The 72089-nt window shown below is 40.4% G+C and overlaps 1 protein-coding gene and 3 long non-coding RNA genes across 7 annotated transcripts; 3 read left to right on the forward strand and 1 right to left on the reverse strand.

Annotated features, from left to right (window-relative positions):
• The first annotated feature begins 22357 nt into the window (after nucleotides 1-22357).
• Nucleotides 22358-25052, forward strand: LOC103667011. Its single transcript, XR_569652.2, has 3 exons — nucleotides 22358-22628; nucleotides 23927-24054; nucleotides 24593-25052. It is a non-coding gene; the product is annotated as an uncharacterized LOC103667011 (long non-coding RNA).
• A 565-nt stretch (nucleotides 25053-25617) lies between these two features.
• Nucleotides 25618-31424, forward strand: LOC103667012. 4 transcript variants are annotated; one of them, XR_005835201.1, is made up of 4 exons: nucleotides 25618-26337; nucleotides 27898-27999; nucleotides 30817-30937; nucleotides 31074-31424. It is a non-coding gene; the product is annotated as an uncharacterized LOC103667012 (long non-coding RNA). The 4 variants fall into 4 exon arrangements; XR_569654.2 differs by having other exon boundaries at nucleotides 30900-30937; XR_005835200.1 differs by having other exon boundaries at nucleotides 25618-27999.
• A 7-nt stretch (nucleotides 31425-31431) lies between these two features.
• Nucleotides 31432-35002, reverse strand: LINGO2 (leucine rich repeat and Ig domain containing 2). Its single transcript, XM_008695093.2, has one exon. It carries the CDS (start codon nucleotides 33739-33741, stop codon nucleotides 31921-31923), a length of 1821 nt encoding a protein of 606 aa, XP_008693315.1. The 5' UTR covers nucleotides 33742-35002; the 3' UTR covers nucleotides 31432-31920.
• Nucleotides 35003-39641: 4639 nt separating this feature from the next.
• Nucleotides 39642-49822, forward strand: LOC121103072. The gene is made up of 3 exons (XR_005835202.1): nucleotides 39642-39959; nucleotides 40636-42958; nucleotides 49258-49822. It is a non-coding gene; the product is annotated as an uncharacterized LOC121103072 (long non-coding RNA).
• Nucleotides 49823-72089: the final 22267 nt, after the last annotated feature.

A 72089-nucleotide genomic window follows, 5' to 3' on the forward strand; every position in this document is an offset into this window, starting at 1 on the left:
TTTTAATTAAGAACTTCTGTTTCCCATCCCATGTGTGGTTGATGGAAGGCAAGAAATAGTATTCATTATAAGAATTTTCCCTATACATTTGTGAATAAAGCTTCTGCTATTTATTTCAAATGCCATTTGAATTCTTTTGAAGATGGGCAATTGGTTTACTAGTCACTGTTTTTAAAGCATAGCCGAGGCCATTCTACTTGGAATAGATTTGGTTTAGATAGGAGTGGTTTTATTCTTTCTGAACTAATATGGAAATTCTACCTTCTGAGGTGGATGTGACACTTGAGAGCTGGCAGTTGGCTGGTAACAGTTAACTGGGGACTCATCCAGATTAGCCAGGCTTGCAGTCATTGGCTGGGCGGACCCAGACCTAGCCGCATTGCTGATGGGTTATGTTGTCGAACTGAGAGCTACACTTAGATCAAGGTGTACTTTCACTTCCCAGATAACTCAGTCCCACAGGCAGTTTTTTGACACTTCTGTTTCTGTATTCCCACCATCTTCAGAGTTACCATTTGGAATAAAAGTACAATAGCTTTAGGATTGACCTACATCCCTTTTGAACTATTCAGAATGAGGGAGAAAAGGATGATTTCATCAATTTTAGAGTCTGAGGAGTCATGGAAACAAGTGCCCTCAGGTCTCAGTGCTTTCTTTGAGCTTACTCAGTAGGAGGGGTGGAATTAGGAGGAATATTTCATGTCATTGAACCTGGTTACTTAGGGATTAGGAATTGTTGAAGTGTGTGTGTGTGTGTGTGTGTGTGTGTGTGTGTGTGTGTGTTTTATGATATGCAGTGAAGGAATTTGGGACGTGGATACCACCAAGCCTCTTAAAATATAGCTTCATAGTTAGCATTTACTGAATGGTACTTAGCCAACCAAAACACTTATGAACAATTGCTCCTTTTCTCTGTCCTCCCCCCCCCCATTCATGTTCCCTAAAACCTTAAAACACTCTGAAAATCTATTGATTTCGTAATAACAGAGGTGGGACAGTGATGTCCATAAAGGATGGGAACCTTCTTTGCCACTGATTGCCTTGATGGATAAGCCATCTCAGAAGCTGCACTCATTTCTGAGAAGACAAGAAGCAAATGATGTCCAAAGAATTGTCTTTTATAGTTTGGCCATCTTGGGAAGGGCAGACCCTACAATGCACAGCACCAAACCTCGAACAGGACAAACAAAAGGAAAATGTTTCTTAAGTCCCTGAGAGAGGACTAGTACAGATCAATTTTGCAAGACCTGACAAGGAGGCTTGCTCACTGTGACACATCATTTTCCCAGAAAAATGTTGATTCGAGAGATACTTTGGAGAGTGCAGGAGGCAGAGTCTGTGGCTTACAATGAAATCAGTTGATCATTCAGGCTCTAAAGGTTTAATGAGATCTTTAGAATGCCTTTCTTTGCTTTGGGCACAGTGTTGCTGAAAATTATCTTCAGCTGTTTGCTGATATATGCAGGTCTTTGTTAATTCTGGGTAGCTGGCATCATGGCAAATTGGGGAACAGAATTGCTCTAGTAATTTAACATTTTGGCCAACTGTTAGACACCTGCTTTCTCCCAACATTAGGATCACCTGTGTGTGTGTGTGTGTTTATGTTTATGCATATGTATGTCTTCTTTTCTTCTCCGTCTTCACTTTCTCTTGAAAGTTTTCTCCTTGGATGTCCAGGGAGAACTAGGACTTTGAAAGGACAAATTTGCTTGGTTTTTGACAAGGACACCTGGCAAAAATGTGAACTGTATATTTGGTAGATGTTTTAGAGTCCAACTGTAGACGAGGGAAAAGAAATATATCAGGCAGAGCTGTTCAGCAGTGGAACAGGGTATTGTAGAGGGTTGTGAGTTCTCCCGTTCCTTGGACGTTCAAACAGAAAAAGTGAAGCATAGCTGTTGACAACATAGATTTTGGAGATAGACTGCCCTGCTTGAAAACTTGGGCTTCACCCCATGACAGCTGTGTGACTTGGGCAAATTGTTCTCTTCAGGGAACTCAACCTTCTCACTGGTAAAACAGGGACAGGAATACCTACCTTACGAGGTAATCATGAATATTAAATAAAACAAAGTAAATAAGGCTCCTTCTAAAGTGACACGTATTAGGAGCCTGAATTGTAATTGTTAGGGCCACCTATTACAGATACTGTAGAAAGAGTCTGGTTTAAGCATCTTAAAGTCTTTCGTCCTGTAATGTATCTTTCTGATTTTGACTTTCATTATCCTATCTCAGGAGTTTCTTCTAAGAACCCATGGTAGTACCACGTTACTGCTTGGCTAATAAAGTTTTTTTGGGAAGAGTTAGCCACGTAAACTTTCAGAGTTAGAAAGTGTTAAGAATTAACGAGATAGTTAGAATGTGTTTTATTGTCTAGCACTTTGGAATTGATAGAGGGCTTTTACATGCAATGTTTTTTCTAACATTTCAAACATGGACAATTTGAAAGAATTGTATAGTGAGCACCCATATTCTGCCATCAATGTTTTACTATACTTACCCCATCACCTATCCATCTATTTATCCATCTATCAATTTTCGATGCATTTTAAACTAAGAGATATTAGTACATATATGCCTAAATATGTCAGTATTTATGTCATTAATTATAGTTCAATATTTGTTTACAGTACTTTTATTGAGACGAAATTTATACACAATGAAATGTATACATCTTAAGCTCACTATTCTACGACTTCTGACAAATGCATACACTTGTGTAGCCTCCACCAGTCAAGATGTGGAACATTTCCTTTATGCCAGAAAGTTCCCTCCTCCCTCTTCCTAGTCATGGGATTTCCCCCTTGGGCAATCTTTGTCCTGATATTTTGTTCATCATATTTTAGTTTGGCCTGTTCTAGAACCTCATATCAATGGAAGCCTAAAGTGTGTACTCTTTGTGAAAGGATTCTGTCATTCAGCAATACTATTTCTGAGATTTATTCTTTATTACTCAGTAGTATTTCATTGTATATGAATATATTCCTATTTAAAAATATTTGCTGTCGATAAACATCTGAGCTGTTTCTACTTTCTGGCTGGGATGAATAAATCCATGAAAATTCTTCTACAAGACTTTTTGTGAACATAAGCTTTCCTGTCTCTTGATTAATACCTATAATTTATAAGATTCACAGTTGCTGCACTTCCTCTTCAACAATTGGAGTTATTTGTCTTTTTATTTTTAGCTATTCTGGTAGATGTGTAGTAGTATCTCATTATGGTGTAATATGAATTTCCATTGAATGATAATATTAAATACTTTTTAATGTGCATATTGGCCATGTTATATCTTTTTTCCCCCCAAAGTGTCTGTTAAAGACTTTTGTCCAGTTTTTGAGTTGGGTTGTCTTTTATTACTGAGTTAGGGAATTTTCTCATGTATCTTCAATCCCAATTCTCTGTCAGGTGTTTTGTGAGTATTTCCCGTTCTGTAACTTGTCTATTTACTTGAGGGTGTCTTTCGATAAGCACAAACGTATAATTTTGATGAAGTCTAATATATCACTCTTTTATGGTAATTACTTTCTGTGTACTGTCGAAGAAACATTTCCTACCTCCAAGTGGTAGTTCTATTTCCTTTTAGAAGCTTTCTAATTTTAGCATTCACATTTAGGTCTATAATCCAGCTCAACTAAATTTTTGTGTATGGTGTGAGGTAGAGGTCAACATTTATTTATTCCATACGAATATCTAGTTCTTCTAATATCATATGTTGTAAAGATTTTGATTTCCTCATGGATTTCTTTAGTGCCTTTGAAAAGAATCAGATGATCCTATATGTGCAAGTTATTTTGTTCTGACCATTTTGTCACCTGTTAGGTCAATACCATACTGTCCTGTACCTCTATAGAAAGCTTGCATCAAGCAGCACTTGTGTTCCAACTTTATTCTTCTTTCCAAGGTTGCTTTTGCTATCCTAGCTCATTGAAGTTTCTATGTCAATTTTAAAATTAGCTTGCCAATTTCTGTAAAAAAAAAAAAAAAAAAAAAGCCTCGTGGAATTATGATTATGATTGCATTGGTTTTGTAGATTATTTTGTGGAGAATTGACATCTAAGCAATTTTGAATATCCTAATCCGTAAGTATGATATATCTCTCCATTTATTAAGGTTTTTTTTTTTTTTTTTAATTTACTCTCAGCAAAGTTTTGTAGTCTTCCTAGCAGTTAAGTCTTAAAGGTCTGTTAAATTTATTCCTTAGTATGTATGTTGTAGTTTTTGATGCCTCTATAAATGAAATTGTTCTTTTAATTTCCATTTGATGCCACTAGTATATAAAAATATAATTGACTTTAAATATTGACCTTATATTCTGCAACCTTGCTAAATTTACTTATTATTTATAGTAGTTGGAAATTCCTTAGAATTTTCATGACAGCAATCATGTGTAATCTGTGAATAAAGAGAGCTGACCTCTTCTTTTATGGTCTTTTTCTTGCCTTATTGCACCAATAGGACATCCAGTAAAATGTTGAATAAATGTGTCAAGAATAGATATCCTTACTTTGTTCTAAGATTCAAGAAGAAAACCTTAAATATTTCATCCTTAGCTCTAGGTTTTTCACAGTTGCTTTTTATGCGATTTAGGAAGTTCTTTTATATTTCTAATATTCCTAAGTGTTGAGATGCTGTGTTATGAATGGACCTTAAATTTTGTCAAATGTTATCCCCTTACCTTTTGAGATGATTATTTGGACTCACCCTTTTTTCTATTTATATGGTGAATTACATGATTGGGTTTTGAATGTTAAACCTACCAAGTGTTTCTGGGGCAAATCCTCCTGGGTAATGATCCAGTTCTGTTTGCATATATTTCCAGAGTTGATTTGAAAGTAAATTATTGAATATTTTTGTGTTCATAGATAATTTTTCTCATTCTAAAAACTCCTTTAAAATAATTGAATGGTTAAAAATAATAACAACATGTCATGAAGTTTATGATAATGCAGAATTAAAATAGATGACAATGGTTCAAAGGATAGAGTGTATTTTTTATAGTTTTATAGCAGTCATACATTTTACCTGACATAATTTGAAGTAAAATTAAGATATATTAAAGATGCATATTATGAAACATAGCATAACCATTGAAACATAAAACAGAGGTAAAGCCAGTTAGCCAATGGAGAAAGACAGAACTGTATGAAATACTCAGTTAACCCAAAAGAAGGCAGTTAAGATAGGAAAAAAGGAACCAAAAACCAGAAGGGTAAAATAAAACACAAATAACAAGATAATAGATTTAAGCCCAATAATATTGATAATTATATTAAATGTACATAGTTGGAACATTCCATTTAAAAGACAGAGCTACTCAGACTTGATAGAAAAGACCCAGCCGTATGCCACAGGAAACCCACTTGACCCCCATGATACTCTCTTACAGTCTTTACTTTAAACAGTCATAAGTATTTAAAGAAAGGAGGAGAAAAGTTAATTTCTTTTGATTAAATTTCTTTGATTAAGTTAAGGAAGTTTCCAAATTGAATGAAACATATGACTTTTTTTTCCTTTTATGCTTACTGTTCCCTGTGTCTAGTTACACATATGCCTATCACCCAGGTATTAGAACAGAAGCCACATTTTCTGACGATAAGTCCAGTGATACTGTCACTATGCCATGGGGGAAATTGTGCATATCGGAGTGCTCTGTTCACTATCAAGCACCACACAAATGAACATAAGATGTAGTTCTTTTTAGGAATCCCTGGAATGTAGCCATTTCAGGAGGTACCTTCCAGTCGGTGGTTACCAGGAGGTTAGGAGTGGTGCCCTCAGCACCTGGACATTCCTGCTTTGGGAGATTTCTAATCCAGGTGTCTGGCTTCCGTGAGTGCCTGCAGCCTTTTTTCGCCTGCCAGGGCAGGTGCTGAAAGATGACCATGTCACTGTCTCTCCATCCTAGTCCTGTTCCCCAGAGTCTCTACCATTTCGTCAAACACATGGTGAAATGTTGTGTGTGCATAAATGTGTAAGGCACAAGTTTGGGTTAGTGCGCCCTCCTGTATCAGAGGAGTGAACATTAGCTAGACCTGCAAGCGGGAGATTGGGAGAAGGTAAATGGAGAACAGCCTTCAGTGTACACAGTTCTTATAAGACACTTTGGCTACAGTGTGGATTGGGGGTATCACTGTCTGGTTTTCTAAATTACAGTTTACCAGAGAAATGAGTTTCGGTCCCCCCCCCCAACTTAGATGTATCCTTTTTTCAAATGAAATTTTATATAAAACATTAATAGATAAAATCTGACCTGCTCTGTAAAAGCAAGTAAGTGGCTTAGAGATCTACTCCTTATGCTGTGTGGAAGCCTTCCTCATAGTCTGAAAGGTTAGCAAAGATTATTTATTGTCAAGATTGGGAAAGAAATCTAGTTAAACCTACGACTGTGCTGTGTTCATTTAGCCGGATGAGCCACTGTAAAACAAGGATTATATTCCTAGAAACATAACAGAAAAGATTGATCAATTTACCTACATAAAAGTTGAAAATTGTGTGATGGTGAAAAAAAGAATAACAATCTAAGACACGGATTTTCAATCTATAAGACAAATGACTAACTCCCTTAGGTCACTAAGTATTCATACAAATCAGTAATTAAGTGATGGGGAATCTTAAAAAAATAAGGCAAAGCACATTCAAGAAATTTTGTAGAAAAAACAACTGCAAATAGTAAAAAAAAAAAAAACTAAATCATGAAATGAAGCTCAACTTCATTCATAGTTAAGAAAATGCACATTAAAGCAATGAGATACTATTCCCCTTCCTTCCCATCAGATGGGGAAAAATTACTGTTTAATGGTATCCAGATGTTAAAAAACAACAATATTTAGTGGTGAGAGGGTAGATATTGGGAACCCTCATACTTGGTTGTTGGGAGAAAAGGGGTGTGACCTTTCAGGAGGGAAATTGAGCAATATCTATGAAGCTACAAATGACCTGGAAGTCCCTTTGTTAGGAATTTATTCTGTGGATATGCTTGCAAAAACAGTGCGGAGATCTATCTTTTGGAAGATAGATCCTTTCTTCTATACTACAGACGTTCTCTCCTATGTTGGAGGGAGAATTCCCTTGTTTTTGCTCTCTCATTCACGCCTGATGGGGGTGGAGTGACCTGTTTTGAGAGTTTGGAAGCAGAGACAGACATAGGTAGTTCTGCCTAATCCCTGTTCCCTTCTTTTGGAAGCTGCCTGCCTGTAGGAAGCTCACATTCCGCTCTGCCTCTCCATCTTGTAGTTCTGGGGTGGGTGTGTGTGTGTGTGTGTGTGTGTGTGTGTGTGTGTGTGTGTGTGTAGGGGAGTAACTCTAGCTAGGTGGATAAATCTTCTAATTCTGGGTTAAATTATTGGAAAGTTCTGCTGCAGACTGTTTTAAGCCATATTCTCCAATACCAGTTTTATAGTGATGAAAGCAGCATCTTGGCCTCTGTATGCCTTAGTCTTTATTGTCTCTCTCTTATTCAATTGAGAACTAGCTTGGGACAGAAGGGATAAGCCTTGAGAGATGTAAAAGGAATGGAACTCCAGGGATGAAAGGAACCCTTAAGGTTTTTACCTTGGCAGGTTGATGTGGCCTTATCCTGGGTAATGGGCTACTTTTCTAGAGTTCTGCCCTGTTTTTAAGGGCTGCAAGTGGAATCCATAGATTGTTTTTTGTTGTTGTTGTTTGTTTGTTTGTTTGTTTGTTTTGGAATCCACAGGTTTTAAGACTTTTTTCACATGGCGTTTTGACTTTAGCAAGATGAACCAGCTTGTGGCATCTTTGTCCACTAGCTAGTGGTTGTTTTTATGGGGGCTACGCCAGCCTTCCAGAAGTGCTCCTGGGTGTAGGGAAGACGGGCCTCAGCAGATGTGCCAGCTGCAACAAGCACACACGCCCCTACACCACAGTCCCCCAGCAAGCTAGTTTTGCATGAGAGGGATCATTTTTGCAATAAATCTTGACTCTCCTACAGCCAATATCAATTGAGCACCTGTGTGGATACTGGGGATCCTGAAGGAACTGTAGGGTACGAATACTTTGGTCTTGGTTGCTCTGCAGATAATAAATGAACACGCACCCACCAGAAACCCTGGTTCATTCAGTTATTTACGTGTCTGAGGTGGAAGCAGAAATAAGGTCTAATCTCTATCAGAGGATCTTCTCTCTGATCAGGGTACTCTTTCTTCTCCCGTTATCTATGCCTGTGCCTCGTCAGAGCACATCAAGATAAGACAAGGCTACCATCATTCTTGTGTCCGTGCTGTTGCTCTGTGTGCGTAACCATCCTGCCAGAGTGGCCTTCTCCACCTCACCCTGTCCAGACTTCTCATCGTCTTCCAGGCCCAGCTCATGTCCTCTCTCTTCCTTGAAGCCATTCTTTTTTTTTTTTTTTTAAGATTTTATTTATTCATTTGATGGAGAGAGAGAGTGAGCACAAGCAGTGTGAGCAGCAGGCAGAGGGAGAGGGAGAAGCAAATTCCCCGCTGAGCAGAGAGCCTGACTCAGGGCTTGATCCTAAGACCCTGGGATCATGACCTGAGCCGAAGGCAGACGCTTAACCGACTGAGCCACCCAGGCGCTCCTCCTCTAAGCCATTCTTGACTGCCAACACTCGTCATCTTGCTTCTATGAGCGTAGAACTTTATAACAATGAGTCTTGTATTGTTCACTAATGTTTCTCATGCATTTGCTTTAATTTATTACAGACCAAAAACACTGTTGGGACAGGATTTTACTTGTACTTCTTACCCTCCTCTCCTGCTAACAAATCAGTGTTCTACTGCTCAGAAGTACTCTAGGATTACTGGGTGGTGTATAATTTTATAATTACCAGGTTATGAATCAGTGATATTAATTAATATTTGAAAAGTAAAATTTTAATTTCACTAACCCTCACCAAGAACTATTTTTTATTTTCCTTAACAGTATTACCTTTCTTTGGTTGCCAGTCTCATTGCAGAGTTTCATTGTGTAGCATTCTGAATTCTACTTTTCCCACACTCCCATATCATCATGAATAGCTCCATATATCTGTATCATCTTCAAAATTATTATTTTTGTTGGTTGCCTAATTTTCTGGTTTGTTAATAGGCCATTATTACAGTGCCATTTTCTTACTGTCAGGCATAAAGATTATTTTCGGCTTCTTGCCACAATGTACAATTAACATTTTCAAATGTGCAGCTCTTTGGTTTTGTTATATTTTGGAGATAAATTCCCAGGTTGTTGTCCGATTGATAATAGGTGCTCAATAAATGCATGCCATTGATTTTGTCCCCATTGATTTTGTTACCCCAGATTTGGGTAACTTTATGGCCTGAGTCAATATAAAAGTTCCTTGTTTTTCTTTGGTTAACAAGGTCTACTGAAAAAAAAAATGCCTTTGTCTGCACAAAGGCATTTTCTGATAGTGCTTACAAAGGCATTTTTTCCCCCTAAGCTCCAATGTCTAGCTTCTTTGGGAAATGTGGAGGCACTGGGATCCGTCTGCCAGGATGTATGTTTTTCCCTTTGGAACCTCAGAACATCAGATGTAACAGCAATAAAACCACCCACATTTGGACTGCAAGGATGAAACCTTCATGCAGAAAATCTTGTAATCCAAAATGGCATTGTCCCTGCACCCATGGCGAGCATAGCAGCATGTCCAGGGAAACAGGTCTTGGTCCCTCATGTGCCTTCATCTGCTGTTCAGATTCTGCTGTCCATTCAAAAAGGCAGAAAATTATGTTGGAATTTATCATGGCTTACTAGCCTACCCTCCTTTACAAAAATAATCACAAACTATAAAACATGCAAGGACTGAAACAGAGTGTATGACACTCATATAAAGATGGTTGTGATTTAAGAGACAGGAAATGTAATTATGTGCTGCTGAAGTTCTTGTCCTTGCTTATGCAAGGGCACAGTCAACATAAAGTTGCCATACTCTAGGGAGTACAGGGTGTTGCTGTAACTTGTTGAAGAGGTCTCATGCATCAAACTTGAAAACCCCCTTTCCTGACATGCGCTTTGTGAACTGCCACAGATGCATTTCTGTTTATTTCAGGTGTATGTCACTGACTCAATGAGTAAATGAGTATGAGCCAGAGGTGTCCATCTCCAAAACTCATGCAGAGTAAGAGGGTATCTGTGTCCTTTACATCCAGGAATTCGAGGTAATGTCTCCTTCCCCTTTTGTTCTGTTATGAATCCACCTCCATATTCAGCGACTTCTGGACTAAATGGGAAAGATAACCACCGCCCACGTTTGTGATGTAATTAGTGAGGGAAAGGATGAGGGCAGAGACATACCAAGCACACATAAGTAGATGCACCACCCAGTTTCCAGAGTGAGCATGACGCCACAACTGCTGTTGGCTGTTTTTATTTTGCTTTAGTAACCCTTCTGCATTCTCCTCTTCTCTCTCTGGTCTTTCAGATAGTCAAGGTTCCTTGCCTGCTATGGTAATCTAAATATTATTTCTGAAGGACAAAGCTTGTGGGGGTCCTACTTAGGTGTAGTTTGAGTGAGTCTGCCCTTAACATTAGCAGAGTAAATTACGAGGTGATTTAGGGTATCCTCTGGGCTCAAAATCCTTGTGGCCCTTACTGTGTAGCAACAATATTTGCTATAATTGTTAGGGTTAGTCACCCCAGCCAACCTCATGACCTCCTTTTTTGCATAAGATATATAGTTTCCAAACATCCATACTGAGACTCAGCTTTCATTTAGTGGCAGTATTTTCTGTGCCCCGGTAGAGATGTCCCTCCCATGGTGTTAAAGCTGTGGCCCAGTGGAGTGCTGAGTGTGGGATCAAGCTGCAGACATTTTGAATGTGGACCATTAAATGTGTCATCAAGAGGTACCATCCACACTTTCACTGCTTGGTTCTCAGAGGTGTTATTTTGCTTGTCGGTAAAAGACACAATAGCTTGGCCATGAGTTCAGATATATACATATGTTACAAGACATCACTCTAACTTTAGAAGATATTTCTCCCAGCTAGGACTCGATCCACATTCAGTGACTATTTTCATATCCTTCAGTATCAGCTACTTTTAGATAATGAGGTACGTGATAAGATCTCTGGCTTTGCACAGGGTTTAGGATGGAGAGCCTGGTTGTCATAAAAGATTCCTTTAAAGAGTTTACAGCTGAGTTGAGAGTTAAGCCATGGGAAGACATTTGCCAGATGAAGGGAGGAAGGGTCAAGAGTGTTTTATGCAGAGGGAATAGAATAGGCAAAGAACTTGTGGTGAGAGAAAGGGTAGTGTATCTGAGAAATCTCTAAGTGGATAATAGTAGAGTGAAGCACAGAGATTGAACAAAAGAGAAGTAAGAAATGAGAGTGGAGGTAGAGGCAGAGGCCAAAGCATTCAGAGCCTTAAGAATTATGTTACGTATTTTTGCCATTTACCCTGAGAATGATAGGGAGCTATAAAAAAATGTTCTGTGTGTGTGCATGTGCACACAGAAGGGGAAATGGTTTGACATCAACAAATTTGCTCTGGAGAATGTTCATTGTTCCTATGGCAAGGAGAACACATTGTAAGGGCACCAACAAGGATATAGGGAGACTAGTTGGGGGGGCCCAACGATCGTATGAGAAAAACCAGTGTGAGATGGGTGGCAACAAAGACTGGGATGAGTGTTCTCTGGAATACTCTGAGATTCAGGAATTCTCTGGAATTCATGGGATTTTCAGAATATAATTGATAACATGGAAATAGATGCAGTTACCCAAGGACCGAGAATAGAGTGAGGACCAAAGGGCTAAGTTTGGGACCTGTGAGGCTTGAAGAGTTGATAGTGAAATGAAGGAGGATAAACCTGGAACAGACGCTGATAAAGAGATCATAGACAGGTTGGAGAGACTTCTATTGTGGAAGCCAAGGGACAGAAGTGTTTTAAGTGCTGGGTGTGGTCAACAGTGTGAAATGCCAGTGAGAGAAGGAAGATGCACGCTGAAGAATGCCCCTTGGATTTAGCGTCAGAGGGGCACTGGCGATCCTCAGCAAGAGCTGTTTTGGGGCATGGATGCAAGTGGAAGAAAGAGTGGGACGTGAGGAAGTAGAAACAAAGGAACAAATTATTTGAGGAAGTCTGTGAGGAGGAAGAGGAAGAAGGAGATTAGTTGCTGGTGGGAGGTGGTGTGGGTTAGTGGATAGAGGTGCTGTTTTAATGGGAGACTTCTGTGAGAACGCGTACGTTGAAATAATGGAAGGATAGGAGTTAAATAAGGAGGGGCTGAACAGCTCTATTGTGACAGGTGCCTTAGGTGTGGGAGTACTGGGTAGCGGAAAACTAAGGCATTTCCATTTGCTGGCTTCTAATTTCTTAAAAGTGGAGGTTATCTGCTGAGAGTGAAGACAAATGGGGAGAAGATGGGAGATTTGAGAGGAGTTTTGAAATTGCTGTTAGGGAGGGTGGAAGAGTGAGATGATCCTAAAAGGAAAAAAGGAAACAGCAGGAGCGTTGGGCATCTGAACAGGTAGGGTGAGGGGCAGATTATGGGGGATCCAGAGCTAAGTTCAAATGTATGTATGTAGGTTTGCGATTCTCACAATGTGTCTAGCAGGTCTTATGTTAAATACTGAAGATGTGAATACGTATTTTGCTAAAAAAAAAAAAAATGGGGAAAAAAACCTTAAGGAATTCTGCCTGTTGTCTCTCTTATGGGGAAATTCAGTGTACTTGATTGTGCTGTGTGGTCTGTGAAAATCTTGAAGTGAGTGAGTGAACTTGTTAAACTTTGCTTAAACCAACTCCCCCCCAGGAGAGGTCTTCAGGATCTGGCTTATGCCTGGTGACCTTGCCACTTACCCATCTCCCAGCCCGCTGCCTCCCCATTCTCCTGGACTACTCACATTTCTTTAAAATCCCAACCATTCTTTTCTCAAGTTCTTTGCCCAGAATGGTCCCTTAGCCTGGAACATCCTTTTTGCCATCCACTTTTCATACAGCTGTCTTGGGATAGAAATCTCTTAGGCGAGGGCGCCTGGGTGGCGAGGGCGCCTGGGTGGCTCAGACGATTAAGCATCTGCCTTTGGCTCAGGTCATGATCCTGGGGTCCTGGGGTTGTGTCCCTTGGGCTCCCTGCTCCGCAGGAGTCTGCTTCTCCCTCTGCCCCTCCCCCCCAACTCATTCGCGCAATCTCACCCTCCCCCCTCAATCTTGCTCTTGCATTTGCTCTTGTTCTTGCTCTCTCAAATAAATAAAATCTTAAAAAAAAAAAATCTTAGGCTGGAAATCGTTCCTCGAATTGCCCAAGCCTTGTGTCCCCTGTGTGTATTTAATCTGTGCTCCTGCTCGCAGGTCCTAGCATCCTAACTCCCTGTGTGCTTGTAGGCTCCCTCACTGGACTGTTAGCAACTCGAGGCAAGGAGATTTGCTTTCTTGAGCATGTCTCCCCAGCACTGAGCACAGGATTCATACATTGTACACACTCTGTGAGTGGCTGGGGGGCCAGGGGTCCTTCCGCTCACGTCGGGCAGGGGAGGGGAAGCGCATGATTGCTAGCGGTGCTCATCAGGGCGGTCGGGCCCAGCATGAGGTCGCCGAATCAGCAGGCTGCGTGCTGGTGCTGGAGCCTTGCGTTTCTACAGTTGGTTTCTGCCGTTGTTACCCTACATACAGTTACATACATGCCTGTCCCCGCACGTGCGTCCCAGAATGTATGCAGATGTCTGCACACACAGATGTGCCCACAATTTGTATTCTCTCCTTCCTCTGCTTTGACTTCTATCTCCTCCGTCTGCCCCAGATTCCTTATGGAGTTATGGCTGTTTTCAGACTCTTCGTATTCATCTTGATCTCTTTCCCTCCCCCTCTAACATTTCCCAGATTCATTCCTCTGGGTCTTTCACCCTTTCATTTTGTCTTTTATTTCTGCTGCTTCTTGCCAGGCTGCTTAAAGCGCCTCCCACCAGACTTTGAATAGGAGTTCTGAGGATCGCTTTGGCGGTGCAGATGTTCTGCAATGGCAGTGCTCGGTGCTTTTTTTTTTTTTTTTTTTTTTTTTTTTCTACAGGGACTAGATGCATACAGTGTTTCACTGCTCATTCTTTGGAATAGTACTGCACAGGCAAAATGTTAATCAATTATAGCAGCAGAACTAATTAAAAGGCATGCATTATACATCTTGTGGACACATTCTTCATTAGCATAGATTCTCAGCATTACACATTCATGTCAGAGGGAATTAAAAGGAGAAACTTGAAAATAAAAAGATGTACATACAGAGAACAAGACACCGTGGTTTTCCCAAGACTTGTGCTCAGTATATGTCCTTGTGGATTCAGAAGTCCCTTTAATTTTGCATGTGATTTTAAAAGAAAAGTACTGAGTTCTGTTTTGACATACTTCAAAAATCCAGTGATCCTTAAGATAATCAAGTTAATCCCACTTTTACCGCCTCAAAAGCTTAAATAATATTCAGTGAACAGGATTCTAGAAATGGAAACAAGCTTTTTTTTTTTTTTTAAAGATTTATTTTATTTATTTGACAGAGAGACAGCCAGCAAGAGAGGGAACACAAGCAGGGGTAGTGGGAGAGGAAGAAGCAGGCTCATAGCGGAAAAGCCTGATGTGGGGCTCGATCCCAGAACAACGGGATCACTCCCTGAGCCAAAGGCAGACGCTTAACGACCGAACCACCCAGGCGCCCCTGTGAACAAGCTTTTAATTTAGCTCTTTGTTAATATTTCCTAGTAGATGTTCGATTATAAATAGCTCGAGAACTAGACTCATATTTGCAATGCTGTTGCTTTCAGTTCAGGTCTGACTCCAGAGGCCAGCTTGGTCCGTAGCGGGACAGGCTGAGGGTCACCAGGCAGCTTAGAATTTCCCTGTAGTCCCACCTGGTTATTTGACGTCTTCTTTAGGAGGCTACATTGATGTAGGCTTTTTGTGACAGTTGGGGCTTCACACTGCTGGGGTGTGTCATCGTCTGTGCTGGCAGAGTTCTCGCACATTAGTGATGCTCGGAAGTTGCTCCGTGCACTTCTTCACGTGGAACCCAATCCGAGAGGAGTGGAAGTGGTAATGCAAAGATGACCAGGCATCCCAAGGCTTTTCATTTGAGTTGCTGTGCCAGGTAATGTAATGATTGGATTCTGCTTTTAACTACGAATATTCATATCACTTCTTAGTTTCTTGCTTCGTTCCAAAACAGGATTCAGGAGCTTGAAATACCCGGTTGCCTACACTGTCACAAGAGCTGTTCAACTGTCTGCCTGCTCACACTGTTGGCCTGTAACTTATTCTCCACTCAGTGGTCCAAATGCGATTTGGGAAATGTGAGTTGGATCCTGTTGCACCCCTTTGTAAAACCTTCAAATGCCTCCCATGGTTTAGACCAAAAGTCGAAGTCCTCTAAATGGTCTAGCAGGCCCCACTGGATTTGGCCCCTTCTGCAATCTCAATTTCTTCCTCTGTCTTTTCTACTTTGCTCTAATCATACTGGCATTTCTTTGTTCCCGGAGCATGTCCAACTCACTTCCTGCTCAGGACCTTTGCACATGCTCTTCCTTTTCTCTGCAGTCACTTGCCTCAGATGTAAGCACGGTGTGATCAGTTCCCCCAGTGTGTCCTCAGAAGGGACTTCTCTGACTGCCCTAGTTAGGACACCAGGTAGCACTTGTGGCGACCTGTTATTATATTGTATGCTTGACCGTTTTCTCTCTAAATTCAAGCTCCTTATGCTTAGAGGTTTTATCTGTCTGGTTCAGGGTGTTTATAGCACCAGTCTGAAGAGTGCCTGGTACATTAAAAGTATTCACTGTGTGATTACTGAGGAAACGAATGAGTGAATCTTCTTGCCTGCAGTCAAATGAATACTGGCATTTGGCTTTAGCCAGTTACCACGCTCAAAAGAAACTGTTGGGTCTGTGCCTCTTAATGCAAAAGCTTGACAGGAAATTACACCAGACAATAAAAAAATATCGTAAACAAAGCATCTGGTAGTATTGTACGATGATGTGGGGTCAGGTGGAATCTAAGTGTATTTGACAGAAAAGGACAGAGTGACAGCCTTTGTTAGAGATGCTTTCATCAAAACCTAGAGTATTTCATGAGGTTTCAGGGAAAAGAGTCCTCTTCTACCTTACCGTTCAAACCCTACCCCAGCTCCTCTCTGGTATCACTGCCTAGCAAAAGCCTCAGAAAGTTGCATTAATTTCTGACTCAATGATTCTAGTCCAGATAATTTAGATTAAAGAAATAATTATGAACATGAGTAAAGATTTATCTCCAAAGACCTCTAATACACAGTCATTTATAATAGGAAAAAAATTGGAAGAGACCTACCCTACAACAGGTATTTATACCTGTTGATGAATTATAGTACAATTAGTGGAATTCTGTGCAGCTACTTATGATGGAAAGAGATTCACAATAAAATGCTCAGTCCCTTAAGCATCTGCCTTCATCTCAGGTTATGATCTCAGGGTCCTGGGATCGAGCCCCACACGGGGCTCCCTGCTTGGTGGGGAGTCTGCTTCTCCCTCTGCCTCCCCTCTGCTCATAATCTCTCTCTCTCTCTCTCATTCTCAAATAAATAAATAAAATCTTTAAAAAAAAGTAAAGGTAAAATTTAAAAATGCTGAGTGAAAAAAGTTTATGAAAACAAGAGACCTCCATTAAAAATCTATATGTACTATATAGAAAAATTGGTTTATGCTTATGTTGATTTAACCACATAAATGTTAACAGTGTATTATCTCAGTTTGAGTTATTGAAAATTTTAAGTTTTCTATTTTCTGTTTTTTAATGGTCCTATAATGGGCATTTATTATTTGTGCAATTAAAAATACACACCTATAACCCCCACAAGAATTGAATGATTTGTTAAAAAGCTTCACGCAGGTAAGCTCCTACTCCTTCTTGTCTATGAATATGCTTCTGAGTGATAGGTCCTGTCTTCTAAGGTTATGTACCCATTTACTGAGCACCTACTATATGCCAAACTCCCTATCAGGCTATCCCTCCAGCATGGGGATGTTAACTTCCAACAGTCCTTCACCACCTTTGTAAGAATTTCCCTGGGACAGAGGAGAGACCTTTCACATATCACTTTATCTCTTTTTTTCTTGAAGATATTTCTGAAGTGGGGAGGGTCTATATTAGCCTGATCCCCAGGCTTTTCATTTTGAGACAGTCCACTCTCAGGAGAGCAACTCCTTGAAAGTGAACTTGAACCTGTGGCCTGCAGCAGTTTTTGCTGAGGCCCTCCTCTCTCTCTGGGTCAGTGGACTGAATGCCTGGCCCAGCTGCCCGTGACAGAGCGGACACACGTTGTTTTCCACCTTACAAGGTGGACAAAGGTGGCAATAAAAGCCAGGGCACTGAAAGACTTCCAGACAGACCAGAAGCTGACAGGATGTCTCCTTTTCCAGGTGTCTGTTTAATGCAGAGCCTTGGCATCTACCCGCCACAGAGGAGGTTCTCAGTAACCACGCGAGTGAATGATTTACAAAGCTCCCTTGTTCCTCATCTCACTGGACGCATTCACGAGTGCAGAGTCCTTTCTCTGAATGTGTGACAATAGAAGGAATTTGCGAACAATACTATGCACGCAGTAACTCCAACAAATGAAGGTAGGTTATAGCAAAGAGACCGAGGCGAGGTGGCACGCCATGAGCCCGCACTGCACTGCAAAGATTGCAGAAGCATGCACGGGCAGTTGGCCTTGTCCCTGGTTGACATGCGGGCATTTAATTGGAAACCTAAATAATATATTAAGGTTTCTGTGTTGGAATCACTCTGTGTCATTCTGCTGATCTGTCCCTGAATGAGATGAATTTCCAGCGGCATGCTTACAATGCTTTATTCAACACTAGCAGGCAACCACTGTTAATGATCTTGCCTGGTACTTGGAAGATGGTTCTCATCCTCCTGGGGTCGGTGGTTGTGATGTGTGGGTCAGAGTTGCCGCAAAGTGTCCATCTGCATCATTAACCTCTCTCTCTCTCCTTCCCCCAATTAGCAGAAGTTTCCAGCCTTACACAACACCCGGTGTTCCCAAATGAGGCAAGCATGCTTCAGTGTTTCATTTATGCCAAGATTTATCTTCCTTCCATTAAAAAATTGAAGTTCTGTACAACAGACAAAGATGATTTCCTATAAAAAGCAGATGGGGTTTCCTGTACCTGTGGACGGCACAACCTACTTTTTATTTTATTTCTGTTCTTCCCTCTTTTCCTTTCTTTCCCTTTCCTTCCCTCCCCCTTGCCTTTCCTTTGCCTTTCCGTTGCGTAACCAATATCCCAAACTAGGTAATAAAAAGAGACTTTATTAACATGAGGGCAGAAGCTGTTTGAAGGTGAGAAGCAACAGTATTTTTCCCTGTTGTGGCTGTGATCACTAACATGGGATGGTAACTTCAGAGGAACCAAAATGCCCCTTTGCCTGTTAAGACAGTCAGTCAAGCTTTTAGAAGCAGGCAGCAAAGAGTACGCTGTACTATCATTTCAATTAATTCCAAATTCCAGTAGCATTTTCAGAGCATCTCTGGTTAGATCCACATTAGTAGGAGGAGAGTTCACCTGGATGGATGTTGTTGCGTAGAACATCGGGGGAATGAATAAGGGATCCAACCCAGGGTGGCTACAGGGGGTGCGGGGCGCAACAGTAAAAGGAAACAAATCTCAGCGGAGAAGGGGAGCTCGGGAAGCTGAATGTCATGTGTACAGCAGCAATGATCCTCAGAGGCCTCCTTGTGAGATGACCAAAGTTTTGTTCTACTTAGGAGAGTTTCAGAGTTGGGGGCAGCGTGGCAGAGTTTCCACTGAAGATGGATTTTGGAATTGGCATCAGGTGAAAATCCTATGAAACAAGAGAGGGCCCACCTCTAGGACATCGGGGAAGATGAATGAGCTCAAGTTCCAGGTAATTGGTGGGCACCAGGTAATTGGTATCCAGTATTTCCTGTCGTTTTTGGCTCTGCAGATTTCTCAGAGGACCATATTGACTGGGCTGAGAGTAACTTTCTTTAAGAAAATGAACTTTTAAAGGTTCAGCTCCCATAATGATCAATACAGAGCATTTTCTCAGAACCCGTTCCTGAGGTCCTGACTGAGACGGTAGCTTGTTTCTGCTTTGGGAGCTGTTTTGGTGCCACGTCACAAGAGGCCCTGAAATACATAATGGGGAGAAGAAGTAGGAAGAAAAGATGGAAGGAGCTGGAGGAGCAGAAGGGAGTTACGGTGGTAGCAGTAAAACATTTTAAATTGCTATTTTAAAACCTAGCTCATCACTTGGGAAAGCCCAAAAGGAATGAAACTATGATAATAGCTGTGCTTTTGAAAGATAGGAACGTAAGATTTTTTTCTTCAACCTCTTTATTTTCCCACTTTTCTACAGTGAGCATGTATATATTACTTTTATAATTAGGGATAGCAAAAGAAATTGAAGAGGTTAAGATTTTTGAAAAATGGTAGTAGAACTCTGGGTGTGTTGTGAGAAATCAGAAGACACAGCAGCTCTATCTAAACTTGGGTGCTGTCGAATGAAATGTCATATGTAATTGCAGAAAATATCAACTAGGCCAGAGTCTTGAAGCGTCAGGGAGTAGTAAAGGAAGTGAAACAAGGAGAGGAATCTTTGCTAGTTGTTGAAATCCTTTTTCAATGCATCTTGGCTTGTTTATACCAACTTTCCTGACTTGCCTTCCCAATATCGTATACCGTCTCTCATGCTCATGATCAAGATGGGTGATGCAGCATTTTGATGAATATGCAGAAACCAGCTTCTGCGGACTGAATTGTGTCCCCCCCTTCTCCCTTCCCAAATTCATATGTTGAAGCCCTAACCCCCAATGTGTTTGTATTTGGAGGTAGGACTTCTAGGAGGAAATTAAAGTTAATTGAGGTCACAAGGGTGGGTCCTAATCCGATAGGATTGGTGGGCCTTATGAAAAGCGGGCAAAGAAGCTGTCTCCGTCTCTCCATGGGCACGCACCAAGGAAAGGCAGGTTACGTGAGGACACAGTGAGAAGGTAGCTGTCTGCAGCCCAAGGAGAGCGCTCTCACCACACGGACCCTGCTGCCACCTTGATCTTGGACTTCCCGGCTTCCAGAACTGTGAGAAAGCAATCTGTCGTTTAAACTACCCAATCTATGGTATTTTGTTGTGACAACCCAAGCTCAGATACCAATGTGGTTTTTGGATTTTTGGTGTGGGGGGGAGAGGGGGAGTTATTCTAAATTATTATAGAAGAATCTTGGCCCAGAGATTTTTTTTTTAAAATCAAGCTCAGTTATTTTCACCTCATTTTTTGAAGTTTCCTGACTGATAAAAATAATATATCTTGGTCATTTTCCATTACTTGGAGTAACATTTTGCACTGAGAGAAAAAAAAAAAAGAGGTGATACTACTATATATAGCTTGAAAGGTCTTTCTTCATACCTGTTTGTCTTGGGTAATTCCATTGTCAGGCTTGAATTGCAGATCCCTGAGAATGGGCTCTTCTTGATTTCTTTCAATTCTAAATCTTGAACATTTTTATTTGATTCCTTCCCAACCATATATAAAAAAAGAATTGAGCAATACCGATGAATATAGAAGGCATAGCTCCATTATAATATGATTAATAATGAAACACTATTAATGAGACATTAAAAGATGAAGAATAAATGCTACTTTAGAACATTCAAAAACCAAATACAATTTTTTTAGGAAATTATTTTATTTTTGTGTCTCAACAGATGAAATTCATAACCTTGTTTTCTGATAAGACAATTCAAACATACAAATCAATTACAACAATGTGCTTATCAGCTCCCCCCTCCCACCCCCGTATTTTAAAGCAACTGACAGTTATGAAGGACACCAGGACAATAGGGCTTAGCTAAACAATATGGCAATTAAAAATGCCCCTCTAAGAAAATAATTACAATAGTTGTTGAAAAGGATTTCTCCTTTGAGCAAAACAGACTTCATTAAAAGAATCATCATGAAATGAGAAGGATTATAGCTTCCCTTCCACTGAAAGAGAAAAGGGGATGTATGTTAAAACAATGGTACAGAAAGCTGGGGAGTCAGACTGAAAACAACAGAAAGCCCTAGGCAATAAATTTCTCCAATAAAATGCATCCCCTTGAAGATATCCATTCAAACTCTTGTATCATATTGAAATAAATGTTCCCCCACCCCCAGCACCTGGAAGTGAATAATTTTATTATCCTTTGTTAAAATTAGTTTAATAATTTTCCCAAGCCAACATCTCTCAAAGAGAGTGGGGTTTGTGATAAATCTTGAAGAGGTTGTATTAAAGAGAAACCAAGCCAATTGATGGTCAATGACATTTGAGATTCTAATTGTAAAGGGAGTTGACATAAGCTGGCAGGCCTGGGACTCCCAGAGGGAGAGGGGTTCATACTCAATGACTTTACCCAACCAACTGGAAATCCTATAGCACCTTTGTAATAGGCCCCCAATTCTACATACCATTCCCTCATGCTTTCATGGTAAGCCTCACAGCACCCTTGTGAGGTAGGTAGTGTTATGGTCCTTTTGAGAGATGGGGATGCAGAGATGTTAAGTAGCTTGCTCATAAAGAAACGTGAATCCAGTGACAGAGCCCTGGGGACCCTTACCCCAGATCCTTGTTTTTTTTTTAGTACTTAACTATTCTGACTCCCTGAGAGTGGATCATTAAAGCAGGTAGGTCCTTAAAGCCAGATTAGTACCTGGCTAGTTGGACACTAAGGCCCATTTCTAAACCACATGATTTGGGTGATAGAATGAGAAATAGGTTGTGATCACCTTGGACATCAAAGAAGGTAAAGTGGTGAAATGCAGGAATAAAGTTTGGACCACAATTTGATAATGACTTTATTCATCGATGTGCTATTAAGTTACCATGATAATGACTACTCAGTAGATGTTGCATTATTAAATGGATGGATGGATGAAAGGGGATTGTGCTTGGGTAAATGGAAAATTAAAATTTCTACATACTTTAAAACAGAAGCTGGAGAAATTTGATTTGCAATTTCTAATCAAGGATAAAAAGGCAAGAGTTGAGTAGATTCCTGAATTTCCTGTGGGCATGTATTTGAGCTAATACTGGCAGCATTTAAAAGGATATAAATATATAGACATTTAAAGTAATTTTTAATAAAGAATTTGTGTACTTATGGGTTTGGAACCTGAACTACGAAGACCAATATTAGAAGCAGCGATACATACATAAACATGATCCATTTTCCTTTGAAGTGAAATTAGCTTGTATATATCTATTTTCTCATTGCCATTCATTTGAAACACTTGTGCTATCCAGTTATCAAATGCTATTCTTAAAATACACTGGACTAAAACAAGGAACTACTCTTCTCTTGACTAACCAGTTACTTTGTTTCTGTGAACTCATTTTTTTTTCTACTCCAGAAGACTCCATGTCAGAAAGAGCTTCCATATATTGAAACCTGCCCTGCATTAATTCCAGCAAACTTCTTATTCAGTGCCATGGAAGGATCTTGAGACCACTGACGCAGAGGCAACCGACCCTGCAGGTGTTGCTAAGATGGAAGAGCTCATATAAATCAAGATGGTGGAGCTGCCTGGGTAGTCACTTTGCATCGCACATTTGTTCTGGGCTGCGTGAATTCATTTCCAGGAGGATGTTTGATATACATTGAGGCTTAAGAAACTCTGGATGCCACGGTATGGATCGTGCGTGCGTGCGTGCATGCGTGTGTGTGTGTGTTTAAGGAAGTGTTTAACTTTCGTGAGAGCCCTGAATGTACATAATAGATGTAATCGATTAGTCTTCTGTCTAATAGCCCAGGGCTAAAGGAATAGATGATATGTAGTGAATTGCCTCTGTGCTATGGTACTAGCATGCTTGAGCTCAGGAAGAATAAGACCAGTGATGCTGCAGTTAGGAAAGGCTCATATAAATGCTACCTCTGCCTCAGGAGTGGGGGAGGGAAGTCTGGTAAATAAATTTATTTCCGAATGTGACAATGAAAAAAATTATTCACCGTATTCAATATAGATGTCACTTTTGCAATCACATTCAAGATTTGGGTCCTCGAGCAAAGAGGTAACCTATAGAGGAGTCTTTTGGGTTTTTATGGAGACTCTGTTTGGATTTTCATCTCTCAGACCCTGACTCCTTAGTGATTGAGTTCTGTTCTTAGTTTTCCTTATTAGAGGCCAAGTAAAACAGTGAGAGTCCTCAGATATGATACACGTTTCCCATCTGCCTTCTATTATTTCTCTAGATGGTTCTTAGTTATAGGTGTATGTATCTGGCAGGTAAAATACAAGTACTACTGAGATTTATTGACATGTCCCAACATTCTGACTTACCTGGTTCACGGTATTTTTGAATCAAACAATGCCTGTATAGCTATACCAATGGATTTCCTTCTCAGTCCACATTTTCTGATAGAAAGTTATAATTTTTGTATTTTGTTGTTTGTAAGGTTTATAAGCGTTGATGAAAAGCACCGTAGTGACCAGCCCTCGAAGCCAGTGTTTTTAGGTTTTCCACCAGTCAGCAGCAGAATTTCTAGGTGAATTTCCCTTTAGAAATTCCACTGAAGTTTCCTCCTTAACTTGACTCTATGCCATATAAATCTTCATGTCCTTGGTTTTAGTTCTAACAATGAAGTGACTAAGAAAAGAATATCAGGTTTTATAATAAACTTATCTGCCTTAAAGGGAGTCGGTAGGAACTCTAAATATTTATTTCAACTATATTAAATGACACAGAAAAATTAACAGCCAGCCCGCTGCCACAGTATGCTCAACACTGAGGAAAATGAGGGGCACACACACACAAAAAACCCCCAGAAACAAACAAACAAAAACTATGATGGGCTTCCAAATTTACGAAGCAGCATGTGGCCAGAGTGTCTTCGTAAGTAGAGCCAGAAGACAGGCTGAGTGAAAGTACGTTTAGCTTTCATTTAAAAATCTGACTTAGTGATGTTACCTTCTTCCCATTGTTAAAGAACAAGGCCTGAAGTACTGGAACCGTCTTCGCCCTGATCAGTGTGTCCCAACCCGCGATGTATTCGTTGGCAGAGGGGTGTACTCAACACATTCACATCTCCCTTCGCGGATCATCTATTTTAGTCATGTGAGTTTAATAGTATAGAATGAAAGTCACATGGTCAGACATGGCACTCTTGCCCAAGCAGCTCTGGCATTACTAGAGAACCTTCAGGGAGAAGGAAATCCCTCTCTGGTGGCAAGCTCTTTATTTGGCAATGAAAGAAGCCAGCAGTCTCAGAATTCGAGTGTTTGCTGCTGTGTAGAGGTGAATCCCGGGCTGTCTTGTCCTGTATCAAGACTTCCAGGTACCAGTCCTGCCAGCTCGGCGTCTCCTCCTCCACTTACTCCCTTTCCCCTGGAAGGCGTCTAACAAGCCACAGGACAGAAAGGCGGGATCACGGGGCAATAGCTCCCTGAGCACGGCTCCCTAAAGCCCATTGCCTTCAGTCCCGAAGGTGAAGAGAGCGCACCTGCACGTTCAGCAGAAAGTTTGCACAAGTGCACTTTCTACATTTTTAATTCTTTCACTCTTTAATGCTAGACAGCCTTCTCTTCCCCTTGTTACCAATCTGCCTGAAGATGAGTGCTCTTTCTTAAAATTTGTTGTGCCTTCCTCCTTATAGGATGTCTCGGATCACTGATATTGACTGAGTGAAGAGTAACTGAGAAGAACTAGACGTTATGTGTATGGCTGGTTGAACCCTTCATGCCTGAAGCCATGCCCATTACTTGGTCATGTAACCAAGTCACATGAATTTGGGATAATTTTTCAAGTGATAGAGGATTTGTCTTCACTAAAATAGATTATAGTGGGTTAATATTACCTAGATTTGGATATCCAGCAGATCAAACCATGGCCCCTCGGTAATTTTGCGAAAAAGAATAGCTTGGCCTCTGATTTCTGCTCTGAGTGGTCTCCACCTACCCTGGCATTAGAATCGGATTCCACTGGATCGGCTTCTTCCCTGACTGAAGATTATTAGATTATTCGATCTAGTAACGGTGCTAAAGATATGTAAGCAACCTCATGTTCCCTGTAAGGCTCATAGAACCTGCCTCTCTCAATAAGGAAATATTTTCTGATGTATGACTTTAATCGCCTTTTATTACATTTCATGTCTTAATAATACCCCAGTGGATTTAACTGAGATGTCAGATGCTTAAGCCCTTTACATCCGTAAAGAAAACATGTTTTCTTAACTTATTTTACATATTAATAAAATAAGTTAACCTGGTTTTACATGTTAAAAAACATGCCCACAACAATGAATCAATAATAGTCAATGAGACAGAAACCTAAACTGAGATACTTTTGTCAGTAGCACTAATTTTTTGAGACCAAAAACAATCAGGCATTTAAAAACAAAACAAAAATAAGTTCTGTAGGTTGTTAATAGCTTCCAATCATGGGATGTTCCCAGAATAAGATTTTGATTAAAAAAACATCAAAGAAAAGCACAGACACACATTCTGTTTTTTTTTCCTTGTTCCTCCTGCTCAAGCATATCAGTCTTTAAAACAGTTACATTTTAAACACTTAAAAAATCAAACCACCCTCTCCCACATATTTATATATGTATATATAAACAATAGTTTTTAAATTATGATTTGGGGCATTCCAAACTGTATGGAAAAAAACGTAAGACAACTGATTTGCATATCAAGCAACCCTTGTGTGTAATACACCTGATTTTATAACTAAGGAGGAAAAGATTATGCTTTCTTCCAAATAGCTTCTAATCAAAGTTTGTGACTCAGTTCCCATCTCTTGCTATCACATATGTGTGTATATGAGTCAGTGCCTTGCTAAACACATCTCATTATAAATAACGTGAGAAGTTTTTTTTGCAAGTTTGAGTTAATCTGCTTAATCATTACTCGTTGATTATGTGATATTATAGACTGTACTGATTATATTGTAGTGGAGATTAAAGATATTAAAGCAATTTAGAATAGGAGGTGTGCACCAAAATGAAGAAAGTCAACATGGCAACCACATTTCTGGATTTTCTTTTTTTTTTTTTTTTTTTTTAGTCCTGTTGAGTAGACATAAAATCTTTGACCCATTTTCAGCATAGAAAGTTATCTTTTGAACTTGACTGGAATTAATCCAGTTAACCAATTTAATAGAATGTAAATTTGCATTTTTGTTGTCTTCTAATGGCGACTTTGCATATTAAAGGTAAAGCCTTCCTTAAAATATGCAGTACACTCTTGATTATGCCAGCTCTTTTCTCATTCTGCTAAGGCTATAAATAAAGCTTCTATTTAGGGCTGGCATTATATCAACCCACCTGCTTCTAGAAGGGAGAAAAAAATCAGAATCACTCGACCTGCAGAGTGCTGTCAGCTTGTGATTATGTGAATGGTAAGTCTTTTAAAGTGTTATGTGAGATAGGCTGGAGCTTTTTTTTTTTTTTTCCTTTTTTAAGCAATTTCCAGTTTAACAATTACCCTAAAATTTCTGAGTACCAATGAAAGCAGACTTATCCCTGGAGAGAGCATTCATTGATGAGGTGTGACAGCAGCAGGGAGAGATGACACTTCAGAGGAGGGCAGAGCTGGAGAATGAGGGATCATTTCAATTGTGGTCTCAGGAAAGGAGGCGGGAATGTGAGGGATACCAAAGCTTTCTGCTCTGTGGGCTCTCAGGGGACTGCGTAGTCCCCACTCTCTTCCTCCTTCCCATTCAGGATCTTCTCCAGGAAGATGGGGGCGGGGGAGGGAAAAGTGGTATTAAACACCTTGGCCAACTGAGACGGGTGCTCTGAGGCACATGCAAGTGTGTCTTGATCAGATTCTCGTATTTTGAAAGAGGAACAACAGCTCCAGGCCCGTTTTAGAAAAATAAACCTTTTACAAACCTCTTAATCTTCTATATATAATATATACTTAGATATATATTATATATATATGATATATATATTATATATATATTTGCTGCGAACATTTTATCATAGGCAACACTAACCCAAGGTAAGCAGTTTTCATTCTGTATCATTTTTTTTTTTTTGAGAAATAACAGCCGCATTTACTGCTCCCCAAACAGACGAACCAATTTCAGATTTGAAAACCTGTCATTGTTGATTTAAACCATAGATGACTTGGCTAAACCTTGCAAATCTAGACTTTTATGGCCCCTAGACCCAGTTTTAGTTACATGACTTAGGTAAATATCATAGCAAATCAGCTAGCATTTTGGTCTTCCGGACTTAAGTCGTGAAGCTGTCCTTTCCCTGTTGTCATACCTTCACTACAGTGAGAATGAGAGTGCTCTCTTGGGGTTGGCTTTTGAAGGAGTTAAGGGGACAGTAACGGAGAGATTCATCAAGCGTTTGCCAAAATACCGGGAAGCACCCTATGGTGCCTAACCAATGCGTGGAATTCTGAAATCAACAAGTCAGATAATATTTCATTCCTCAAGGCTTCCCACAAAGGCAAATAACTCTAAAACTCCTTAATCACAAAGTGTCAAGGATTTTAGCAGAAAGGATGGAGCTCCCAAAGCCAATGGTAGAAAATCCAGGCACAGGATGTACAAGTCCAATGGGGGACGTTGCTAGAATCTAATCCTAGTAATAAAGAACGATGTATCTTTACCTAAGTACCAAGTAGAATGAATGGCTTTGGCCCCAAAGGTTCTGTTACTAGTTTCCTATGCCACAAAATCCATTTGGAATAGATCGTGTGAGCTACGTAAAAGTGACTCGGACATAGGAAACAGGGATAAAGCAGAAACGAAATTTAAAGATGAAGATAATTTAGGATTCTTTCTCAGAAGATAGTAACTATAAATTTTAGCAGTAGAGGAAATAGAATTAAAATGGATCCAAGTATCTCCCTCTAACCTTTCTTTAAACCCTCGATAATGTCTTTTTGTCAAGTCTTAGCCTTCCACACTGAAAATGATGTATTTTGTCTTTCTTAGAAAGCCTCAAGACATATTACATGTTGCCAAAGAGCTTCTGAGCAGAGTCCCTGAAGTTAAAACAAATGTCTTGACCCAGAGATGAAGAGAGAACCTAGAAGGGTAAGTTAATTTACATGGGGCTATACTCAATTTTTCTTCTCTGAGATCACATCCTCTCTTTTGTACTTTCTAAAATAAAAATATATTTGTTCCTACTTTAGTCATGGAAAGTGACAAAAGTCAGGCTTTAATGCAGGTGAGATTTAAATAATCCTTTTTAAAGAAGAAAAGTCATAGAAGATTATATAACTTCTGGGTTTCTCTGAGAACTGAGGAGAGCAAAATATTTGTCAGAACAGTGAAAAAAGAACCCATCCTTGACTGTGTACAGCAAATCCTGAATGCCTTCGTACTACTGGGGACTTGTTGGTGAGAAGCACAATTTCTGGGAAGCTTGAGCAAAACCGAAAATCTGACATTCTCAAGAACTGAGATGTATAAATCTTGGCAATTCTTGGTTTACATTTTCAGATTTTGAGAAGAGTTGAAAATCTCATAGCTACAACAGCAATGAAATGAAATGAGGTTTAGAAAAGTGAGTACTAGGAGAATTTGGTCTAGTAGAAATCCCTCACCAGGAACACACTAAGCCAGATTGGTGAGTTATCTTGCTCTGGTGATATGCATTTCAGACATTTGGGGACATGGATCAATTCTCTCAGACTATTAAGACTCTAGTCAGAGAATTTGTTCTTCTAGAGATTTAATGCCTAGAGAAAATAAATATTTATCTGAAAATGATAAACACACACGCAACTGAACTGGTGCTAAGCCAAACAACTGTATTTCTTCTTGGGACACTTGAAGACAAATTCTCTGGGAAGAGGTTGACTCGGAGAGGTCTACTTAGGAGAGAATGTGGCCCATGTGCTCTCTGAGCTGTTACTCTCTACCCTGGTCTACTTTGTTCTAACAAAGAGGTAATTTAAAGCCATAAGGGAAAATTCCTCGTGTGTAACTCCATACTAAGCCCTAGAGCTAATTAATGGAACCCATGGTTGGACCTTTACAGATATACAAAGTAGATAGATCTGCACTACTAGTGAGAATAGAGAAAATTAGGTAGCCATTCAATTAACTATAAATCCATTACTATGATGTTTCTGGCAGAAAGTAGCAGATTCTCCTAGAAATACCTGGCCAATACATTCTTATGATCAGATCATGTATGCAGGTGATATATTTTTTATCTGTTGGAGCCCAATTCAAATAGCAATTTTACTCTTAGTGGTAACACTGGGTTTAGGAATATTTCAGAAGAGCACTACTTTTGTTCACTGTTGACCAAACTGGGTTTGATGAAACTCGTTTTTCAAGATGTTAACAGTCAAATCAGAAAAGGAAGAGCTTTGCGCTCAAATAAATGATAGAGAAACCATAAGGTGAGCAATATTAAACAGAATTCTTTTTTACAGGACTTGCAGAGGATTTGTTAGGCTCATGTCTATTTTGAATGTCAAGAGGTGGTTAAAGAATGCAGCATTTTCCCCATTTAGTAGTCTATCCAATCTCTTTTTTGGAAGAGTGCTTTCTAATATCTTAAATACCTGTTGTTCCACAGACGAGAGCATGGAAGCCCTGAAAGGGTAGAGTCTCTCTTCTTCCAATGGAATAATCATGAAATCTTTTCACTTAATCTTTTCATAGATGGGTTAACTTTAATTCAATTTCATTTGACTAAACTGTTTTTGGTCCACTTTTATTTTAACAGAAAATAGCAGTTATAATCACAAAGCCCTTTTATTAATTGCTGGATGTGTCTCGTTGTTGGACAATGGGTGGCAATTACAATGTTGCAAAATTAAGATGAAGTATTTTCTATTAAGTTGTGGAAGACTAGCTCTCCACTTTCGCTTTTCAGTTTGAAAGACCCCATTCCACCTGCACACAGGAAATAGAAATTGCCAAAAAGTCTTGATTTGTATTGGATATGTAATATAATTTCCAAAAGTGGAAAATGAATTTCTAAAAGATCTATGGTAGTCATTAGGAAAGTCAAATGAAAAATGACTTAAACAGGCAATTCTTCAATCTTTCTGTCTCATTTCCACCCTTTATTAAGGGAGAAAGGGGTTTAACTGTGCTACTATCCAATCTGCAAAACAATTTCTGGACCTGTCACTTTTTTACTGGGGTCAATTTCATTTTATCGAAGCTCCTCAAAATTTCAAATGCTAAAAAAAAAAAAAAAAGCCAGCTTTTTGAAAGTCAGATCCCAGATGGATATGTTAAGAAACAAACCTCAGACTTCTATTCACTGTCTCGAAGGGGGCTTTCAGGTTCCTCTCAAAATGTACAAAGCATAGACCTTTCCTATCCTTTGCTGATTAAATAGATCACATTTCATGAATCCACTCTGTATTCAGTGCTTTCTCGGCTCATATGAATGTATGCCTTGAAAGCCATTCACTGAACATTTAGCCAAATGGAATTATGTCTCGTTTGAACCAGATCACTGGTGTTAGGGGCAGGATGCCATTAGAAAACCAGCCAACAAACAAACACTATAATGTTTTAACTTTGAGTAACAATCATTAATACAAACTGAATTGGACAGAGATCCTTGGGTCAGAGAGGCAAAAGTATCTTCACAATTTAACCTATTTGTAGGTTCTGGAACTTAGTTTTTTCGAGGAAAAAAAACTGCTTTTTAGCTCTTTAATTCACCTTGTTTCACCTCACCTCTTTAAAATCGAGACAGATTCCTCTTGTGTACACGATAATTCTCAAGCTCAAAGGAAGCAGGGAAAAGCCCTGAAGTTACCCATTCAAGGTAATACTGTATGTACAGTAAATATTTGAATAGAAAACAGAGTGGAAGCTAGCTATTCCTTTGATCGGCAGCAATCCAGCCCTCACACCGCTATCATGTTACAGATCCTTAGTTGCTTAACATCACGTGATGCCTGGATCACCCTGGTTTGTGTTGGCATCTGAGAAGAACTCTCTTTTATCCACAGAGCTTTTGCACATCTGAATTCTTGATCTTCGCTACAAGGTAAATATTAGCCTATGAATATAGTTAACAACTACGTGCTCTTCCTATTAACCCATTAGTAGCAACTGAGGAAGTAAAATCAAGTGGTGTTTAAATGGATCATCTTCATCACGAACACCCACCTTGCACTTTACAGGTACAACTAGTGGCATACAACCTTCCGGAGAAACCGAGGGCTTTGTTACAGTAAACTGGTCCAGTGTGATATCACAGGTATAAAAAATATTCCATTCTGTATCAAAACTAGGCACATGCCTTTATTTATAGTAACAGAAGTTAACAGAGTTGAGCAGTTTTGCCTTGGGCCCTATTTCTTGGCATCCTACATCAGACAAACGCATCAGCCCGCATCTCTCCGCCCATAACTCCAGGGATCTAGTCTCAGGGTCATCGCTATGGAAAGAAAGGTGAAATCACACTTGGATCTATCGTGGTGAGTAACTAAAAGCACAACCTCTCATTCATATTGCTTTAAAACATATACAGCATATATGTTTCAAAAAAAAAGAGTAAAGAATATATTGATTTCTTTGTGGTGCTGAATCAACAGTATGGTATGATGCAAGGCTTTAACAAATGAGAATCATAGATACAAATTTTTCTGTAGAGTATGTTTTAGACAAATGCGTCTTTTTAATCTGTAAATCCTACATTGTAGGGTGTTCCTCTTTTGTTTTTGCTGTGGTAGAAAATGTTGAGTAACTGTCCATGAGCATGAGCCAAAGGTTCAGGTTCATTACTGAGATCCCCAGAATGCCAATATTTGCAATGCAAACAATTAGTATCCCACTGTGAAGGGCTCTGACAGTGTCTGCCTGCCTCGTGGTGAAGAGTCTCCATAAGAAGTCCTCCTGCTTCTATGAACCCTGCTTGGACACGGGGGCAGCTGCACGAGGCCACCTTTGAACCTAGTAATTGACTGTGCCCGCTGTCTCACTGGTGACCAACACCGACATGGAATCAACAGTGTGAGTGGTAGGCCCTCAGATCATTTTCATGTTGAACCTCCTGGGGCCAGCCACCTCCCCTTCCACAACAGCACCATTGTTTTTTCGGGGCACATACTCGAGGTCAATGCTGTTTTTGTGCTTGCCTTTCCCTCGGCTCCACACAAAAAGGAGGAGAAAACAAAATAAAACCACTCCCAGGAATGTGAAACAGCCCATGGCCGTAGACACCAGTATTGTTTTAAGGTCCAGGGAAAAAGTATTGGCATTGGTGCCATTGGACATGGTGTCGTTGGAGTCCGTCATGTACATAGGGGTCCTGTTGGCATAAAGGAAGCGGTCTGAGGTGAAGCCTTTCACCGTTAAAGAGGCCGTGAAGGTGTCGTTCCCGGCTGCGTTGCTAGCGATGCAAACATACATCCCGCTGTCTTGATCCTGGGCAAAGCGGATTTCCAGGGTGCCATCGCCCAACACGGTGGCTCTTCCATTGGACTTGGTGGTGATAAAACGTCTCCGAGGTGTCACCCAGGAAATGACAGGCTGAGGGTCTCCGTCTGCGCTGCATTCGAGCTGGACCGTCTGCCCTTCATCCACTAGCAGATGCTGCAGCTTCTTTTCACGGATTTTGGGTTTTTTGCAGGTAAAGTAAAAAGAAAGGGCAGTGCTGTGGAAATCCTTGAATGATCTCTCACGGATGGTGTCGGGGCCGGCACACATGGGCTGCTGGCCCCCGAACTGCAGCGTGGGGTGCCGCTGCAGGATCCAGAGGAGACGGCAGTCACAGGCCAGGGGATTGTTATTGATGCTCAGGACCTCCAAAGCCCTAGGGGAGGAGAAGACATTCTCTTCCAAAGTTTCCAGTAGGTTCTGAGACACATTGAGCACACGAAGGAAGCGGAGCCCTTGGAAGGAGTGAGGCTCAATGGTGCGGAGCTGGGCCCCCACTATATGAAGCTCCTGGAGGCGGATCAGGTCCGAGAACATGCCTGCTTCGATAGTGCTGATGGGATTGTAGGAGAGGTTAAGGTGGGTCAGATATACCAGGTGTTTAAAGGCAAGGAAGGGGACCACGGACAGGTTGGTGTTGGTGATCGAGAGGGACGTGAGGTTGAGACCATAGAGGCTATTGGCAGGCATCATATCCAGCAGAGGCCAATAGTCAATCTCTAGATGTTTCAGGTGGAACAGTCTTTTAAAGGCATACACAGGCATAGTGTTAATATTGAGATGCTTCAGATGCAGGCTAATGAGGCTGCGGAGGTGGGAGAGGGCTTCTGTTGGTACTGCTGTGAGGTTGCATTTCTCCAGGGTGAGCTGCTCCAAGCTCAGCAGCCCGCTGAAGGCCCTGTGTGATATATAAACCAAATCATTGTCCCCCACCTCTAGAGACTTCAGGTTGTGCAGGTCCTGGAACATGTAATCCAGTAAAATGACAATCTTATTCTCACTAATGTCGAGCTTGGTGAGGTTGGATAGCCCCGTGAAGACTCCTAAGGGCACCAGTTTCAGGCGGTTGCCTTTGAGGCGGAGGGAACGAAGGTTAAAGAGGTTGTTAAAAGCTCCTGGCTCCACATTGGCGATGATGTTGTCACTCAAATCTATCTCCTCCAGCAGAGGATAGGAGATGAACTCCTCAGGGTTGACACTCTTCAGCCTGTTCTTGCTGAGGTCCAAGATTTTGGTCTCAATGGGAATGCCCTCGGGGATGGCGATCAGCCGCCTTCTGTGGCAGCTGACGGATTTGTTCTGGGCAGAGCACTCACAGCGAGCCGGGCAGCCAATGGTGGATCCCATGAAGATTAACACCACAGCCAGACCCAGGAATGGCTGCCAACATGATATGGCCGTGTGAAGCATGACTCCACCTCTTAGTCTACACCTAGGTCACGGGCCTGCGGGAGAAGGCAGGAAGAGAAGTTGAGTTAGGACATGGATAGGTAAAGGGACATAAATAAGGCAGCAAGTACGACGGAAAGGACCCTGGATTGGGAATCACACCGATCTGGGGTTAAACCCGAGAGCTGCCCTTATTAGCCACGTGGGGTAAGTTGTTGCACCTCCCTGTACGGTGGTTTTCTTGGCTGTAAAATGAGGATGACAATAGTAACAGCACCCTAGGATTAGGACAATGTCAGTATTTAACAGTTACAAAGAGACTAACACACTGGCACAGACTATGGGGCACACCAGCGTGTGTGTCACAAAAGGCTCTACTTTGAACCCAAACTCAAGCAACAGAGCCCAATGGCTAAGAGGAAACCTATTCAGCTTGAATCAGTGTCTGTGTCTCTAATGTTGGGAAATCATCCTCTACTCAAAAACGAAGCTAATACAAGCTTCATTCGGTATCAGGCTCTTAGGTTCAAAGTACAAAAACAAAGTTACATTCAATGCAAGAGGTTGAGGCTTTATTTCCTTCATATATGAGCTATTAAAAACTGCCAGTTAGAAGGTATACATCCTTCAGAATTCAGTAAATCTTCATTTATAAAGGGGTTTTCTTTTTTGAGGTAAGCTAAAAGATCCTCACAATCTCTTCGTAGGCTTTGTGTTTATTATAGGGAACAGACAGAATCAAGGCACCATAATGGCCATGATGCTGGAAATGCTTTAGGAATGGGAAAAGTTGCAATTTTAAGAAAAAAAGTTTCTAATAAATGAACTATCCTTTCATATTCAAATTCAAACCCAGTGAACCTCTTAAACTGAACTTATTTGGTATCAAATGATTTTTAACTGTAGATAGTTAAGCAGAACCTGAACTTCCTGTTCAGCTGAATAGCAAGACGTGTGTTATTGAGCTTTCCTTCTCCACGTGAGATCCTGAGAGGTACACTCCATCCACAAACACCATATTTTACACAAGTCCCGCTAGTGTAAAACAGTATTTTTAGATAAAAAGGTATTTGATCAACTTCAGTATTCACTCCTAAATTCACCCCTAAAAGGCAATTGCAAGTATAATTCTCCATTCAGTGTTTATATAGACGTCTATATTTTCATGTAAAGCTGTGTCTACATCTAGATAAATATAGCCACAAAAAAAAAAATAACTAGGATCAAAGCTAATGCTGAATCACTAGAGAAATGTCTCCGACTGTAAGAACAAAGCAGAGATTCAGACAGTGCTCCAAAATCCATTATCTAGAAACATAGGAGTTGGTATTATCGGAAAAGATGTGGTAAAACTAGCATTGCTGGTAGCTCAAACTAATGTCTAAATTATCTGTAAAATGATTAGAATAGGAGAACAAATTAGTCATGGCATCTCTGAAAAAATTAAATTCCTTAGAATAAATTTAATGAGAAATGCAAAGAATAGGACACTCAGCCCTACTAAGAAAACAGAAAAAAAGAGACATATACTATTTAATAGATTCAATATTATAAAGACATTGTTTTTCAAATCCAAATATATCTCTGTGATCTATGTATATATTGAGAAATTTGAAAGTTCATTTGAAAGAAGATAAATATGAGAGTAATCAAAAATATTAAACAGTAGTAATGGGAAAAGACTTCCCGTACACGATCTTTAAACATAAGTTGCAGAACTACAGTAGTGAAACAGCACAATACATGGAAATACAGTCAATGAAATGGAATTTAACATAAAATATATGTGAAAAGTTAGTATAGGTGAAAGGTGGCATTTTAATTCAGTGTGAAAGCTATAAATGATGGGCTAGCTATTTAGTGGGAAAAGATACACAACTTTACTTGGTCCAATAAAATAAATTCCAGATGAATTAAGAACTACAATGCATGAACAAATAATGTATTAGAAGAAAATTCAATAATTTTATAATAGAGTTGAAAAGGATTTTCTATGAATAAAACCAGAAACCATGAAAGAAAATGATCTACTTGATTGTATGCATTTAAAAAATAATAGCATAACAAGCAAATAAACAACATACACATTGAACACCCATAGACAATGATCGACTTGGTATTAAACAGCTCTTATTAATCAACACGGAAGAGAGGCAATGTCGATAGAAAATGAGGCAATGAATGTAATAAACACTAAAAACAGCTAATCAATATGTGAAAAGATGACCAACCTCACTAGTAGGCAAAGAAATCAGGTTAAACAACAGGAGCATATCATTTTTACCTAAGTTTAATCCCTATTTTTGCCCAAGAGTAGAAGGAACTGATGGAGGGAATATAAACTGGTACAGCCTTTTGAAGGTTCAGGGACAACAGTGAGGAGGTTACTGGATACATTAAACTTAAATATATCTAAGTTCAATATTGCATCCCTATGAGCCACTTTTTTTCTTAACTTTGAATTTTTAAAAGCCACTTTATTGAGGGATGATTGACATACAAAAAATTATATATTTAATGTATACAAGCTGAGGAGTTGGGACATAAGTAGACATCTGGGAATCTATCACCACAATCTGTGCCGTCAGCATCCACTGCATCCAGACGAGGGTGGGTCTGATGAGCCGTATTTTTTTTCTGAAGATATAAGGAAATAATTTAACTAATGTGCACAGATGTTTGGTACAGGTTCATCGGGGTTTGGTTTGCTGGTTTCATTTTATCTTCCTGAGGTGGAACCCTAGATCATTGATTTTGAAACTTTTTTTTTTTTTTTAAGATTTTATTTTATTTGACAGAGATAGAGACAGCCAGCGAGAGAGGGAACACAAGCAGGGGGAGTGGGAGAGGAAGAAGCAGGCTCCCAGCGGAGGAGCCTGATGTGGGGCTCGATCCCAGAATACTGGGATCACGCCCTGAGCCGAAGGCAGACGCTTAACGACTGAGCCACCCAGGCGCCCCTGAAACTTCATTTCTAATATAAGCTCTTAAAACTATTTTAAATGCTTAATTGCATTTCAGAAGTTTTAATATATATATAAAACTTATTCAGTGACTTTTTTTGTTTAGTTTAGTTTATGCTTCTTGTTGACTGAGGGATGGTTTAGGATAGAGTTAGCTTATTCCAACTATGTAGTTAGATCTTTCCTAGAGTCTTACTCTATTTATTTAATTCTGGTGTGGTCAGAGAACTGCTCTGCAACCTTTCAATCCTTCAAAGCCTACTGCGATTGTTTTACGGATCTGTTTTCATTAGAAGAGTCCATCTTCGTCTCTAGTAATACTCCTTGTCTTCAACTCATTTTGAATGATTACTGTAGCCGCTCTAGCTTTCTTTAGTTTAATGTTCCCATGGTGTATCTTTTTCCATCTTTAACTCTCAACACATTTGTGTCTCTGTAGTTAAAGAGTTTCTTTTATAGCCAGCACGTGGCTAGTTTTTGCTTTTCAATCAGTCTCACGATCTCTGCAATCTCTGCCCTTTGTTAGATTGCTTTGTCCACTTATACCAAATACAGTTAACTATAATGATTGCATTCTCGGGTGCCATCTTGCTATTTGTTGTCTACTTGTCACCATTTGAATTTTTCCATTCTTGTCTTTTTTTTTTTTTTTAAAGATTTTATTTATTATTTATTCGACAGAGATAGAAACAGCCAGCGAGAGAGGGAACACAAGCAGGGGGAGTGGGAGAGGAAGAAGCAGGCTCATAGCGGAAGAGCCTGATGTGGGGCTCGATCCCATCACGCCGGGATCACGCCCTGAGCCGAAGGCAGACGCTTAACCGCTGTGCCACCCAGGCGCCCCTTTTCTTGTCTTTTTCTATCTTAATCTTTTAGTATTGCATTTCTTTAGCCTTTCTCCATATGTTTATGTACATTATTTTTATTTGTTGCTCTAAGGATTATAGTATACATCTTTAATTTCTCACAGTCTACGTAGAGGTGTCATCAAATTGCTTCAGGTAAAATACATAGTAACCTGGCAACAGTTTATTTCCATTTTCACCCCCTAGTCCCCACCATCATCCTTCATGGAGAGATATAGAGCGAGTTCTAGGCAAAGAAAATAGGGGGTACAAAGGCACGGAAGCAATGGAAACCCTCTGTGATTGGATGACAATAAAAGTCAGCCAGACCGTTTGGAGCAAATACAGGAGAGAAACAGAACAGAGGCCAAAGAGGTAATTAGAGGAATGACTTAGAAGAGGCTTGTAAACTGTGATAAGCTGTTTTCATTCTATCCTGAGGGCAACAGCAAGCCATTAAAGTGTTTTATGCAAAAGAGTGATATGATCAGATTTATATTTTGGGAAGATTAATCTGACTGCGGCATGAAAAATAGATTTGCAGGAGGGAAAAAGTTGAAACTCCTGAAGCTGTTGCATTAATTCTAGCTGGAATAGAAGTGGTCTCAATTACGGTCATAGGAATAAGCTTGGGTAAATAGATTGAAGCAGAATAGAGAAATGCTTTAGTTATGGATGGGCCATGAGGGATGTAGGAGAGGAAGATGCCAAGATGATTTCTGGCCTTTTGTCAGCTGGGTAAGACTTGGTGTCATTCACTGAGAGAGCAAGCTTCAGGGCCGGCACAGGATGGGGAATTCCTGGTTTCCTCGGATGTGTTCGGCAGTGGGCCAACACGTGTGGGTTCACTGGGCAACTTAATGATATTTTTACTCCTTGAAAATAATATTTTTCAAACGCTTTTAAAGTATTTCTTTGGTAGAGCAGGGAAAATGTATTTTCTGACAGGACTCTTCATGTTCAAGATAAATGTTTGATTACACACTATACTCCAGTTTATTTTGAATTAATGGTAAAGAGGTGGTTTTTTTTTTTTTTAATAAATTTTACTGGAGAGTTTAATCTTCTCTGGCAAAGTTTGTCCAGTCTGCATATCACCAGCTAGATAAGGAGATAACTGGCATCCTATTTCTGATTTATCTCAGGGATGCTTTAGGGAAAGTTTATTTTATTGCTTGGATCCCTTAATCTGGCTGAGTGTGTCTAACATATGGAATGACAGTATCTAATTCAGTCGTAGCTGCAATTTAACCAGAAAGGAGCTTGACTAAGATGGATAGTAATTGGAATTTTTTCCTTAAAAAAAATTTTTTTGGGGGGGGGAGGTTTTTTTGGTTTCAGAGTAAAGGACCACCTCAGAGAAGGATGGAAAAGTGCTTATTAGCAAGCAGGCAGCAGGCAAGTTCCCTTCAGATTTGGAATAACTTTCCTTTCTACTACCGTCTGTCAGTGAGGCAGAAGTAGATACTCCAGGGCCGCATCTCATCATCGTTCTTTGATGCACTTTGGAAACTGTGTAGGAAGGTTGTGCTTTATTGTTCTTATCACAAATATTTTTCAGTTTTAGTCTAGAAGGGCCAACTGCTGACTCCATTTAGCTTTCACTGTGAGCAGAAGCCTTCCAATCAAAGCTTTCTTGTCATGTCTGACTGTGACCAAGGTTTGATAAGATGAACTTGGTTTCATTAAGAATAAAGCAGGAAGTAAAATCTGTAGGGAGCTACTAGGGCCTTTCTATTTTGATCAAAGGGGATCTCAGGTACAATGATTATACCTTTCTAAACCTAGTATATGAAGTTGGATATTTTCATACTTATACTTTTTGTGTGCTGGGTATTTATTTTACAGCTCCTCCTATTAATGTAAGAAACACAAACAGAAACATCAGGAAGTTGACTTAAAGAAGGAAGAACAGAAATACATGGCTCCAAGGCTAAGTCTGACATTTGTTAGCTGCGGAACAGAGGTAGGGTGATGATGGCTACGATTTTTTTTTTAAGATTTTATTTATTTATTTGACAGAGACAGCCAGCGAGAGAGGGAACACAAGCAGAGGGAGTGGGAGAGGAAGAAGCAGGCTCCCAACAGAGAAGCCTGATGCGGGGCTCGATCCCAGAACGCAGGGATCACGCCCTGAGCCGAAGGCAGACGCTTAACGACTGAGCCACCCAGAAGCCCCGTGATGGCTATGATTCTTAACTCCTCTGTTAGTTTGCGATAATAAAGCAGAATAAATGTGAGGATTAAAGATGGTCCATGTAAGGTGACTACCACATAAATAACAGTGGTCATTATCAGTTTTTTTTAAGGGATAATGGTTTGGCTTGTCAAGAAAGCATGCCAAAGAAAGACATGGATTTCCTGAGTACAGATGAGGAGAATATTGGAGAAAAAGGTCCTCAAACAGATGACACAGTGATAAGGAGAAATGGTAAGCTTTAAGCAGCCTTCACCCAAAACCAACCAACAAGCAATACAGGAAAGAAGTGGTAGCTGTCTGCTGTTTAAAAAGAAAGTTTAGGAGAGAAGCAGCTACACTGACAGATGTTAAGGTAATGAGGTTTATGCTGGGAATTCTATGATTAGTTCTCTAACTGGCAACCCAGCAAGGGAACAAAACCATAGATGGAGAGCACAGAAATCTCTTTAAACCTTCACACTGGCTAATGGTAGGATTTTTCTTTTTTTCACGACAGCTATTTCTCAATAGGGAGAGGTGGGTGATGAGGGAGGTGGGGAAGAAAGGGAAAAGATGTAATGAATAAAGGAGTCCAAAATACACCTGAGGTGCTAACTTCAAGGTGTCTAGAACTGTAAATTCAGAAATCCTGGGCTGTGCTAAAATCGGACCCTGAGGAGTTGTGAAAGTTGTTTAAAACATTCGAGAACTAAGAAACCAATTTTAGTGTAAGTCTTGAAATTCACCAGGGTTACCTAAGTTCTTTGAAGGACCCCGGGTGAACTCGAGATTGAACCCCAGGGTCCCTAACCTGGCGGGAAAAATTGGATTTGAACTTTCTACAGAATAAAATGTGTCCTTCCACCTGATCTCCAATTACTCTCCAAAGCATGTAGTTTTACCTTTTTCTTCTGACTCACTTTGGTAGGACGGAAGTGGAAACTTTGCATATCAAGACTCAACCTGAAGAGCATTCACGGAGGAAATGAAGAGAGCCAACACGAAAGCCGGATTTGGAGAGGATCCATGGTGTTTTATATTATGACCATTTTTTTAAGCAAAAATCACAGCTGTAATGATTAAATCACCCAGCGTCCCATGCAGCTAGGTGAACAGTTACCCACCACTGTAGATCCCTCTCAATTAATTACACGCAGATTGCCAGTTCTGTCAATAGCTCAAGATAGCATTTTGATCTCCTGTTGCTTGGATAGAGACTGTTAGAATCTCACATTATCTATATGGGCTTCAAACCAAATGATAATTGCAAGTATCTATCTGTATAAAAATTAGCTGTTAATATGATTTAATGCAGTGAAATTAATATAAAATGGTCAGTCAACTAGTAAATTGAAGAGGCAGGATTTAGATCTAGTCGGATAGCATCATAATTTTTTCCCCTTTTGTACCTTTATAATTGATTCAAGAGAGGTAAGGAGATCAGGAAACTTCTTATTTAACTGTTGCTTTTATAGATAGCTTTGTCTCCTCTAGGACTGGCAGGTTTTAAAACTGGTTCATTTTATGGGGCAAATTCTGGGGCTCTTTGGGACTCATACAATCAAAGGACATCTCGGAGGTAGTTCCCTTGATTTGGATGAGTGAATTTCTATTCTGGGCTGGTGGAGTAGTCTTGCCACCATCCCTAGGAATAGTCACCTCCAGCTAGTTTTTGCAGAGGCCCTGTTACCCTCCCAGGTGGCATTCTTGAAGGGATCTAGGACAGGCCTTGTACTGGTGTGCTCATGCATGTTGGCCTCATTTTGCTTGGGGAAAACTCTCATGCCCAGAAAAACCCTGTCAGTGCAGAATAATCCCAATACAGCAGCAACTTCCTCTACTCTGCCACAAAAGAGGCTGTCTAGCCTAACATTTATTCTCTGGATTTCCCAGGAAGTAGGTGGAAGTCATGATGTGCCCTTAACTACAGTGGAAGACTGGGAAGGGTTCCCCACATCCTGTTTGAGCACTTTTGTCTCCATTTCAGGGGAAGCACCCTTCTTGCTCCTTGAGTCATTTGCCAAAGGTCATGCAGCGCCCTCGTCAATCATGGAGCCCCTATTTCCATGCAGGGTTTTTAGCTTCACCAGCAGACCTTTTAACCCTTATCCTGTGCTTCTTCCATCCTTCCTCATATCGTATCACTAAATAGAGCTCATCCCAGAGAGCAACTATTTAAACAACTAAAAAGTAATGCTTCCTTTTAAAATTTCCTCATCTTCCCCCCTGGGCTATGCTTTGGTATCTCTTTTCATGGTTCTGAATCTGCTTTCCACTGGACTGTATCTATTTCAAAACATGAGTTCATTTTGTATTCAAGTGACTAGTAAACAATTAGCAGAGCTTGTCCTAAGTCATTAATTAATAGTTTCTGTTTAATCTTTTCTCAAATTGGAGAGCCCTCTGTTCTTGTGATTATTTTCATCTCTTTGAAATGCAAATTATTTGCTCTTCTCCCACAGTTCTGAGTCTTTTGGCCTACATCGATATACTTGGACATACAGAATATGCTCATTCTACTTAAACCTCTTAAAGATGAAAGCGCTTTTTGTCTAGCTTTGAGATCTCTCTGAAATTAATATTATTAAAGGGTAGTTGGCTTGAGATGCTGAGGGCCTCACAAATGTTTACACGATGCTTGAAATCGGTAAGGCAGTATAAGGGAATGGCTAAGAGGATAGGTGTACAAAATAAAAATGTGTTTCAGACTGAACTCTCATTCTCAGTCTTCTTCCCTTTAAAATGGGAATTATAGTAACCATCCTACAGAGTCCTTATGAGAACAGGATGTCATAGTGCCTATAAAGTCGGAGTTCCACACATGTTGGCTATTATTATTGTTATTGATTTGGAGAAAGGGAAATATTGCAGATGCTATTCTTAGACATACAAAATTTCTCAGTGGAAGGGAGCCCTAAACACCGCTCCTTATGGACAGCACCACCTCCAGGGTTAGGCTGTTTGCAGGCACTAGAGTAGCCTATTAAGGTAGATAATAAGGGCTGTTAAATATCTTGTAGCACAAATGAGAAAACTCAGGTAACCATGATCCCGGGCAAACATTCCTGCTAATATGTCACTTAAATCTGTCTGCAGGTAGAGTTAGAAAAAACTATGAAACATGTGCCTCACTTGGCAGTTAAAAAAAGAGAAGATTGCCTGTCTTTCTGCCGTGATTGCTCAGTCCTCAAGATCCACTCAGGCCAATCTCAATGAAATGTGTGACCACAGAGGACCACTACTTTTCTTCCGTAAGATTATTAAATTTTACTTGGGAAAATCAAATCATATGGAGGAGCATTCTGTTAGGAAGTTCAGATTCTTGAAACCTATCTGTTGCTCTGTGAAAACCTGGACTCTTTTGAAGTGTGGGTATTCATGAATGAAGGGGAGTCTGACTGGAGATTACCTGGTTTTAATTAGTTGGTGCTGAAGGCACCTAGACATTTTCTTTCTTATTTAAAGCTGTTCAGACAAGATAGCTGTCTTAAATCCCATCTGGAACATTCTGGAAATGAACAAATATAAATTTCTGCTGGCTTTTGTAACAGATAAATCCTGCGATCTCAGGGGCTTAAACCAGTAGTTTATTAGTTCTGCTCCACTAAAACACTGAGGGACTTGTGCCTGTATATTTTATGTTTCCCCACTCTTCTCGATCTTGGAAGTCCTTTCCATTCCATATGGAGACAGGAAGAGGACTGTGGGTAAGAGAGCCTGACCTGACAATAGCACTCATGATTACTGCTCACATTTCATTAGCCAGAACTCAGCCATGTGGGTACACCTAACCGCTCGGGAGGCTGGCAAGTCGGTTTGGGAAGCAGCCAGCCATTCTCTCCTGACAACAAATATAAACTGATATTAAGTATCAATCTGCTAGGTAAGGATATAAAGTATCATGGATGCAGTTTTGCATTCGGCTGATTTTTTTTTTCTTTTTAACACATGAAAGAAACAAACATAATCACGGCTTGCCACACTAAGGTTCAGCTGTGGCATTTACTAACGCACACATCTTTGTCAGAAAATTGCATCTAAAATTCCCATTTACCTATTCTTAATTCATACCCAGTCAATATTAGGTGACAGGAATTTTATCATTTTTCTAGCTACTTTCTAGAGGAGAAAATGACAAAATGCAACTTAAAAAAAAAAAAGCTATACCGTAAACAGACTAAACAAGAACATGTATTTTTTATATCCCAAGACAGACATTCATAACAGATTTTAGCTTCTAAGTAGATATTTGTAGACTTTCCCTTATTTTAGCAACTAATGACTGCCAATTGCTTAAAATCCCTCTATGAAAGAGTGGGAAACTATCAAAGAAAAAAGTGTATTTAATTCAACTCTATAAACACACACTAGTTACCTTCCATGTGCAAGGCAGAGCTGGGGACATAGGAGTAAATGCAATTCTTGTTTTCAAACAGCTGGTAGTGTAGTAGGGAAATTCTGTCTACTCAGCAAATTAATGATGTTAACATCATTCTTCCAAATTGGAATCAAATTATAACTTTAAACATCAAAGATACATTTTATCACATTATTTAAAAATAAATTGAAATATCGCATAAAACCACATCACTGAGAAATAATTTGCTCATCTGTGATTGATCTTCTTAAATTGACTGTTTATGCAGGCATTACAACTATTGTTATAGTAAGGAGATATTTAACTTGCAAGATTTTTGCATAGAAAATGTAAGCTGAAAAAAGTGGGATATGAATTTGTACCTGTACTATGAATATGATGAAGGGAAAGATACCCTTGTGTGTTGCGAGATTGTAAAGTACACCAAAATGTTAAGTGTCAGAATATCCACTATTTGTAGCACAATCTATCAATTCTATTTGTTTCTTGTTCAACAAATGTTTTCAATGTGCATTATATTACACTATTCTGAAAAAAACAAGAAGAACATAAAAGCAAGATGCAAACCCTTTGAAATTCAATCACAGTTAACCTCTGTGCTAGTGGCTGACTGATCTATAGACCCGGCCTGCCATGCCCTTCATCAGTTAGTTCAATGGCCACCCTCTAAAGTTAGGGCAGAATGTAAGTCCCCTTTTGGGTTCCTGTTTCTGTTTTCACCATGAATGTTGCAGCGCTGTGTCACTACCTTAGGCCTTCCCGCCATATATTACGTATGTGCATGTCCTGTCTGCTCTTGGAGTTGCACCTGCAGGCCTTCTTGGAATAGCCGTTCCTGACCACGGTATCCCCAAACTGCAGGTGTAGAATAAGTTAGAAAGAAAGGACTCAAAGTCACGGATGCTAGGAAGGGAACTACATACGAGCCTCAGCCGGATCTGTGCAGTAGCTCTTTTCATGTGTGAACATGCTTTTTATTGCCTCTGAGTCTCCCGAAGGAAGACAGGTAGGGAGGGTGCTCTTCTGCTCAGCACAGTAGCTTGAGCGATGGAGGCAGGCAGCCTCTGCTGATAGGTGAGAGCAGTAGCACCGTGTTTCCAATGGCACTCCTGTGACCACTGTCGTCACTTTTGTTGACTCTGTGTCACTCGTCCTACTATTTACATACAATTTTAAACGGAGAATCAGAATGGAAATTAATAAATGGAAAAGCATTAAAAATATCTGCAATGGAAGCAAACTATTGTTTTAGCTAAGATTTCATATCTTCCAAAGCTCTGCACTAGAGACCTGCTCTCCATTTGGGAATGCGGAGTTAGAGGGCTGTTCGCACTGAGTCTCCTCACTGTAATCAGAGGCTAGACAATAAACTTCGAGGGAATCACCTTATGCCTATTAATTTAGGGCTACTAACCATTTTGTGCCGCCTGCATCCCACACTTTGGGACATACATGAAAGACTTAAATGGCCTTTCGCTCCTAATATTTCATTTGTCAGGATTCTGTGAGAGCAGTAAGAGAGTCCAACATCTAACAAATGCTAGAATAGACACTTGCACTCAGCCCGCTGTCTGCACGCTCAGCCTTCTACACTCCTGTCTGCCTCCCGCTCTCTCCTTCCCGTGCAGGTCTGGGCATCTCTTTCCATCTTACTGCTCTGCAGCCATTCCTACAGATAGAGTATTAGTGAATAATCTTCTTTCATTTATTTCTAACGAGGGAACACAGAAATCACGTCTTAATTGATTTCTTGGTTTCTTTCAGTTGAAAATATATACAAAGGGATGAGAAGTTTATATGTACATGAATACCTGTGTGCGTTTCAGTGGATACCTATGTGTCTCTGGAGATGCTACACACACACACACATGCTATATATACACACACACATGCACTCTCCATGGTATATACCGTATATAGTATAGTGCACGTGTGTATATACATACACACACTCTGTATTGCCACACATAGTAGCGAAGTTTGTAGTTGCCAGTTTATTTGTATTTTGGTGAACATTTCTAGAATCATAGGGAATCATCTTAAATATTATATTTACCCTCATGCAATATACATGCTAATTATCCTCATCTGGATAAATTGTCTTGAAAGAAAACTAATAAATGGCTTAGCAAACTGAGATTTTCATGACAAAAATTACAGTCAAAAACAAAGAGCTCAGTGTATAAAAGAGCTTACATAAGGTAATGAATTCTATCAATTCTAACTTTGCTTTATGGAAACAATGTCATTTGAGGTTTTAGCTCAGCCACTTCAAGGGTATAATTTATACATGAAACCTTCAGTATTTATTTGAAACCTTGAATATTTGGAACCTAGTGAAATCTTAGTTTGGTTTTTAGATAAGAAAACTGATTTAAACTAGGCCCCTTAATACCTAATAATGTGTGGCCAGAAAAAAAAAAGGCAGCATTAACTAAATTTCTGGTACAAATTATTTATAGGCCCTATTAAGTGTTGTCCCAGTCTATATTTTAAAATAAATAATGATGATAAAAGATTTATGATATGCTTACTTTAATATGCATTATATTTTTCAGTCCTCAAAACAACCTCCTCTGCGATAGGACCTGTTTTCGTCACCATTTTATACAGATGGGGAAACTGAGTCTCTAGATGAATTTACTTGTACAAGGTTATACAGCACAGAAGCAGAAGTAGGATTTAAACTAAGGTCTTTCTGGCTCTAAAGCCCAAGTTACTCTGTTAAAAACCACTCTGGGTGACAAGCGGTATTATTTCTATGTCCTCAATAATATGCAGTTGGGACTTGGGGAAGTCTGAGCAACTAGATCAAGGCCATTCACGTCACGAGTGGTAGGGCTAGGATTCAAGCCCAAGTCTGTCACTGACTCCATAGCCTAGCTGAACTTCCTCTCCCCATCTCTGCACATAGAATCTGCCGTAGCTGAGGAACAAAGAACCCCTCTCTCAACATATCTTACAGATTAAGTAAGTAACATTCGGTAGGCAATGCATTGCTTTTAGCTTCACCAGCGTCTCATTATGTTGGATTAATACTGCGTGTTCGCAGCATGGCAAAGCTGAAGGTGGGAAATATATTCGTGTCTGCTCTGGTGATCCAGGTTTCCTACAGGTAGAATGACCACAGAATATGCCACCCCAACCGGGATGCTTCTGGGAAGGGGTGGGGACGCTATTCAGAATGATGCTGGACAACCTGTGAAAAACACAGACTGTCCCAGGCAAAGGAGGCACGTCCTGGGAGCATATCCATTTCCCCCCTTATAGTCACATGCTGCTGTATTCCTTGGGTTCCAGGGTTCTGCTAGAACAATTTTTCTACTTGATGCTGACCTCAAAACTAATTGAGTACTTTCAGTATAAATCTGAAAAAAAAAATTTCTTTGATCTTATTTGGTAAATATAGTTTTAGGAAAAAATTGTCTAAAATCAAGCAAGAGACCTAGGGTTAGAATCCAGCAAATCCTCCTTTTGAGAGCTATGCTTTCTTTACAACCAGAAGACTGTAACAGTAAAGAGTTTGTATTTTAACCCCAACAGAACATCACCGATTTTTGTGTTTTGTTTTTGTTGTGAGAAGAGTGATGCTTATGAATTCTATTAACCCTTGAGGAAATAAGTTGCTTTGACTCTCAATTGTTGTTCTGAAATCCAATGTGAAAACTTTTGTATAGTGGCCTGTGCTATTTTCATATCAACCATGTTATAATTAGAGGTTGAGTTCATGCTCAAAGACTTGGAATTCACAACCAATTATCAAGAAATCATAGACATAATAGTATGCCATGGAAACAGAGACACATCATGGAAACAGCATGGAAAGGCTCCAATGCTTGATCTTGCAACTGCTGATTAACTATGTTAATCATGGCATTTAAACTCAGGGAGCCTGTCTCCTAAGGTCAAGGATAATACATGTTTTTCAACTATTTGTTGAGATTTTTAAAAGAGTCGAAGCACATAACTTATTTGGCATGTAGGAAGCCCTTAGCAAATCTTGGTTCTCCCTTTCACTTAGAATAGCAAAGTCACCCCCTAAGTTTTATAACTACACTGTATAATTGCATTTTTCACATCAATCACATAAAATGTCACTATCTTTTCTCTTCCCTCCCTTCATTTTCCTTTCTTTTTCCATTTTCTTCCTTCGCTCCTACCACCTCTCCCTCCCCTCTCAAAGATTTAAGGTAGCCAGCGTGTTATAAAATGTACATACTGTACATGAAAAATTTGACAGAATTAGAAATAGGACATTTTAAAAATTAATCATTAACCAATTTCATTAATTAGCCATTTAACTAAGCATGAGTCACATTTGTAATGCCTTTGTGCAAATGGCCAACATTTTTTCCTCTGAAGGATAAAATTCTCTGTAGCAAATACACACATGAATATTAACTTTAGATAAAATGCTCTTCAAAATTAGTTTGAGCCCTTAAAAGCAAATAAATATTAGGATGTGTAAATATTTATTAAGTCCCTTACTATCCTTAGATGGAAACTTCTGTGTTAGTGTTCATGTTTGTTTTTCCTCTTCTTCTTTTTTTTTTTTGACCCTTGCCCTGTGGCCTTCAGTAATGGGTCTTGGAATAGCACCAAAGTCACAAAAGGATTTATAAAAAGAGAATGAAGCTACGTAGGTAAAAGAAAGAGGGGGTAGTCAAAGAATCAAATTCCTTTATCTTAGTTTAGGAGATGATGAGGGCATTTAAGGATTTATTGTATGAATTTGATTTTTCAGTACTTTTTAGCATCAGCAGCTGGGTTCCAGTAATTGAACACTGATTACTGTGTAAAGAAGTGAAAAATAGATGTTAATTAGATAAAATTGCCTGAAGAGAACAGCTACATTTGAGAAACCTGGGACATGAGAAAGACTTTCTGCAAGTCTGTTTAACAAGGGAACATTTCCCCCTCCTCATCTCAAATCCTCCTCTCTCTATCCATTCAAAAATTCTCCTGAAAATCTTCCAGCAACCCCTGTCATGAAGAAGTCATTGCTCCAGAGTCCCTGGCCTGGGGTAACACTGACCCAGACAGTATGGAAACCTTGTGATTTGAACTTGATTCACCACTAAGACTCCTACATCTTTGCACCAGTGAGGCCAATTTAAAGAATGAAAGGCTCCACTGTCTTTTTCATGCAAATGAAAATCTTGTCATTCCCAGGGAGAGAGTTGGCTTTGTACTTCCTGGTCCTGAGAGGACGAAAGTCTCAGGCTGCCACAGTGGGGATTCAGGAGAGATGCTGCCCAGAGCTCCAGTCCTCAGTGATGCAGCCCATCTGGGTCCCTCTCCATTCTAACTGGGAGAGTTTTTATTTCCCTGCACTTTTCAGGTAGGAGTTTCACAAGTTTTTAGAGAAAGCTTTTCGGGGTCTTTTCAGTGCTGGGAGCGTGGTGGGGGGGGGGGGTCAGTATAGTTTTGTAGAATGATAGCAATGTGTGAAAACATAGAGTCAGCTTCCTGTTGTGTCACCAAAGGCCTGTCGGTACTATCGGGACAACGTGAAAACCCTTGAAAAACTTTCAACACCATCCATGCAGTGCTGGTCACCATAACTGTGTTCATTGCCACATGGTATTGCATCTTTTATTGAGGGATTATCCTGGCACTAAAAGTTCCCAGGGTAAAAACACTATTTTTCTAAGGACCAAATTGAATTCTTGACCATCAATAGTTGGGGTTAATATCCAAAATATCACAACTCAACACCCAAAAATACAAATAATCCAATTGAAAACTGGGCAGAACGCATGAACAGACATTTCTCCAAAGATGACATATCACTGGCCAACAGATGCATGAAAAGATGCTCGACTTCACTCATCAACAGGAAATGCAAATCAAAGTTACACTGAGATATCACCTCACGCCTGTCAGAATGGCTAAAATCAAAACCACAAGAAACAATGAGTGTTGGCAAGGATGTGGAGAAAAAGAAACCCTCTTGCACTGTAGGTGGGAATGCAAACTGGTACAGTTACTCTGGAAGACAGTATGGCGTTTCCTCAAAAAATTAAAAATAGAACTACCATATGATCCAGTAATTGCACTACTGGGTTTTTACTCAAAGAACACAGAAACACTAATTCAAAAGGATACATGCACCTCTATGTTTACTGCAGCATTATTTACAGTAGCCAAATTGTGGAAGCAGCCCAAGTGGTCCACTGACTGATGAATGGATAAAGAAGAGGTGATATACACGCATACACACCCACGCACACCCACAATGGAGTATTATTCAGCTGTAAATAGGAATGAAATCTTGCCATTTGCAATAACATGAATGGATTTAAAGGGTGTTATGCTAAGTGAAATAAGCCAGTCAGAGAAAGACATATACCATATGTCTTCACTCATATGTGGAATTTAACAAAACAAATAAACAAAGGAAAAATACAAAAAAGGAGACAAACCAAAAAACAGACTCTCTTAAACAAACAGAAGGTTGGTTACCAGAGGGGAGATGGGTGAGGTATGGGTGGAACAGGTAAAGGGGATTAAGAGGACACTTATCTGGATGAACGCTAAGTAATGTACGGAATTGTCGGATCACGATAGTGTATACCTGAAATTTAATATCACACTGTATGCTAATTACACTGGAATTAAAAAAATAGGGAGGTCATTCCAATACTATTAAATGCATTAAATTTACTCAAAAATTGAAAGTGCAGCCATCACTAATGTGAGTAAAGAGGAAGTTCTTTATCGTTTTAGGGAAAGAAAGGGTCAATAGGTTGAGATTATTTATACATTTGCCCTAATTGTGTGGGGAATTCCAAGCCTATTAAGTGCTAGAAAATTCCAAAATGGGACTTGATTTTAGGAAATGCTACAAGAGTCAGAAGCACTACGTTAACTTATCAAACCTACCCCAGACACACTCTACATTCTTCATTCTGTTGCCAGAGGAGTGATTACAAATCTTGACTTCTGATTGGCATTCTAGGGCTCTACGAATGAGGACCTTAGGGCACCTTTTCCTAATCATGTGTTTAGCTTTAGGGACGTTGACTACAGAAATAATTATTTAGATACTTAATAGCAAAGGGATGAGAGATAAATTCTGTGTGTCTAATCCACATTTTTGGTTACTGGCAAGAATTCAGTGATTAAAGTTAAGAAGTCAATACTGTTATTAACATTCTATTTAATGTGCCAGTCTTAGTAATCTACTACTTAAAATATCTTTCTTCTTAAAAGTCTCCAGTAAGGAAAAACGTGTGTATTTGGTTTGAGGTATAATACCTACTGGAATAGCGGTATGTGGGTAAGTGTTTTCACAACCTGTTCTCCAAAGGAAAAAAATCTGTTTTTTTTTAGTTTTTGCTGATTTTCATGGTGTAAATATTCCCACCAGGGCCAATTGCCAGTTGACAATGTGTTATCACATTTATATAATATGTGAAAAATTAACAATTGACTCCTGCAAAGCTGGTGTTGAATCCATCACACACCATAAATGGACCCGACTGCTTTGAACTAAATAGTTCCATATGTATATTAACGAGGGCAATATTTTATATGTTGTATACAATTTTCTATATCAATTTTTTCTGAGTCACTATATTAAAAAAAAAAAAACTTATTGAGTAAAGGGGTGCCTGGCTGGCTCAGTCAGAAGAGCGTGTGACTCTTGATCTTGGGGTCATAAGATCAAGCTCCACGTTGGGTGGAGAGATTACTTAAATAAACAATAAGTTTTTAAAAATTGTTATTGGGTACAAAGTACTGGTATGCCTCATTTTATAAGACTGTTTCTATACAGCTGCAAGTGATTTGAAAGTTTCTCAAATTGATTACCAGAGGAACCAACAAAAAGGCTTTTATTTGCATTTCTTAAAATGAAAATTTCTTCTGTCAAAAAAAGAAAAGTACCTATTTGTCTTTTGTGTTACTACATTCCCCATCTGGGAGCTATGTAGTAAGTGAGAGAGGCTCTCAATTAAATTTGGTGTTGAGGATTTGAAAGCAAGTGTCTTGAGGACTGGAAGGCAGCACAGACTGGGGGTTAAGTCTATGGCTTCTGGAATTCGGCTGGTTCCACCACTAACCACCTGAATGATTGAAGTTGGGGAAGTTACTAAACCTGTCTGCCTCAATTTCCCTCTGGAAACAGAGATAATAGTATCTCCCTCATAGAACTATTTGTAGGGTGACACAAGTTAGTATACGTAAGTGCTTAAACAGACCCTGCAACCTGGTAAGGACCACATACTGCTGTTTTTACGGCCATTTTAGGTTTTATTTTGGGAAGGCACTTATGGCGGGAGTGTCAAGCTTAATCAATATTGCTTTGGATCACAGGGGCCAGCAGTCTGTGTACAAGCCCCGCAGGTAATTCCCCTACACACTCGAGTGTGAGGACCACTGTCTGAGTTACCACCAGGAATCCCTGTGTTCTAGAAGACTCAGTATTCTTTCCAGAGGAGTTGACTGATCATCTGAAGATTACCGGCACCAGAATCACCAGCGGAGCTTGCTTAAAATGATCCAAATTATGAGAAAATACTTAACTATGTCTTTTTCTGTATGTGAATAACATAGCTCTTGAAGAATATAAAGATGATATTGGTTCCACAGAGGAAGCTGGGTAGATGAGAGGCAGAGGTAGGAGAAAAAAAAGTTATACTCCACTCCTCTTTTGAATTTTAAGTGATACACAATTTAAAAATTACATACTGAAGTTAATAGACCTATTATCATATTATAAATATCTAGATGTGTGGGTTTTACCCAGAGTCTACTAAATTAGAACTCAGAATAGAACCTGCCAGATCAGAATCCTTGTGGGAGATTTCCAGAATCTCCATGTAGTTGTCTTGGTGATCATGGTAACAACACAGGCAGAAACCTACCCATTGCTAATTTCCATTAATTGTGTAAAAACTCCCACCATGGTCAAGTGCTAGCCATGCTAGAGGTTTGATGTTTCATGGATTGCTCTCTTCAGTAGACCAACAGACGAAAGGAGACGTCTCCATGTGTGGATCGATGGAAGATGTTATTATGGCTTGTATCAGCTGGAAAGCCTTGCTGTGTGATCGGACTATGAGATAAGACCTATGGGTTCTAATGTAGCCCTGCCACTAACTGGAGAACTGGGTAAGACCCTTACCTTTTCCATCCCTGAGTTTCCTTATCTAGCAAAAGGAGGCATTAAAAACAGGGATACAGAACAGAAAGTCACAACCGATACAAACAAAGACTTTACTGGCAATATGGCATCATTAAAATCATATCTCTCAGTATTCAGTCTTAATGTGAATGGCTTAAATGCTCCCATAAATCACCACAGAGTTGCAGACTGAATAAAAAGAAATGACCCATCCATTTGCTGTCTACAAGAGACTCATTTTGAACCCAAAGATGCATTCAGACTGTCGGTAAAGGGATGGAGTACCATCTTTCACGCAAATGGACCTCAAAAGAAAGCTGGGGTAGCAATTCTCATATCAGATAGATTGGATTTTAAATGAAAGACTATAGTTAGAGACACAGAAGGGCACTATATTATTCTTAAAGGATGTATCCAACAAGTGGATATGACGATTATAAATATATATGCCCCCAACAGGGGAGCAGCAAGATACACAAGCCAACTCTTAACCAGAATAAAGAGACATATAGATAAAAATACATTAATAGTAGGGGACCTCAACACTCCACTATCAGAAATAGACAGAACACCCTGGCAAAAACTAAGAAAAGAATCAAAGGCTTTGAATGCCATACTCGACGAGTTGGACCTCATAGATATATATAGAACACTACACCCCAGAACCAAAGAATACTCATTCTATTCTAATGCCCATGGAACATTCTCAAGAATAGACCATGTTCTGGGACACAAAACAGGTCTCAACCAATACCAAAAGATTGAAATTATCCCCTGCATATTCTCAGACCACAACGCTCTGAAATTGGAACTCAACCACAAGGAAAAATTTGGAAGAAACTCAAACACTTGGAGACTAAGAACCATCCTGCTCAGGAATGACTCGATAAACCAGGAAATCAAAAATCAAATTAAACAATTTATGGAGACCAATGAGAATGAAAATACAACAGTCCAAAACCTATGGGATACTGCAAAGGCAGTCCTAAGGGGGAAATACATAGCCATCCAAGCCTCACTCAAAAGAATAGAAAAATCTAAAATGCAGTTTTTATATTCTCACCTCAAGAAGCTGGAACAGCAACAGAGGGACAGGCCTAATCCACGCACGAGGAAGCAGTTGACCAAAATTAGAGCTGAAATCAATCAAGCAGAAACCAGAAGTACAGTAGAGCAGATCAACAGGACTAGAAGCTGGTTCTTTGAGAGAATCAATAAAATTGACAGACCACTGGCAAGACTTATCCAAAAGAAAAGAGAAAGGACCCAGATTATTAAAATTATGAATGAAAAAGGAGAGGTCACGACGAACACCATTGAAATTGGAAGGATTATTAGAAATTTTTATCAACAGCTATATGCCAATAAACTAAGCAATCTGGAGGAGATGGAATCCTTCCTGGAAACCTATAAACTACCAAGATTGAAACCGGAAGAAATTGATTCCTTAAACAGGCCAATTAATTATGAAGAAATTGAGTCAGTGATAAACAACCTTCCAAATAACAAAACTCCAGGCCCGGACGGTTTTCCTGGGGAATTCTACCAAACATTCAAAGAAGAAATAATACCTATTCTCCTAAAGCTATTTCAAAAAATAGAAACAGAAGGAAAGCTACCAAACTCATTCTATGAGGCCAATATTACCTTGATCCCCAAACCAGGCAAAGACCCCATCAAAAAGGAGAATTACAGACCGATTTCCCTAATGAATATGGATGCCAAAATCCTCAACAAGATCCTTGCTATTAGAATCCAACAGTACATTAAAAGGATTATCCATCCAGACCAAGTGGGATTCATACCTGGGATGCAAGTGTGCTTCAACATTCGCAAATCGATCAACGTGATACATCATATCAACAAGAAAAGACTCAGGAACCATATGATCCTCTCAACTGATGCAGAAAAAGCATTTGACAAAATACAGCATCCTTTCCTGATTAAAACCCTTCAGAGTGTAGGAATAGAAGGTACATTTCTCAATCTCATAAAAGCCATCTATGAAAAGCCTACTGCAAATATTATTCTCAATGGGGAAAAGCTGGAAGCCTTTCCCTTAAGATCAGGAACACGACAAGGATGCCCACTCTCGCCACTATTATTCAACATAGTACTAGAAGTCCTTGCAACAGCAATCAGACGACAAAAAGGGATCAAAGGTATTCAAATTGGCAAAGAAGAAGTCAAAATGTCTCTCTTCGCAGATGACATGATACTCTATATGGAAAACCCAAAAGAAGCCACTCCCAAACTATTAGAAGTTATAGAGCAATTCAGTAACGTGGCAGGATAAAAAATCAATGCTCAGAAATCAGTTGCATTTCTGTACACGAATAGCGAGACCGAAGAAAGAGAAATTAGGGAATCCATCCCATTTACAATAGCACCAAAAACCATACGTTACCTTGGATTTAACTTAACCAGAGACGTAAAGGACCTATATTCTAGAAACTATAAATCCCTCTTGAAAGACATTGAGGAAGACATAAAAAGATGGAAAGATATTCCATGCTCATGGATTGGAAGAATTAACATAGTTAAAATGTCCATGCTACCCAGAGCAATCTACACTTTCAATGCTATCCCGATCAAAATACCAAGGACATTTTTCAAAGAACTGGAACAAACAGTCCTTAAATTTGTATGGAAACAGAAAAGGCCCCGAATCTCCAAGGAACTGTTGAAAAGGAAAAACAAAGCTGGGGGCATCACAATGCTGGATTTTGAGCTGTACTACAAAGCTGTGATCACAAAGACAGCATGGTACTGGCACAAAAACAGACACATAGACCAATGGAACAGAATAGAGAGCCCAGAAATGGACCCTCGGCTCTTTGGGCAACTAATATTTGATAAAGCAGGAAAAAACATCCGGTGGGAAAAAGACAGTCTCTTCAATAAATGGTGCTGGGAAAATTGGACAGCTACATGCAAGAGAATGAAACTTGACCACTATCTCACACCATACACAAAAATAAACTCCAAATGGATGAAAGACCTCGATGTGAGACAGGAATCCATCAAAATTCTAGAGGAGAACATAGGCAGCAACCTCTACGACATCGGCCAAAGCAACCTTTTTCATGATACATCCCCAAAGGCAAGAGAAACAAAAGATAAAATGAATTTATGGGACTTCATCAAGATTAAAAGTTTCTGCACAGCCAAGGAAACAGTCAGAAAAACTAAGAGGCAGCCCACGGAATGGGAGAATATATTTGCAAATGACACTACAGATAAAGGACTGGTATCCAAGATCTACAAAGAACTTCTCAAACTCAATACACGAGAAACAAATAAACAAATCAAAAAATGGGCAGAAGATATGAACAGACACTTTTCCAATGAAGACATACAAATGGCTAACAGACACATGAAAAAATGTTCAAAATCATTAGCCATCAAGGAAATTCAAATCAAAACCACACTGAGATACCACCTTACGCCAGTTAGAATGGCAAAAATAGACAAGGCAAGAAACAACAATTGTTGGAGAGGATGTGGAGAAAGGGGATCCCTCCTACATTGTTGGTGGGAATGCAAGTTGGTACAGCCACTCTGGAAAACAGTGTGGAGGTCCCTTAAAAAGTTAAAAATTGAGCTACCCTATGATCCAGCCATTGCACTACTGGGTGTTTACCCCAAAGATACAGACGTAGTGAAGAGGAGGGCCATATGCACCCCAATGTTCATAGCAGCATTGTCCACAATAGCTAAATCGTGGAAGGAGCCGAGATGCCCTTCAACAGATGACTGGATTAAGAAGTTGTGGTCCATATATACAATGGAATATTACTCAGCTATGAGAAAAAACGAATTCTCAACATTTGCTGCAACATGACAGCACTGGAGGAGATAATGCTAAGTGAAATAAGTCAAGCAGAGAAAGACAACTATCATATGATTTCTCTCATCTATGGAATATAAGAACTAGGATGATCGGTAGGGGAAGAAAGGGATAAAGAAAGGGGGGTAATCAGAAGAGGGAATGATACATGAGAGACTATGGACTATGAGAAACAAACTGAAGGCCTCAGAGGGGAGGGGGGTGGGGGAATGGGATAGACCGGTGATGGGTAGTAAGGAGGGCACGTATTGCATGGTGCACTGGGTGTTATACGCAACTAATGAATCATCGAACTTTACATCGGAAACCGGGGATGTACTGTATGGTGACTAACATAATATAATAAAAAATCATTTAAAAAAAAAACTGTTGTATGGACATCACTGGGTCAAATGAGATTAGATCTGACACACTTTCTAAAGTAAAAAGTTAATGTAAAAGGTAATTCAATCTGGCATTGATTGATTGCATATTATTGACATTTTAATAACATTTAGAATCTAAGTTGGGGCAGAAATCCCTTGTAGCGAAAAATGGGACCTGAGTTTCTAAATAATTTAAAAATTGTACAAAACTTATGTCTAAAAATCTATTTCCCCCGATAAGAAAATGCGGAGAAGATTAATCGCCTGTCTTTAATCCCATTTGGGTTGTACAAAGCATGTGGATTTTATAGTAGCTCTAGTACTATGAAAGAGTTTATCATTCCAACAGAACTGGACATATTTGACTTAAATTGATCTACTATGCCCTTGCCAAAAGAAAAGCATTCACTTTATCTGCATTATTATTAATTAGCTTCCCACAGGCTGTAAAATCACCACGTGTAAACCTCCCCAAACATGAGGTGGAAGTAAATGAAGTGATGGGCTCGAGCCGTGGAATAAAGCACAGCCTAGGTGTTCCTCCGTCCCGGCACGCAGCCTGCCTCCCTGTCCTTTGCTGCAGCAGATGACGCTAGCGTCTGTCTAGTAGCTCACGGAAGCTGTGCGGCTGCCTCAGCAGGACACACTCCCCACAACTCCGCCTCAAACACAGGTGAACTCATTCTCACCAGATGTTAAATTCTTCTCCATTTTTTTTTTAAGTAGGTTCCACACCCAGCGCGGAGCCCAACATGGGTCTTGAACTCAAGACGCTGAGATCAAGACCTGAGCAGAGACCAAGAGTCGGACATTCAATCAACTGAGCTACCCAGGTGCCCCTGAAGTTTCAAAGCAGAGTCCCTTCTTCTTTGCAACAGAATGGTTGTCTCACGATTTAAATGAAGCTTTTCCTTTCTACTTGGGTAGGTCCAGCGTTTGCTTATCCGTAGAACAGTTTGTGAGATCCAATGGCCTGAATGAAGGAAACCCCTTGATAATAAAATAAGAGCTATAATCTATATGCCAGACACTGTGCTGGGCTCTCTGCACGTATCATCAGATTCACTCATTGCCTCTCTATGAGAACCGCTGTTAAGCCTTTTGACACACGAGACGGCTGATTCTCGGAGCCCTGCACAAATGTACCTGAGGACACAGACTAGCCATGGGTCTGGCTCTCTCGTCTCTATTTATCCACTGAACTATATATAGCGCCTTCTTTCCAAAAGGAGATGAGTCCAAACTTTTACCTTCATTTTTTAAAGGGATGAAGTTGTAGAAAGGAGATTCACTAGGTTGTAGGAAGGTACAAATTTAAATTTTGTACCCTTTGTAGAGTTCCCAAGTGAATACACGCTAGGCCAGCAGTCAGCCTAGCTGGGAAAGAATTATCGGTGTGACAGTAATATACTACGAGTTCCATCACTCCCATGATATTTTACGGAAACTGCTGTAGGCTTTTTTGATCTAAGTTTGGTTCCAAGCCCATAAATCTCTGAGAAATCCCGTGAGCAGGTCCCACTAAGGCAGCAACAAGATGCCTGTTCCAAGCGACTTTTTATGTAAACAGGGAAAAACATGAATTGGAAGCCAATACCTGAGAATTCTTAAGCTGCACTCTCTCAATAATTACTCAGTATTCATGGAAATAGTCGCTAGGCATCAGGATAAAATTTGGACTTTGTCTGCATTTTCACAAGTGGAAGACCGGAAGGGAAGAAAGACGCTCACCATCACCCCATAGAGACAAGGCAGGAAGAGCACTTCACCCTCGCTCCTACTCGGAAGAAGCTGAGACTTAACACCTTCCTGGGCCCGCTTCAGCAGCTGGGGATGCTCACACCCTTCTGGATGACTAATTCATTTCTTCAGGAGGTCGAGAACTCGACGGGCACCCAGCAGTTTTTTTGCAGTGACGTCCCCTTATCTCCTCAATAGAAAATGATTTTTTGCTTTGGCACATCCCCGAGTTACCATGACTCCCCAGCTACTGGTATAAATAAAAATAAACTATTCGGGAGCATCCGTTACAAACGATAAAATTCTAGGGAGAGCTCTTGACTGCATATCCTCAGAAGACAAGTTTTCTTGGAAATAAAGGAATGGGAGTATGATAAGCAGCAGTATTATCACTATACACTTTTTAAATATTTACTACTGTGTTAGTGAAATATTTAAAGTGATTATCTGAACTGCTCCCCCCCCCCGCCCCATCACAGGGGAGCCTGAATATGTCACCATCTGATACAACTGCCTGACAATCTCACGTTGCCACTGTGCTTTCCAGAAAACAATTCATGCTGAAGAGTGAACGTGACTGTTTTTATTTTTAATAGGAAAGAAATAGATCTAAAATTAAGTAAGTGCTGAGCCTAGGCATTAAGAGATGCAGCAAGCTGTTTGCCCCAGATTCGGGCTCTGCAAACAAGCCCCAGTAGGCTTCTCTGAAAACATTATTTTTGTTTCAGTCAAGTTGTGCTTGACTGCTTTTAGCTCCCTCTTCTCGGACAGGGTCACTGGAAAGAACATCTAATAAAAGAGCCCCTCCAACCTGGCTACACAGGGTGTGTTGTTTGTCCCTTGCACCCTTTGAGCTCTTCATCTCCAGATTTAGCTTGAGCAGTGACTCTGTCCTGAATTCTAGAACTTTCTGGGCTTCTTTAGACTCTAAAATGATCCATCTTTAGCTGAACTGCAATTCAATGCAACAGAAACCTTGGAGGGACATTGAGCATGTGGCTGAAAGTGGACTAAGCAGGTCCTAACAGCTAGATTTTATTTCTTAATCAAGGGCCTCCTAGACTGATTTATAATTTTCTTTAATAGAACATCTGGCAGCAAGGGCTAAGGCACTGTCAGGTAGCTCTGTAAAACTCTCGCACACACATTTCACTAAACCTAATGAGGCAAAGTTGAAAAGTAGAAAATATAGAAAAGTAGTTGATTCTCTTGGACTTAAAATTGGTATCGCTGCGAGATTACTGTATACATACTTACTATATCCATACACCGTGCTAAGCACTTTGCGCATCTAACAACCCTAAGAGAAAAACGGCAGTATCTCGATTTTATAGAAGAACCCGAGGCTGAGAGAAGTGAAGTCACCTGCCCAAGGTCACATAGCTAGTAAGTGGTAGGACTGGAACTTGAACGTTGGTCAGTCCTGTTCTAAACTCCATGCACTTAATGGCTGAACCAGACATGGGAAATACGCTTCGCATTCTGAATAATGGGAATCCATGGGAATGGTCACCTGAAGTAGTGGGTCGAGATGGCTTCTGGGGCTGAGAACGTAGAATTGACAAGGAGGAGAATCACATTCATCAGCAGTGCAAGGTTAGCGGCAGCCCCTGTGCCAGGATTTGCCATCCTTCCTTCATTTTACTGTCTCAGTCACTAATCTCTATGTCAGTTTCTCGTGAGTTTCACATTGTGAAAAGGAAATGCAGTAGGTGGGAAGACCTGTGGTTGGTATCCTCCTGGCCTGTGTTTTACTTGGTGATCTTGGGGATAGTCACTTACTCTGTTTCTTATATAGGACTTGAAAAAAATAAAATTGGATAGTCTTTGCTATTAAAGGCTTTATGTGTAAATACATATTTTAAAATGATCGTACCAACTAACTTTTAAATTGTCTTGTGAATTTTGTTTTATATTGTTTTAGAGTCTCCTTTTGTTAGTAAACTACCTAAATGAAAAGAAAAAAATGGGATAGAGGTACAATAAAATATATCATCTTTACATAAAGCAGAATCTTGCATTTACTTCCCCTCTAGCTCACCTCTGCAATGCCAGAAAAATTTGGAAGAGTATTCTACTGTGATCCTCTGATATTCATGACAACAATGAAATGAAATATTTCCTGGTTATAATACGTGAAAAACTTCTATTATCACATATTAAAGGACAAAGGCTTACAAAGGAAGAAAAAAACAAAACTAAAGCCAACGCTTTCTCAGATTTAAGAAACCAAACCCTTACTATACATGAGAACTGATGAAAACCAGTGTTGTTTCATGTCCATAAGAATGTGGCTCCTCAAAGGAGAAATCCCACCTCGGGTCGGCAGTCGTCATCACTCAGTAATTAAGGATGCTGGGTTCCAGTTTTATCCTGTGCTGCCCTAAGAAAGCGACAGAGCTTGGCATACATCCTGCCTGTTTCCACCGTCAGCTATTCGGAGTGCTTCAGCTCCTACCGCACTGGGGGGCGAGAAGTTTGTCTCGATACTGAAAGGCAAAGGTGCAAAGGAGGATTCCTGTGTAGTCAGAAGGAGCAAAATAATAAGTAGTCATGAAGCCAGTTGAAAGAACGGGAAGAGAAAGGCCTGACTCTAGCTCTAAATGCCTCAAACCTGCAGGATGCCAAGTGCCTTATCATGCCATCTCTCACTCATTTCCCAGGAACTGGACGAGCAAGAAAGTTTTATTAATAATCCATTTTGCAGGTTACATCTGAGGCCCTCCAAGGGAACGGCCTTTCTAGAAAGACCTCGCAGGGCACAGCCATTAGAGGCACACTGTTCCGGATGCTGGCCATCCGGTATTGCACGTTATTTTGTTTGCTTCTAAGTTCAAGAGACAGAATGTATTGCCATTGCCTTTAAAGAAAATATCTTCAGTGTTTTGACCACCATTGACAAGATGATTAGCATGCCTTTAGCCATCTTCGTGAAACAACAGATGTTTGCCTTGGCATTTTTCCAGCCCTCCCTGTGTCCTCAAGCCTAATATTTGTTTTTCATTAGTTGGTGTGTTGCTCATTTCTCATCCTGTGTGAGGGGGCTGCTTCTTGGCCTTGCCGTGCAGTTGTTTGCTTTCAGATAGAAGAGGTTGGCCTACTTGGGCCGGGTGAAGATATTCCCTTAGCCCTGGCGCGTGTCCTCTGTGAAGAGGCTTTGGCAGCTGGGGGGGGGGGGGATTAGAAGGCAAAAGGAGAAGTGTTCCTAAGTGGTATTTTCTTGATGAGGACTCCGTGTTCATGTTTAGCTTCTAATGTGACATAATGAATTATGAACTAAAAGTAATTGGAAGATTTGTGCCCTCAGTGCAGAACAGAAGTTTAATGTATGAAAGCAAGCCACAGGTCAATTAGGCGAGTTGATCAATATTTATATCGCTCTTTAATGAAAGGAAATAACCCTGATAGATTTTCCTTGAAATTGCCGATGAGTATGTATTTGTAGTCAACACATGGAGCTTTTCATTGATCTCAGTCAAATTAAAATTTTATTAACAAGTCAGACACCCATCTGTATTTTTCCAGAAGTTCCCTCGAAAAGCCAGTTCATGCTACTGCCTTCTGTTCCTCTTCCTCCGCCCCCATCCCCGGCTCTCTGAACCAACATTTAAGTATCTGATATGCGTTAACTGCTTTCCCATTCCTATCTCACTCAATCCTCCTAAAGACATCCTGAGATAATATCATCATCATCTCCATTTACAGATAAGGAAACTGAGGCCAAGCAAGGCTAAGTAACCGGCCCTTTAGCCTACAGAAATAAAAAGCAAAACATGGACTCAGGCAGACCTGCTTTTCTCTGGCCCTGAAGTTCATGTCTCTCAGAGGCAGAAGGAGGGCCATTTTGTGGCATGGCCTTTCTGGAGTGGAGAAGACGGGGAAGCATAACCGAGGAGGCCGGCAGGAAAGGCACCCAGACCAGCGAGCCTCGGCACCGTCTTAACCCCCGCCCGGGGAGGGCTCTGGTGGGGGGTGGGGGGCGCTCCTGCCTCGTGCGGAGAGCCGAGCTCCATGTTCTTCTAGTTCAGGGAAGAGCCAACAAGTCAGACGTGGCCCCTCCAACTCAACTGATAGAATTTAGCACACGCGACCCTAAAACCTTTCGAGATTCAGTTTGGTCCCTTGGTTTTTAGAGGCTATAAAGCAAATACAACAGTATTTCGCAGAGGATTTTTACTCCCTGTTTGGATTGAGTCTGCTCACTTTGTTCAAAAGCCGGCTTTAGACGTCCAAGCAACATGCTCCACGTTCGAGAGTGTGAGGTTTAATCAATGGCATTGACCAGGAAGGAACTCAAAAGCCACACTGCCTGCTTCCATGCTTGATACGCGGGGAAGACACTTATTCTCATCTTGTGTTTGATCTAGAGACTCTGTGAAAACACCCGACTTTTCCTTCCCGTGATTTTACAGTCCGGCTCGTGTGGTGCGCCGTGGGCTGCAGGGTTACAGGCGGCTCCCGAAGCGCGGGGCTTTCACCCGAGCAGCGTCTTCACGAAGATTACATTGCAGGTCAGAGTCTCGTCTCTGCTCCTCTTCCGCACGTCGGGGCCCTGTGCCCACGTGCGTGGTCTGACGCATATTCACCATCTCCTCATAAATACTCATAAATATCCTACACGCAATTTATCAGCAGGCGACTGCCAGGAATCAGCTCTTTTGGGGAAAGGAAAGGCAAAGTACTTCGGGAGCCAGCGTGTGAGAGATTTCCAGAAACGTGAGAAACCGCTCAAACTACCGAAAACACACACTGGCGTACAAATGAACACACAGATGCGTCTACACGCACCTGCACACCCACAGGCGCACACGCACACACACTCACACTCGATTCAGGGCTGCCCATGTGCTGGTTCTGTCGTAAGAACATTACAAGCAATAACTCAGTTCCCCTAACCACCCAGTGCGGGTGGTTCTCTTTTCTTCCCACTCTGAGACGGGTAACTGAGACATGGCAAGGGTAGGTGACTGGCCTTGTTTCGCTCACCAGGCTAAGAAAGCACGAAATTGGGATGGTCATACGAAGCAATCCAGGTAAAGAGGATGTATCCGTCACTTCTCTCCTGTCCTCCTTTAAGATTTGTTCAGAGAGCAGAGAACCTGGATGTGAATCTCAGACCCAGCTGCGTGATCTTAGAGGAGTCACTTAATGTGCTCAGCCTCAATTTCCCGCCTATAAACTATGCTTAACAATATCAGCCCCACATGATCGTTGAGAGGACGTGATCGGAACGCAAGGGTGTTGTGTAAACTGGGAACGCTGTACTCATGGCATCAACTGCTTCCAGATGCAGCACCAAACACATGCTGTATCTGTCCTACTTTGTTCGCCTGTTACCTGACGCTGTCCCGCAATGGGCTGGACACATAAGAACACGTAACACTTAATTTCTAATGACATCTAAGCAGTTCTGGCAATCTCTGCATAAACCATGATGCTAACAATAAGTGTATGAATACATCATTTTATGTCTCGAAAAATGGGGAACTAATTTCAGAGCAATGGGAACAATTTTTTGCCAGCTAGTTATGGAAAATACATGTCACTTAGAAGCTCTGTAAGTCTCAATGCTAACTTGAAAAGTATTAGTTAATAGTAGCGATTCTGTCATCAAAACCATGAAACCAGTGAAGAACGGTACTCTGTACCATTAAGTGCAAGGACTAGAAGGGCTCATCAGTCATTCAAAGTTGGTATGACCTTAGCAGCAAAGAGGCTCAGTGAGGAGCTAAGATACCAAAGGGCATAGGTCACAGGGTGTTAACTCTGCATTCAGAAAACGAGGTTCACGTCTGGCATCCATCCCAGAGCCGTGGGTGCTTACCCTGTGCCAGGCCCTGTCTGCTAGGCACGAGAGCTACCAAAGCATATAAAGACCTGGTTCGTACATTCCTGGGGCTCTCCTGCTCCCCCAGTAGCTACGTGGCCTTATGTCAGTCATTCATCTTACCAAGGAAAACCTTGGTGTCCATACCAGTAAAAGGGAGCAAATGAAGAGTCAGAGAGGTAAAGTCAGCTTTCAAAGTTCATACAGCTCCCTGGTGTCCCCACAAGCACTGGAACGAATAGACTTCCAATCCAGTGCTTTCCACAACAGAGTTCATCATTCCTTCTGCAATTTGTAGTACAGCTTGCTGCATTTGCTTAAATCTGGCTACGATATGCTAAGATATAGGTAATTAGTTTTTGTTCACGTTCTGTTAGGGTTTACTTTTCATTGCCAATGCTCTTTTTTTTCCCCCAAAACTAGAAATGATGGCTCTTTAAAAAAAAAAAATAGTTAAGCCACAGACTGGATATATTTTTGCAAATATATATCTGACAAAGGGCTTTAATCCAATTTATAAAGAACTCTAAATGATTAATTGTTAAATTTTGTCAGGTTCTTTTTTTTTTTTTTTCCTCTTCTTACTCACTAGAAATTTCTGGCAAGGTCTGCATCAGAGTCTCCCCCTCTTTCTCCTCCAAGATGGGTGTAGTCTGGACCAGTTCCTGGGCTGTGTGGTGGGGAACTGATAGAAAAAGGGGCAAGGGAGAGGGCGACAGGAGAAAGCAAAACCAAGAGCTGCAGGAGTTTTCCTAGGTCTGGGAAGGGGAGCTGACTTGTGTGGGGCAGTGAATTGGGAAGAACTTAAAAAGGGATTTTAAAATTAATTGCTGGGTGATTTCCGGTCCCCTTTATAATGAATAATGCTAGCTTGAGTTGTTTTAAAATTATTCTTGGTTTGGGCACCTGGGTGGCTCAGTCGGTTAAGCATCTATCTACCTTCAGCTCAGGTTATGATCCCAGGGTCCTGGGATCGAACCCGGCATCGGGCTCCCTGATCAACAGAGAGCCTGCTTCTCCCTCTCCCTCTGCTGCTTCCCCCGCTTGTGTTCTCTCTCTCTCTCTGTCAAATAAATAAATATTGAAAAGAGATTATTCTTGGTGGCTGGGACTGTGTTCATTTAAGTACAATATTGCTCGGAAATTGATCTATGAGGGTCACAGGCTTATGAGCCTTACAGCAACCACTGGCTTCATCTTACTAGCAGTGGAAGGCTGCATGTGGACCTTCCCAATGCATCTTGAATGTGAGAACCAACCAGGCTTTAATAGGTGAGCAATGAGCTGTAGCACAACTGGCTGAAATCTACCAGGGGAAATGGTATCAGCAAATGGAATCGGGTCTTCGGAACATGTGTCTTGTAAGTACAAAATACCTACTTCAACACTTCCTTCAAAGCTGAGTTAGAAGGGAGACACACTTACAGTCTAGCTTTTCATTATCATGCCACCTGGTGGCTCAAACTAGCCGCAAATAGGCCTGAGCTTTGGGCTCTAGATTAAGGTCTGGGAAAAACACAGAAAGAGCTTTGATCTCTTCTGGGCTAAAGAGATAGAATCCTAGGGCACTGACAAAATCAGCATAATATTTAACCACTTTACGTGCTTCTAGCTCTGAAGTAGATACCATAGCTAGCTCTTACCCTTTAAAATGTTACATTCCAGAAGGAGAGTAGGATAGGAGATTGGCATTTACCGAAATCTGCGAGTTTAGATTCATCCTCTCTCTTACAAAGCAGTGCAATACCCCTTGTGGTGATGTTAGTAGTATTCCCCGTTTACAACCGGGGAAAGACTGAGAGAGCCTAAATGACTTGCTCAAGTTATAATTATCACAGTAGACGTTGAGGAGAAGAGAAATGGGGTATTTAATTATAAGATAAAAGCTGTAAACAAGGGTGTTTTGGGGGAGAGGTTTAACTGAAGTAAGCATTTCTATTTAAAAAAAGAAATCAGGCACATGTGTGTCTTGACTCTGAATTATTTTAGTTTGACAGTTTAGGTATGATATAAATCCATGGAAATGAGACAACAGAACTGTTATGACATTCTTCTTTCTGAATGAGAAGAGAGGGCGTGTCTAACCGTAGCTTCTCACTCCCCGAGATGGGTGTCATAACATATCAGCTATGTGCATCATGTGTCTACAACATGTATTTATTTTTTTGCCCCACTTTTTGGTTCTGAATCTGCTTTGATGTGAATGTGCGATAATTTTAGTCAAAATAGTATTTCAAAATTTACAGTTATACAGGGGGAGTAAGTTCCCAGAGATGTGCTGTACAAGATGGTACCTATCGTTAATGGTACGTTGTTGTGTACTTAAACATTTGTGAAGAGCATAGATCTCATAATAAGTGTTCTTATCACAAAACAAACAAAGACAGAAGAAAACTTTTGGGGGTGATGGAAATGTTTAGTACCTGGGTTGTGGTGATGGTAACATGAGTGTATACATATGTCCAAACAGCAAACTGTGTAAATTATATGCAGTTTTTTGTATGACAATTATACCTCAATAAAGTTGGAACAAGAAGGAAGTAAATGTGATCCTATTTTGCTCTTAGAAAAAAAAAAAAAGCAGCTCCATGGCAAGGAATCAGGCATATGGTTCACAATATATATCCAACATAAAAAGTTAGGATACCCCTAGTTTTCCCTCTTGTTCTTAGATACAGACAAGACACTGCGATCAGATTCTGGAAGTCTTTGACCTGAACCCTGGCCTTAACAGTTAATTGTGCATCTTTGCATTTTTCGTAATGATACCAACTCAGGGTATCATTGTTTCCTCATCTGTCATTGAGGAGGATGATACCCAACTCTCGGGAGTACTACTGGTATTAAGTGAAAAAAACGTTGAAAATCCTTTAGCATAATGTAAAGCATTTAGGAGTTGGTAAAATTTATGGTTCTCAATTAGTCTTTATTATTGTTATTACTCTTACAATTTTTATTATTTTACTACTATTCTATTGGCTGTGAGAAAACAGTCTGTATATGCAAAATCATCTTGCAATTTCCTAACATGTTCTGGAATATTTCAGTTAACAGAGCAGAAGAAAGGTAGATAACATATCAAGTGGAAACAGATTGTAGTAAGGTAAAAATTGCAATGGTGAGAGGTTGATGGTAAAAATCACACCGAACATGTTCTTTTGTCATTGACTGACTGGAACTGAGGATTTTCAATTCCCTCTCTAGCTTGAGAAATTTCTTCCCACTGAGAAACTTTCACACCATATTTATAACAAGGAGAGACAATGTTATTCTCAGAAATTCCTCTTAGAATGGGAATTGCATTTTGGGGGAAAGTATTTGGCTGGGTGGTAGATGTTGAGACACTAAGGAGCCTGGTTTGGGCAGAATTATTATTACAAGCCTTAGGGTAGAACTCACTTTGGGAGAGAGAGAGGGGGAAGGGAAATTGCATGGGAAGGCAGAAGGAAAGGACAGAAGATAGCCCACTGCCTGGTGAGACAGCCCACCTCTGGCCCTCTCCCCACTATCTTCACTACATCCTCCAAAAAATAGGGGAGAAAAAAAGGGGATAAAAACACTAACCACTAAGAAATGATTGACTGGGGCAAAGGGGCAGAGTACTTTTCAAGTAGCACCCATGACCCATGGAAATATGCGGAGAGGCAAGAGGAGGCATGAGGAATTTAGCCAGTATAGCCATTGTGGGAATGAGTTTACTACTCGCAGGCAGGCTAAGTGTTGGGTGTTTGGGCACAATTTAACCAGAGTGTTTAGGAGCGGGGGCTTCTTGGCAGGGTGCATTCATTCAACGATATTTACTGAGAGCCTCCGATGAGCCAGAAGGACTGAGGATCTCTCTGGTTTAGTACAAGGATGCGAATGAAGGAAGAGGAAAAGAGGTCTGACTTTCAGGGAGGGTGGGTGAAAGGAGACCACGACTGGAACAAGGGGAGCTTTCCCCTTGAGTACTTTCTCCCAAAAGGCTCTAAAACTAAATGACGCAAGATCATATATTCGAAAATCAACGTTGTCAAGGTAAGTATGTGACAGGACGATGTTTCAGACCACAGTGAAAAGAGCTAAAGATGGTGAGATACACACAAATGCAGACAATCCAGGGCACTTTTTCGGGTTGCTCTACCGCGTCCGAGAGGATAAAGGACATGACGAGAGCTCCCTGTAGGTCATTTTCTCCACTCAGACTCAGGAAGCCCTACTCATGGGGTGACAATGGGAAGTACTAATTGCCACTTTCTCCCTCCATCTCACTTCTGAGCACCTTGTTCTGTGAGCTTGTCTACGTATTAGCCTTTCTACATCTCCATCTCCTCCGTAATAGAGTTCAAAAGCCCACCTGAAAGGGTCTTTATGAGGATAAATGAGGTGACCTTTAAGACAAATTTCTGTCACATGAGATTTTCTTAGTAAGGAGTTATCAGTTTTGAATCTAAATGGTTATATTTTTAAGATGGCTAAATATGTCTATAGTTATAGAACAGTTTCTCTTTAAAAACTAACTGGTTTAAGTCTGGGTTAGTACAGCAACTTCAGCTTCGTAAGTCCCATGCCCCCAACAGCTGAGATAATAGCCCTAGATCACTATTATTGTAAATAAGATATTTATTTTGAAATTGTTTACTTTGAATGCCAAAAAAAAAGAAAATCATTCGGTCACGGGAGAAATGAGATTACATGCGGAGGCAACCCTTGGCTTTACACATGAATAATATTATCTATTGCTCAGACTATAGTCTTAGAAAAATATCACAAAGTCATGTGGAGCTATAAAGTTCATTGTACGATGGAATGAGATGTCCAGCTTCATTTATGATTCTTACTCAAAAGAAGAAAAAAAAATCAACTGACCTCCCCCCAGACCTGATCTTCCCTGACTCTTCTCATCTCTGTCAATGGCACCACCAAGCATCCAGTGGCTCCAGGTAATAATCAAGAGCTATCTTGATTCCTTCCTTTCTCATACTGCTCCCCCCCCCACAACCCCCACCAATTCAATTCATCAGCAACTTGATTGATTGTATTATCTTAGAAAAAGATAAAAATCGAGACGCTCCTTTATCCTACTTCCACCACCACCGCCCTCGCTGAAGCCGTAATTCTTTCTTTCCCTGAAGACTACCATAACCTCTTCATATCCTACCTCTATACTTGCTCACCCACTAGCCCTTCTCATTCCCACACAGTATCCAAGGCAATCAGGTCCCTCTTCAACCTCACTGTTTCCAAGTACACATCGGAAACTCTTACATATTTTTTTAAATTCAGGTTTAACTTCTTCCTTTAATCCTTCTTCTGTAGCCACACTAGATTTATTAATCCTTTCGAATGCTACCAGATGTTTCCCACCTTGTGACATTGGCCATCTCTCTTCCTTCTCCCTGGAAAGCTTTCCCAGATCTTTGCTTGGCTTCTCCTTCGCTGAGTTCGGGACTTCCATCAAGGGTCCTCCTCCTACCCTTTGCTCTCATCCTGATTTATTATCATCCAAAGCCTCTCTTCCTCCCTGTAGCTCTATTATATGTTTGTTTACTTTTGACCAGCTAGTTTCCCAATTGAATAGAAGTTCCATTTACAGGGGGACTTTCAGGGGATTTTCAAAGTATACAGAGCATTTTTAATAAGTGCTAGTTAAATGAATGACAGACTGACGTGGGCGTGTATATGTCTACAGGAACTATAGGAGGAACTACACCATGAATGGAAGGTTCTGGTCGGCACTGGGTGATGAGATGCACTGGGCAGACATGAGATCATTCCGAAAGGCCAGCAGCATCATCGTTTATGCAGCAAGGGCATTATCATCACGTGCAGCTGGAATAAAGACCCATGACCAGAACAAAAAGATCACTATGAGTCGAACACTGTACTGCACCCTTGCATGTCTCGTTTACTTCTCACCCCAGTGAGACTGATGTTCTTCTCGTTTAGCCCAGATGAGGAAATAGAGACATGGAAAGGTAAAATCGCTCAACCAGGTTCATACAAGAAAGCGGTGACGTTGGGATTTAAACTTAGGTTTTCTGACTTTGAGTCTAATGGTTCCCCCCTCCACCTGTTGCTTCTATATTGCTACCAATGTTGGGAAAACTCAATAGAATGAAAGAGAAGAGATGACAGAAGAATGAAAAGGAGTCCCAGCTTTAGAGGCCTCGACCAGGGCCCATTTCTGCCTAAGTCCACTCCTGGTGCCCCAGCAGGTATGAAGCAGTCATTCCTTCCCGTGAACTGTCAATAACTCTCATTTCGCACACAGCACGTTTCCTTCCGTTCTTACTCATCATATACATCGTGCGGTCATTAAGCTGGATGTTATGATATCACTAATATTCTATCGCTTTTGACCTATAAAAGTAGCAATTCAGTATGATCGAACCTAATTGGATGAGCATTTCTTGAAGGCAGGAATCACATCTCATGTCTCTTTGCCTCTACTAGTTTCTGACTGGGTACTATTTATGATTGATGAACCAGATGGAGGACAGACATAATTAATGGCCTATGTTTTTCAGCACGCCGAGTACATTTTATAAGTGTTACTGGGCTTCAGTACCTTTGCAAGGCACCACATCAGTGGCATTTACCTCTCTCATTCTTTTACTTCAATAGAGAACCTTACCCGCTGAAACTTCCAGAGCCCCTTCCCCTCCATAGTAGCTGATTTAAAAAGTTAGAAGAACACCAATAAAAAGAAAAAACTAGTAAGAACTACCCACTATACTAAGCACTTCATGTATATATCATAATGAGTCTTTGTAACAGACCTGTGAGGAGATAGAATATCCCCATTTCAAAGATGAGGAGATTCAAGTATTCCATGTTTGAGAAAGTTGACCAATGTTATAAGGCTAGTACGTGGCAGAGTCAGAATTAAAACTCAGGTCTGTCTGACACAGTCTGCGTGCTTAACCACTCTGAGATACCGCGTCATCTCTGACAAGACACATCACGGCTTTGCTCCCTATAGGCATGAGCCGTTCAGGGTGTCATAGAAACAAGCCTCACACACTCACCGTGCTATCTGGCATTCATTTTCCCCCCTGTGCCTCAAAACCGAGAACTGATTTTGATGTGCTGAGGAAGCCAAGGAGTTCA

This window comes from Ursus maritimus, unplaced genomic scaffold (genome assembly GCF_017311325.1).
Source record: "Ursus maritimus isolate PB19 unplaced genomic scaffold, ASM1731132v1 scaffold_17, whole genome shotgun sequence".
Taxonomy (NCBI): domain Eukaryota; kingdom Metazoa; phylum Chordata; class Mammalia; order Carnivora; family Ursidae; genus Ursus; species Ursus maritimus.

Coding starts and splice junctions, on each gene's coding strand:
- LINGO2 (XM_008695093.2), bottom strand. CDS start 33,741: ATGCTTCACACGGCCATATCATGTTGGCAGCCATTCCTGGGTCTGGCT.